This window comes from Lycium ferocissimum, chromosome 10, assembly GCF_029784015.1.
Source record: "Lycium ferocissimum isolate CSIRO_LF1 chromosome 10, AGI_CSIRO_Lferr_CH_V1, whole genome shotgun sequence".
NCBI classification, from domain to species: domain Eukaryota; kingdom Viridiplantae; phylum Streptophyta; class Magnoliopsida; order Solanales; family Solanaceae; genus Lycium; species Lycium ferocissimum.
Window position 1 is genome coordinate 53,805,363 of NC_081351.1, and position 63,991 is coordinate 53,869,353.

General features: G+C 34.9%; 3 protein-coding genes and 1 long non-coding RNA gene across 4 annotated transcripts; 1 reads left to right on the forward strand and 3 right to left on the reverse strand.

Moving 5' to 3' along the window:
• Nucleotides 1-9,701: 9,701 nt before the first annotated feature.
• LOC132032383 (peroxidase 3-like) lies at nucleotides 9,702-12,059 on the reverse strand. Its single transcript, XM_059421992.1, has 4 exons — nucleotides 11,814-12,059; nucleotides 11,286-11,477; nucleotides 10,753-10,918; nucleotides 9,702-10,373 (listed from the first exon to the last, which is right to left on the reverse strand). Exons 1-4 carry the CDS (start codon nucleotides 12,021-12,023, stop codon nucleotides 9,973-9,975), a joined length of 969 nt encoding a protein of 322 aa, XP_059277975.1. The 5' UTR covers nucleotides 12,024-12,059; the 3' UTR covers nucleotides 9,702-9,972.
• An 11,989-nt stretch (nucleotides 12,060-24,048) lies between these two features.
• Nucleotides 24,049-25,063, reverse strand: LOC132035021 (uncharacterized). The gene is made up of 2 exons (XM_059425343.1): nucleotides 24,954-25,063; nucleotides 24,049-24,448 (listed from the first exon to the last, which is right to left on the reverse strand). Exons 1-2 carry the CDS (start codon nucleotides 25,061-25,063, stop codon nucleotides 24,049-24,051), a joined length of 510 nt encoding a protein of 169 aa, XP_059281326.1.
• A 15,098-nt stretch (nucleotides 25,064-40,161) lies between these two features.
• LOC132034299 (U1 small nuclear ribonucleoprotein C-like) lies at nucleotides 40,162-45,400 on the forward strand. The gene is made up of 5 exons (XM_059424602.1): nucleotides 40,162-40,519; nucleotides 40,616-40,658; nucleotides 43,979-44,020; nucleotides 44,117-44,384; nucleotides 44,856-45,400. The coding sequence occupies exons 1-5, from the start codon at nucleotides 40,512-40,514 to the stop codon at nucleotides 45,134-45,136; spliced, it is 642 nt and encodes a 213-aa protein (XP_059280585.1). The 5' UTR covers nucleotides 40,162-40,511; the 3' UTR covers nucleotides 45,137-45,400.
• A 2,107-nt stretch (nucleotides 45,401-47,507) lies between these two features.
• Nucleotides 47,508-49,562, reverse strand: LOC132034300 (uncharacterized). The gene is made up of 4 exons (XR_009409018.1): nucleotides 49,439-49,562; nucleotides 49,233-49,342; nucleotides 48,482-48,619; nucleotides 47,508-47,846 (listed from the first exon to the last, which is right to left on the reverse strand). It is a non-coding gene; the product is annotated as an uncharacterized LOC132034300 (long non-coding RNA).
• Between the last annotated feature and the right edge of the window lie 14,429 nt (nucleotides 49,563-63,991).

Below are 63,991 nucleotides of genomic sequence, written 5' to 3' on the forward strand. Positions count from 1 at the left end.
CTGCTGCGTTGGTCAAGCCAAACGACATCACCCGAAATTCATAATGACCATATCTAGTTTTGAAAGCCGTTTTCGGAATATCTTCTTCTTTGACTCTCACTTGGTGGTACCCTGACCTCAAATCGATCTTTGAAAACCACTTGGCTCCTTGCAATTGATCAAATAAATCATCGATTCTCGGAAGCGAATATTTATTCTTTATCGTCACCCTGTTCAGCTGTCTATAGTCGATACACATCCGCAAAGACCCATCTTTCTTTCTTACAAATAAGACAGGTGCTCCCCATGGTGATGAATTGGGCCTAATAAATCCCTTCTCGAGCAAATCCTTTAATTGTGCTTTTAACTCTTTCAATTCTGCAGGAGCCATTCTGTAAGGAGAGATAGATATTGGCTCAATATCTGGCAATACATCGATAGTAAATTCAATCTCTCGCTCCGGTGGAAGACCTGGAAGCTCATCCGGAAACACATTTGGAAACTCGTTTACTACCGGGACGGATTGAAGAGTCGGTGGTTTTGCTTCAATGTCATGAACCCGAACTAGATGATAGATATAGCCTTTGGCAATCATCTTCCTTGCTTTGAGATAGGAAATAAATCTGCCTCTTGGAGATGCAGTATTACCTTTCCACTCTAGGACTGGTTCTCCCGGAAATTGGAATTGAACCATTTTGGCTCTACAATCTACATTGGCGTAGCAGGAAGCTAACCAATCTATACCCATAATAACGTCGAAATCCAGCATTTCCAGTTCAATTAAATCAGCTACGGTGTGTCGACCATACACTGCAATCACACACTTTTTATACACTTATCTAGCTATTACTGGATCACCAACTGGAGTAGACACTTCAAAAGGTTTGATTGGCTCGGGTTTTACTCCAATACGACTAGTGATATAAGGAGTAATATATGACAAGGTAGAACCCTGATCAATCAATGCATAAACATCATAAGAAGATACTGTCAATATACCTGTAACAACATCGGGGGAGGTCTCCAGATCCTGTCGTCCGGCCAATGCATAAATACGATTCTGGGGACCACTCGAACTAGAGGCTCCTCCTCTTCCTCTGTCACGGCCCCCTGAAACCTGGGGAGTTTGCCCTACAGGACGCACGAACGATGAAGAACCTGCTACTGAACCTGTGAGCTGGGCCCCACCTCTGCCACTCACCGAGGGGAAATCACGCATCATATGCCCAGTCTGGCTGCAGGCATAGCAAGCATCCGAGCCTCAACGACACTGCCCCAAATGTACCTTACCGCACTGACTGTATCGCGGTACCGATGGCCTCCTCTGACTGGAATCACCTCCAAACTGGGGGCCTGAGAATCTCGGGCTCTGGCCCTGTCCAGAATAAATAGGATGATTGAATCTCCTACCCACGAACCGAGGAGGTGCACTAGCTGTAGGCTGACCTGAATGTCTAGGATACTGCAGTCTCTGGCCTCCCCTATATTCACTGCTAGTACCGGCAGATCTAGCCCTTTTGCCATGTCCCCTATCAACATCTCGCTCACCCCTATGTGGTTTTTGTTGCTCTTCCAGGTTCTGGGCATAGGCTTGAATACACGAGATGTCCATCCCTTCCAGAAGTGAAGCTGTCAAATAGTCTTTAAACAAGTGTGGCCCTAAGCCACTCACGAACCGATGTACCCGGTCTCCCATGTCTGCTACCATGGCCGGAGCATATCTAGCCAATGAATTAAATCGGAGACTAAATTCCCGAGCACTCATACTTCCTTGCTTGAGATTTAGGAATTTGTCAGCATGAGCCCGACGGACCTCAGGTGGCAAATAATGATGAATAAAAGCATCCACAAACTCTTGCCATTTTGAGGGAGGTGCTTTTTCCCCCCTTGAAGAAATCCAATTGTTGTACCATAAAACAGCTACATCCCTGAGTCTATAAGAAGCCAACTCCACAAAATCCATGGCCCTTTCATTCCTTTCTGCTGCTGGAGGAATAGGAGTGGGAGTAGCATGCGAGGGAGTAGCACTCTGAGCCTCGCTGTGTCCCAATGTCCCGCCCGGGGTTCTCGACCGGTACCTTCTCCGCCGGCCCTAATATTGTGTGAATTTTCTTCTTCCTTAGCGGCATCGCTGAAATCATAACGCACAATTAGGATAAGAGGAAATCTTACATTAAGGCTCTATTGCACGATCTATGAAGAAGAAAGACGGTCATTATTCTTAAATGCCCCGCTACCTCTTATTTATAAGCGTGGCACGCTTCACACCCATAAACAAGACTCTACCGGGCAGGCTCGTAGAATCACGCGCACAATTAGGACGGAACCACTGCGATACCCCTTAAACGTCATGACTGGACGTCTCAGAGGGCGACGGACCGAGCTATCTACCGAGCACCGCTAATCATAATACTATCGTCCCAACCTGTACACATATAATCTCCAAAATGGTACTTGCTATGAACGATCATAAACTATTCGGTAAAACATATGTGTATATATACATAAGATACCATGCTTAAAAGAATGATATATAAATATAAAATGAGGGTCACATAATATCTACTACCCACACATATAGTATCTACGAGCCTCTAACTAACATGACGTAGTCATGAAGACGGACAGGACCCGTATACCTAAGTATGTACACAAAAGAATATATCGAAATCGCACCTTCGAAATATAGAAGTGCTTGATGCAAGCCGATCCGCCCTGGAATCTAGGTCGTCTCGGTTGCCTGTGCGCATGAGCACAGCGTCCAAAAGAAAAGGACGTCAGTATGAACAATGTACTGAGTATGTAAGGCATATATAATAACATAATAAGGAAATATAGAAAGCATAATAAGAAGGATGACTGAAACTGTGCCCCTCTTGAGGCGGAATCATGCATGCTCGCCTTTACGTTTAAAACATATCATGCATACATACATACTGTAATAACATCATTAGCCCACGTCCGGGGTAATCATCTCACGCTGCCCACTAGTGGTGACTGCCCGGCCAACTAGGCACGGTGTATCAATATTAGCCGCCCACTACACCCGGTGCAGTGGTGTCTGCCCGGCCAACTAGGCACGGTGTATCATCATTATGTACATAATATCAAGCATGCATGTGAGCTCAAGTAAAAGCTATAACACTATCGGAGTGACGTAAGGTCAGGAACCTCCGATCGTATTCTCACGAAGCAACTAATCATGAAAAACATCATAAACATAGATCACTATCATAGAACATATCTCACAAAAGAGCTTTTAAGGATCTTTAACTTTCATCCCTGAACGTATAGAAGGTCATGGGAACATAGGAAAGAAATTATAGTATAGAAGTCATGCCTTTGAAGGAAAGGGACTAGCCTTACATACCTTTATGTCTCTTTAACGATACCGACTAAGTGCTTCCATTCCGGGCTCAGAATTCTACATACAAAAGGTTTCGTACTAAAATTAGATCATCGAAAGTATACAAACTAAAGCGATTAAAGGCTAGTGAAAATTGGGCAGCATTTCCTTTGTTTCGACAACTTAGCCCATATAATAAAACAGTTCCCAAACATCATAACAACACCCATAATATCATAATACGTAAATTCCTTCGAGTTAGACATTATTCACCTTCCCAATTCACCTTCAAAATCCTCCATACCCATAACTACAATGCAACATCATGCCCATCATTCATATAATACTTCCTCAATATCATTAGTGTCATTCGTAATAATATTATACTCATATTACACCATGAATCATAACTCAACCTATCTTTCAACTCATCATACCCTTATTAGCATACTTAGATTCATGTTTCATATTTGTTCCTAATTCCAGTTCTTCAACTACTCAACACAATCAACAACATGAAACAATTATAAAACTCCCCTTTGGTTATGTAGGAATGGTCTTTGGATGGAAATACACCACTTGAGAAAAGCTCAACTTTAGTACCAAAATGATTCTCAACTTCTATCAACCCTAGAAGCTTCCACACCCTTGATTCTACCAACTTTTGATGTTTGATCCTTGATTTTTCTCTTAAATATGTGTTAGTGTGATAGGGAGAAGTTTCTAGAGGTTTAGAGAGTGTTGGAGAAATGGAAAATGAGAAAAAGAAAGAAGGATCGTGCATATATAAAAATAGAATTCGGACCCGACCCGAAATATACGGTCTACTATACGGACCATACAAGTTATATGGTCCATATAATGGACCGTATGTTTCCTCCAAAACCTCACCCCTCACTGGAAGGGTTCTACGGTCAAGTATACGGGCTGTATAAATTATACGGTCCGTATATATGACTGTATAATCCATAATTCTTCCGGATTCGTTCTAATTGATTCGTTTAACTTCCAATCCTCGCGACACCTTCTTGGCACTTGCTTAACACTTCATTAACGACCTAAAGAACCTTATAACTCATCCTCAACATCTTTCTAAATGTCCGTTAGTTCGATAATCGCAAAACCTTTCCCAATACAACTTATACTTCGCTCCCTTTGACGAACCTAGCTTCACCAAGTCACATAAATTAAAAATATTATCGTACATACTCTAAGTTGCCAAAAACCCTTTTTATAATCGTGAGAGATTTATGTTCATCTTAAGCTTGCGTTAGTCTATCTACGACACCATGACATGAAATTTTCGAGGTGTAACAGATAGGAAGTCTAGTTTGTTGTCTAAGGAGTCTGTTTCTAGAATGCTTCAGTTTCTTTTCCTAAGTCTGTTGACAATGTGGAAATGTTAGTAGTACTGCTTCAGTTTCTTTTCCTAAGTCTATTGACAATGTGGAAATGTTAGTAGTACTGCTTCAGTTTCTTTTCCTAAGTCTGTTGACAATGTTTTTCTTTCAAATTCAGAGTTTGTTTATTTTCCTTCTTACAGTAATGTGAGTTCTAATGCAAGATTGTGGCATGTCAGGCTTGGCCACTTGCCTTTTTCATCAATGAAATCTATCAGTTTTATTCAATCTCCATCAAATTTTGATTGTTTCTGCGATATTTGTCCATTAGCAAGGCAATCTAGGCTGCCTTTTCCCACAAGTCAGATTTCCTCTAAATCAGTATTTGAATTAATTCACATAGACACATGGGGGCCATATAAAGTATCAACTTATAACAATTACAAATATTTTCTCACAATTGTTGATGATTACAGTAGGGGAACATGGACCTATTTATTAAGCACAAAAGGAAATACATTCACAGTTCTACAGGGATTTTTTCAAATGATTGACAGGCAATTTAATGCCAAAGTAAAAATAGTGAGGTCAGATAATGCTCTAGAGTTGGGCCAGAGTATTGAAGCCTCTCATTTTCTCACATCACAAGGAATTATTCACCAAAGATCATGTGTTGCTACCCCTCAACAAAATGGAATTGTTGAGAGGAAGCATAAACATCTCTTAGAAATAGCAAGGGCTTTGTTATTTCAGTCAAAATTGCCTGTTTGCTACTGGGGTGAGTGCATTCTAACAAAGAACTCACTTGATCAACAGATTACCTTCAAAGGTGCTTCACAACAAGACACCCTATGAGGTAATTTATGGTAAACTACCATCTTATCAGTCTTTAAAGTGTTTTGGATGTTTTAGCTTATGCTTGTACTTTGAAGCAAAATAGAGGAAAATTTGAACCTAGGGCTAAGGCATGTATTTTCCTGGGATATCCCATTGGGCAGAAGGGTTATAAGCTAATGGAGATTGAAACCAAGAAAATTTTTTTTCCAGAGATGTCAAATTCTATGAAACCATTTTCCCATTCTCAGTTAAACACACTTCTTCTAACATACCTATTTTTCCCTATCCATCACCTGCTGAATCTGTTGCTGAACCTATATCTGACCCTCAGAAAAATATACCTACACATGACACTACCACATATTCTCCACCACAACACTCACATAACCCACTCATTCTTACCAACCCTTTGGCTTCACCTAATATCACTCCTTCTCCTACTTCTACTTCCTCCTCACCAGATCCTAACACTCTTATCATTACACCTGAAGAACCTAGAAGATCATCTAGGCAAAACAAAGGAGTCCAACCTCATTACTTAGAAAATTATGTATGCAACAACATATATCTTAGTAATGTTACTGATTTTTGTTTTGCCACACCTATAGAACCAACATTATGCATCAACAACTTATCCTATCCTAATCAAACCATCTTAAAATCAGTTTCTTCCCTCACTGAACCGACCAGTTTCAATCAAGCATCCAAACACCCCGGATGGATAGCTGCTATGCAGAAAGAAATAGCAGCTTTATATGAAAATCACACTTGGGATGAGGTCCCATTGCCAAGTGACAGAAAGGCATTGCCATGTAAATGGGTTTTTAAGATTAAATAACTCTCATGGAAGTATAGAGAGACTCAAGGCAAGATAAGTAATTAGGGGGGACATTCAAAAGGAAGGAATAGACTACAACAAAACCTTTTCTCCAGTAGTTAAAATGACTACTGTAAGATGTTTGATTGCTATTGCTATCAAGAAAGGTTGGGAAATTTCTTAGTTTGATGTTCATAATGCTTTCTTACATGGAGAGTTCCAGGAAAAGGTATATATGAGAGTTCCACCTGTTTTAATCGTTCTAATCCCAATTTAGTATGCAAATTGAGGAAATCTCTATATGGATTAAAACAAGCCTCTAGACAATGGTATGCTAGATTGGCTGGCGCTCTTAGTTTCAAGGGTTACGTAGCCCCTTCGAATGATTATTCCCTGTTCTTTAAGGTCAAAAACAGTCACATTTCAATTGTCACAGTTTATGTGGATCATATCCTTATCACAGGGAACCATTCTTCAGAAATCAAGGAGCTTAAACAGTTTCTAAACTTAGAATTCAAAATTAAAGATCTTGGACCTTTGCATTATTTCCTAGGTATGGAATTTCTATAGGAAAACACAGGTGCAATCATCAGTCAAAGAAAGTATACCTTTTATCTTCTGAATGAGTTTGATGTCTCCCATCTGCCTAGTGTTTCCTCACCTTTAGATCCTTCATCTAAATTGACTGCAGATTCAGGCCCTCTCTTATCTGGTCCCACAATCTACGGAAACTTGATTGGAAAACTAAATTATCTTACACACACAAGGCCTGATCTTTCTTATGCTGTTTTGATTCTCAGCAAGTTGGGTATCACTCCATTCCCCTCTAACTTGAGGGGGGATGTTAGAATAAATCGTCAATCAGAAAATGCACATGTTAATAGTACACAAGATGAAAGAAAGAAGAAGAGAAACGGCGGAAAAGACAAAGATGGAAATAGTAAAGTGAAAGCTTTTAGGGAAATGGGCTCAAGTTCAGAATACAAAGATCGAAATAGTGAAGTGAAAGCTTTTGGGCTGATTGGAGAAATGGCTCAAGTTCAGAATCTCAAATAACACAGGCCCAACATCACAATGCAACAAGAAGAAAATCAGCCCAATATGTGGATACATACACAAAGTCATCTCAACTATTAGAAGTTGTAAAAACAATACGAACCACACGATCAAATTATAAGGACACCGTAAAATGTCATTTTCGCAGTGATACATAGAAAAGGATAAAGTTTGTTATATGGCGTGATAAGAATTAGACAAATTGTATAGGTTTAGTTATTTTATTTTATTGATTTTCCTTGTAGAGATGTATATATAGGTGTTCTCCTTCAATACAACATACACAGAAAATTTTCCATAATATTCATCTTCAATTTATTACACAACCTAGAGATTTCATTAGTAAATCATGCTAGGATATTTGGCATTATTATATGTATTGTTTTAGCTGGTCTTATATGACAATATTTGATTTCGCGATTGCTTGTATTGCGTGTTGCACATGTCAGTTATTTGAGTTGCTATCAATATCCAATAATTGTTTGGTCATGGATTTAGGTCTATCAAAACTTCAATATTTGCGAGGTCCCATTAATTTAGGTCTAAAGGCCGCTAGTATCCGTAACGGCCCATATGATTTTGGTCTAGTAAATTACCTGATATCCACAAGGGCTCACGAATTGGATTGATCGGTCTAGTGGTTCTAACCCTTCATGCATGAATTTATGGTGGGTTTGACTTGTACTTCACTTGCTACATATCTTTTATATATATATATATATATATATATATATATATATATATATATATATATACTTTTTGTTTTTTCTTTCATTTATTATCTTGAAAGACTTTCTCCGAAGGGTAAGACGGAGGAGCGAATCGATGATCTCAGTGTGTTTAGGCTCACCAAATTCCACTGTCTTCTATGTCCAAACACGTATCCTATTATTATTGGACCTCGTTGATCTTGCTCGAGGCCGATATTTCAATAGAGGCGAGCCTTCCACAGTTGGTTCATAGAGCAGCTTCTATCCCACCCTATACAAAAAAAAGTTTCAGACTATCCCGATATTGAATATAGTTTATTTCAGATGCTCCTTGATAGACTATCCCGATATTGAATATAGTTTATTTCAGATGCTCCTTGATAGATGTATTTGAGTTTGGGCTATCTTGTCAGACATTATATTTGTTGCTGTGAGGTCTTATGTTGTTTTCGTTGGGTTATCATTAATGGTTTACCTAGCACATTGTGGTCAAGTAATTGCACGGTTTGCCCTTCAAATGGGCTGGCTTTAATTTTTACCCTTCAAATGAGCTAATTTTTTGAAAACAACACAAAATATCCTAAGATGTAAAATATTTACCCGCCCGTGCATCCTCCTAAACTAATTTCACTTCTTAACCAACCGGTCGAAAATATTCACTTGAGTACCCCCTCGCCCAAAACCCTTCTTCCATGATACCATCGCAAAGATATATATATATCATGATGGTATCATGGAGAACTAAGAGAAGGACTGAAGCAGTCCTCCATGATATCGTCTCAGTATATTTATATACCACGATGATATCACGGAGGACTGAGGAGTGTCTCATTGAAGGAGTAAATCAGTCCTCCACGATACCATCACGGTATATGTATATAAGATGATGATATCATAGAGGTTTTTTTTTATAAAAGTGTGGCTTTGAATAATAAACATGATACCATCTTAGTGTATTTATATGTCATGTTAGTATCATAATTTTTGGGGTATTTCGGGTAAATAGTTTCAGGGGCATGAAAGTAAGAGGCGTATGGACGGGTAATTATTTTGTTTTAAGGGGGCAGCGACGTTCTTTCCCCTTTAATTTTCTCCCTTCAAAGTCGAATTTATACCTAGGGTGGCATAATTTTTTTTAAGGGTGCAAGTATAAATTGTAGATATTATGATGCGTAACGTACACTCATCTAGACATCTTTTTTTTTTGCGCGGATTGCCCTTTATTTGTGGTGGTCGTTAATTTTTGCCTTTCAAATATGTGGTCTTTAAATTTTATCCCTCGCCTAACACCCCAAGGTTGTGGGTTCGAACTCCAGCTCAGTTAAAAAAAAAAAATCATAAGGCAGAATTTTGGCTGCACAGGCAGAATTTAAAGACCACCATTTTGGAGGGGTAAAAATTAAAGACCACCCCCAGCGAAGGGCAATCCTGCAAATTGCCCTCTAGACATAAGTTCAATTTTGAAGGGCAAATATTAAAAGACCAGCACAAAATAGGGACAAAAGTGCAAATGATCCAATTGTGGTTCATTAGGTGCTGCGGTAAAAAAAGATTGGGTCGTGATCAGTTCACCATCATGATAGACCGTTTAATTGAATAAAAATAAACATTCAAGTTCAAATCCGGTGACGAGATTGTTTATCACTCTTCATGCACCAAATTTGTGATTTGCTTTCAGGCGGGGGAAATAAATTAAACAAATCAGTTATTGAAACAATAATTAAAGATTACATCACTCAAATTGCTGCCTGCACGCGAAAATAAATTTCACCACTACTCTTATCTCTCTCTATTTTCATTGTACAGCTAAAGAAAAAGAAACAAACAAACCTCAACCAATTCACTCAAACACACAAATAAAAGGCTTGATTTCAAGAATTAATTAATTTAATTAACCACATTGCATTTTTTCCTAATTTCTCCGGCAGATCCAGTCAAAACTCCAATAGCTCCCATTCTCTTCATTGATTGGCTAAACTCAGTGAAGAATTTTCCAGCAATAAGCATCTCATCAACAATGTTTTTAGCTCCTTTATTAGTCAAAAGTGCAGCATCTGACTGAAAAAGACCTTTTTGTTGTTTTAAGACAGAGAAATAATTATTGTCAAACGTTAAAGAACTCCCAGGATCCATTTCAGTTGTTGTGTTGTCTGAAAGGCTTTGGCATTTTGTTTTCAAGAAAGCTACATATGTTGAATTTAAGGAAGGATCAGTATCTCCCTTTCCTGTGAAATTGTATAGCCTATTGCTGAAGAAATTACAATTTCCAACTCCAATTGTATGTCCCCCTGCAAAATCGCACGATTCCCAGTCAGATATATTTGAATGGATTTAGTTATCTGTATTGACAGTGTAACGATTTTAATATTATTGGTGTAATTTAACTTGTTATAGCAATTAATTGAATATTAACAATGTTATGAAATAGAGTTACCTGAAATTATCTTTTAAATGACCTGATTGTATAAGTTTTATTTTATATTGATAGTGCACATAACTCAAACTCTATTTGAATTTATAGTTTAAATTTTATACATCGACAGTTTATAATTTCTTACACCATCAACTTAATTGTACAAGTAAGCCTACTATGGTAAATCGGATAGTACTATAACATACTATAACAAGTTAAATTACAAATTTTTATGCCATCAGCTTAAGAAGTACCTGATAAAACCACAAGATCGTGAACGGTGAGGCTTTTGTTGGCAAAGGACTGTTTGAGGGAAGTGAAGTTGAAGAAAGGTGAAGGGATATCAGAGAGTGCTTCTGAAGACCTTGAAATCCTTCCATCTCTTCTTCCAGTTAGCACTTCCCAGATTTGTTTCTTGAACTGCATCACCACATCATGTCAATTGGTTATGAAAATTTTAGATTTTAAAATTGCTGCATTAGGTGTGTCTAGATCCTCATCCTAACAACAACTCGTATGACATAACAAGAATATTTAACTAGTGAAAACTAGTAGTAGTGATAGTTTATACTTTATACATTTATATTCATTAATGAAATTGAACTTATATAATAATCACTGACAATATAAAGAATTTTAAACATGTTGTATGTTGCAAGAGGTAATCTATCGTATTTTCCAGGTTAACCACTATGGATGAAAGCAGTTGTCTTATATGTGATCTAATAATTTAAAATTAGTTAACACTATCAGTGCATGGGAATTAAACTCACGGGACTACGCTTACTTGGAAAGAAACTGAGTCTCTAGCTGCTAATGTCAAAATGTCAGCACAAGATACAACTCCTGGACAAGTATTTTCCAATTTAGTCTTTATTTCATCAATCACATCAAAATCGCCGAGGCTTAAGTTTGGTATTGCAGCCTTCTCTGCAGTGTTGTTTGATGTGGAGTCTATCAATACTGAACCATCACAACCCTAGAAAACACCAAATAAATGGCCCTCGATCAGAATCAAATAGTAAAAATAGGAGTAACTAAATAATCTAAGCAAATGAAGAAGATATTTTGTAACATGTGACAAGCAAGGTCACAATTCCAATAATAAAACTCGAATGTCATGATTCAAGAAAACTACATGTCTGAGTTCGTGTAAACAAGGCCTCAATGCCTATTATCAGTCCATAGAAGTTGTGATAATAAACTGACGTCAATTATACAAAATTTTGCATACTTCACAAGATGTATAAAATGTAAACGACGATTGAGAAATACCAAACGATCAAATTTTAAACAATATATGGACAATATGTACCCTAACGAAGCAGTCGTGGAAATGCATCCTCAAGAACTTAGCGGGCAATGCAGAATTTCTAGCGACACGATTCCAAGTGATATTTTGAACAATTTGCTCAGCTTGTGGACAACTCGACTTGTAATAACCTTTCCTTAATTGACCATTGCTATGTCCTATTCCTAAAAACACTACTATAGTGAACAATAAAAGCCTCAATCCTCCTTCCATTTCTCTCACTCTTTAATTCTAATACTGTTATTCGTATTCTCCCCAATGTTCTCACGTAATTATGAGTTCTCAAATCTTCTATATATAGAGAGCCAGTAATCCAGCTTATATTAAGAGTGTTTATTTGACAGAGTACCAATCCAAACACATGAAAACAGCTAAACAACTTTAATATTATAAACTCCAACTTGCTTCTTAATTAGGAGTTCTGATTAGACATTATGTTAAGCGCTAGTTTCTTCTTTGTTCACATGCTTCAAGTTGACCCATTTCTTTATCAATATTCTCGAAAGAATTAATAAGTTCTACATAGTGTAAGAAATATTTACACGATCCGATGACTTAAGAAGTAATTATAAATATTTGAATTTATATGATGAGTATTAATCGATAATCTATTAAAACAATGGTAACTATATGTGGCTGATAGGTCGAGGCCAATTGATGGATTTAAGCTCTATAAGTTCAACATTTAAGGTGCATTTATTACAACAACAACAACAACAACGTATCCAGTATAATTTTATAAGTGGGTCTGAGGAGAATCGTGTGTACACAGACCTTACTCCTACCTTGAAAGATAGAGAGGTTATTCTCGATAGACAGTGGCGTACGCAGGATTTTTCATAAGCGGTGTCGACATTTAAAGAATTAGTGAACAAATTAATAAATTACCATAGTGATGTCATTATTTAAAAAAATAAACCAATGCTGAACTACAAAATTAAAATATTGATTAAGATAAACCTAAAATAATTTCACCACAAAAGAAAACGATGGATAGTTTCAAGAAATTCTAGGTAGAAAGCAAAAAAGAATGCAAAAATATTAAGAGAACTAACAATAATTGAAGAGAACAGCACACAAAATGTTTAATCTCCAAATATTGCGAAGCAACTTTAATCTCCAGATGTCACAAATTGTAAAAGAGATTTAAGTAAGTTTTTCAAAGTCGGATCAGTTCAATCCTTGTTAGCTTCTTTATTTTTAGATAGCCTTAAAAACTTAAAAAATGAAGAGGCGTCTCATCATGACCTCAATGCGAATGTTGACGCGCTGCCAGTGAGCTACCGGAGTAGTTGTGTTAAGTGGTGTCATCTATTTCATATTTAACCTATATTCTGTTTGCATAATATTATATGTTTATAAATAAATTAAAAAATCTGATCAAGACGTGTCGGATGACACCCCTCGGGTACATGTGCGTCCGCCCCTATCGATAGACCTCCGGCTCAATTTAAAAGCTTACAAAGCAAATAGAGAAAAAGAAACCAACATATGCCAGAGTAGTCTTAAAACATAGTAATAACAGAAATCGAGTAACAAGAAACTACAACAAAATACGACTATAACCAAAGTACAAGAACCTTAAATAATAATAGAAATCGAATAATCAGAAACTACAAGAGTAATACTACGACTAGCAATAACAATGGCAAAACTAGACAACACTCTACGACCTAACTAAACTTCTACCCTAATTCGTGTCCTCCATAACCTCCTATCTAAGATCATGTCCTCGGTAAGCTGAAGCAAAGATCATGTCCTGTCTAATCACCTATTCCCAATACTTCTTCGGCCTATACCTACCTCTCCTGAAACCATCCATAGCCAACCTCTCACATCTTCGAACGGGGTCGTCCATGCATCCCTTCTTCACATGCCTGGACCATCTCAGTTTCGTTTTCCGCATCTTGTCCTCCATCGAGGTCACTCCCACCTTGTCTGAATATCTTCATTCCTAATCTGATCTCTCTTAGTACGCCCACATCCATCTCAAAGATCCTCATTTCCACCACTTTCATCTTCTAGACATGTAAGTTCTGCGCTGAACCAATTGTATTTTAAAACAATGGTTTTAAGCCTACGTTTGTTGCAATTCTAGTGATTTTCTTTTCATAAATTTGTGATCCTTTCCAACATCAATACTCTTGAGACGCTAACTCGTGCGTCACAACTTACAAGTTATAATGATTAACCACAGCAATAAATTATTGGATAATCACTTTTACTGAGAGGAGTAACCATCCTTCCTTCCACCGCCAATATATTTACCCAATAACCACATAGCCATAGGGAATCTTGTAACTGATACTTTAACCAAATTGAAATTTTGTTGCTTTATGTAACGTGGAAGTTTTGGTTTCAGTTAGAATAGTTTAGGCTTTAGGGGGAAAACAAATATTAACATTAATAATAAAGGCTGTCTAGCCAATAAATACATTAAAAGTGAAAGTGTCACTTTCTTTGAAGAAAGACCTTAGTTAATTACTTCGTATTGTTTGGTTTTAAATAAAGAGATTAATATTGATGAGTTAACAAGATTTTCCAAAGTAAACACAATTATCAAAGAAGCAATGAAATATATATCGTAAGTATCAATGACAAGCTCAACTTGCTAAGGTTTCGGAGACGAAGGGGATCACAAAATTTAAATTTAATGGGTTCGATCTAACGGATATTAACACAATATTAAGGGTTCTAATATTGAACTTCTAAAATTAAGGGTTCAAATTTAGAATTTATTAAAACTTTAGTGATATTTCATAATATATTATAACTCTATGTAAAAAATATTGGGTTCAGTTGAACCGGCAGCAAAAACGGCATCCGTCACTGGACATGGATAAGTATCGGAAATTATGGTTCGTAGTGGTAGGTTTAACGATCTTTCCTATTAACGAATTATGTTCTGAGGAGTTCAATAATAAAGATATTTGCATCATATGAAGAGATTAGTTAGATCCACCAAGTTAGCTACGATAGTTACGGCTATTCTATTCTCTGCCTTTCTTTTTCCAGAAAAATCTTTTTAAATATCTTTAATTTCACCAGTTTTGGTTCAATTATCTAAGACTGCTAACTAAGAGCCCGTTTGGATTGGCTTATAAGTTGGCTTATAAGTTCGCTTTCACTTTTTTGAGTGTTTGGGCCCGAAATTAAAGTCATTTTGTACTTAAAATAAGGCTCAAAAAAATAATTGACCCATTTAACTTTATTTATAAAGCGAATTATTAGTCAAAACAGCTTATAAGCCAAAAAAAATAAGTTGGACTACCCCAACTTATTTTTTCACTTATAAAAAAATGCCTTAAAGCCTATAAATCCAAATCCAAAGCGGCTCTAAGTCAACCTTCAACAAGTTCATAATATCACGTACCAAACAATGCACTCCTCAATTTTATGAGACAGCATTCGACTCATCAACACAAAGTTTGCAATATTAGTTAATTTAACTTGTAATCCATATTATGCGAGTAATAGTGGATGAAAATATCAATTATGAAATAATAATTGAAGTTAGTTCAGAAGAGAAAACATCACATTAAAACTTCATGAAGCTGAATTCTAATGTAAGATAAATGTAGATTCAATAAGATTGTAAAGTTATATAAATAATTAAATAACTTTATTTGTAAGACAGTGTCTGTTCTTCTGGACATATATAAATAGAAAAAATACCATACAAATTGGGGAAATTGGTGTAATAAAGCTGATTGGAGTTGTCATTTTCTGTTTTCCCCTTTACGTTTTTTTTTTTTTTTTTTTTTTTAACGTTTAAGATATTAAATGAATTAAGCTCCGTGCATAAGTTTCACTTGTTTGTTCGTTAAGACGTAGTTACTACGTAAATAGATCTAAACTACCATAATCTCAGTTAACAATTAATTTGACATATGCTTGGTCGAGGTGACTTATAGATTTTTAAGTAAAGTATTCAAGAAGAAACGTTTTCACAAATTATTTACTATATTCCGTGAGGAAATTAGAAATTAAGAAATTGGATTTCATGGAATATTTTCAACACGTTAACGTGGCAATTAGTGGATGGAGATCGGCAATCATTGATTAAGAAAAATAATAAACTAATTAAACTAGGGATTCATGACATAAACGTCAAAGTCAACTATATTATTTTTATATACTTTTTCAAGAGATTCCTTAATTAGTGTGACTCCAAAAGGATAATCAAATTTGTAAGAAGCAACGAATTTAGGTATGACTTTTGTTGATAACAAAGATTCTGTTCTCACATGGACTAATAACAGCCCCATAATTTCAGTAGAAGTAATGCCTCTGACCTGGTTTTGACTCACAGAAAGAGCGAAAATTTGAAGAAAAAGTCGATTAAATTTCAATCGTCACAATTTTGAATGTGGCACAATTTTGTGACAGATTGGATCTAATGTGACAGATTGGATCTAATATGTCTTCTCTTATTTCCGACATTCTATCATTAACATATATACTTTACAAAATATGCAACTCCCGGAAAGAAACTATATGCAACCATGGAAGTTTAACTAGCAATATCACGTAGCCTTAAAATCTTGTTTTAAAACATAATATTTAACTTCAAATTATTGTCATAAAGATCGATAAAGAAATAAATTCCATGACCTTACTGTCTATGAAACCTCTAAGATATGAAGAAAGGATGGGTGCACGAGACAAAAGAGCTCTCGGCTATCCCACACAAAAATAAATTAAATACTAAAAAGGAAATATATGTGTGCCTCCGCTGAGAGAAAAGGTGGTGCTCACCAAAGTTCGTGAAGCATGAGAGAATTGGATGTCTGATCGTCTGCAGTACCTGATAGAAACTAAGCGTCCACCAAACAGTATAGAGAATCAGGTTCTCTATCTATTCCCTCAAGTACACAAACAAAAAGTAAATAAGGCAAGATATTTATGCGGAAAAACTCCTTGCTCAAGGAATTAAAAATCACGACCCCACTAGAGTGGGATTTTAACTTCACTAACTGAGCAACTTAAAGATTACAACCTCTTGCAACCTAGGAATTAACCTCTTAATTCCTCACCCCTTACAATAGCTCTATTGTAAGCTACAACCCTTGACTAACTCTAGCCAAGCAATCAACCCAACCTTGACTAACTTTAGCCAAGTACTCAAACACACCTTGACTATAGCCAAGAAACCACAATAACAAAGGTTGAAACCTTCCTATAATGACACTTCTCGAAAGTAGAGTAGGATTACAAATGAAGAGCAAAATGACAAAGACTTAACAAACCTAGGACCTAAAACATCTTCGGTTGTTGGGATACGTCCGTTGAGTTTGATGAAGCTTTGTTCTTGATAGCACAAAACGAGCAGTGGCGGCTACACTTGTGAGACTGTGATTTTCCGATTTTTTAAGTGTTAGATTAAGCATTATAACATGTTGTATATATATTGGGGAGCATGTGAGAAGTATGTGACCATGGATAGGGACATTTCATCTTTTGATATTGGCCTTTAATCGAAGTTTAGCCTAGCAACAAGTACCGTGTTCTGAATTATGTCGATCGGCACGGAATAGTATCGCAGCTTTACAGTTATGGCTCGTTAACTATACAACACTCAGGGGTCCTGATCAAGTACCTGGTCCCTCAAGTGTTTGTCAAATCATCAAAACACAAAATGGGATAACTTATCAATTTCCCCCTTTTTTATGATGACAAACCCATAAATGAAATTATCTCTGAGAACCAGGTTCTCCACTTGCTCCCCCTGCGGATCAGACTTAAACAACATGTTAGCATCCATTTCATTTGAAATTTACCCCTTGAACATTCAGCATCAGCATATCAATTTACCCCCCTAGAAAACTTCCCCCTTCTGGCATCATTGGAAAGAGTTATAAAAACGGCACAAGCACAAAGAAGTTTAGTAACATTAACTCATAGCCACTGGGGCAACACAACATGAGCAAAAACAAGAACAACAGATAGAAAGTATTGCATAAACTAGAGTAATTGCCCATGAAATATAGTTAACATAATAATATCCAAGACATCGCAGTCAAAGCAATACAAATTGTGATAGTTAAAATGTCAAAAGTACCAATGTCATCAAAAGGATAGGAGTACACAAAACAAGAGTTTAACAGGGGAGGAATGGGCTAAAGGCACATGGACATTGAGGACAAGCTGAGAAGGAACTAAGGAGCGAAAGCCTTGAGGATTTTATCACATCTCTCACTGGCAGCCCGCTGATCCTGGAGAGCACATCAAGCTTTTGCCTCAACTCAGCATTTCCAGCCCTTAACGCAGCATTAGCTGTCACCATTTCATGCGGGATCGTTCTGTCCTTTGCGGCCGACTTTGCTTTTAGGATGGCATTCTCAGCTGGAGCCTTTCAATTTCTACGCGGTGCTGCCGAGCCTCGATCAGGCTAGAAATAGTTGAATTGCAGCCAATAACCCTTTCTTTTCCAAACACTCACATTCCTATAAAGTCCCCATGGCGAATATCTTCTTTCAAGTCCCCATAGCGGCCTTTCTAGTCTTAACATAGAAGTGCCCAAAGACCTTTGTCAAGAAAAAGCCATATGGGAGACCGTGCTTACCCTCTCTGGCATTAACCACTTTGATCATATGCTCAATCATTAGAGTAGGCAGACTCATAGATTAAAAAGTTACTAGAGCTTTGAGAAGGACCAGGTCCGCAATAGAGGCAATACATCTCCTTTTTCGACCTTGGAAGTAGCGCTTTATTGACAAGTTCGAAAAGGAGCTGATACTCAGGCTTAAGATGTTTCTTATAAAGCCTCTCACTAGTTGCAAATACTCCCCTTTTGATAATCATATCTTTGAAAGCTTGTGATGCCTTCCCTTCAATTGTTTTTAGTCCATCAGTTAGGACACCAAGAATTTCACCCAACTTTGCTTCGTCCATCTCGAACTCTAACTCATTTACTGTCATGACCAAGGTGGAGTCATCAGCGTAAATTAAAGAGGCATAAAAAACTCTGCCATGTCATCCTCAAAGACATTAGGAGACGGGAAGGCAAATAAATGCTCCTACTTCTGAAACTCAACAATCTCCAACAGCTCCTTCATTCCATGTTTTTCAGTAATTTCACAGTCAAACACTCTGCCCAGTAGCACCTTTTACTTTTTCAAATTTTCTTGCCTCTGCAATTCCAACTCCTTAATCGTTTACCTTTTCTTGGAGGAGCCCGGTTCCTCATTCTCACTGCGTTTCCTTTTCTTAGAAGAGCCAGACACACTCTTCTCCTTGTCAACCTCTACTTCAATCTCATCTGCTACAGCTAGGGGTGGCAAACGGGTGGGTCGAGTCGGATATGGGTCGGGTCGAAAATGGGTTGACAAAAAACGGATCAGTTACCCGACCCGCCCATATTTAACACGGTTAAAAAATGGGTTACCCGTCGGATAATATGGATATCCATATTATCCAAAGCTACTTCAAAGATGTTGGCTTCATGTAGCCAATATGGAGAAGATTAATTTACCATTTTGTCCACAAATCCAATCCCTAGTACATAGTTGCACCTCAACATTTGTGGGAAGAATAGAACTTCGAACCTTTTCAATGACACGACCTCAAAAAAAATCTTTTTTGGAAAATATCCACCCAACCCCACCCCCCACCACCCACTCCCCAACCAAATCCCAGCCTCACCCAACGATCACCCTCGAACGCACTTCATCTTCACCTACCCACCCCAACTCCATCTTATCCCACACCACCGCTCAACCCAACCCTCACCCACCCCCCTCCCAAAGCGTCTATTTCATATATGACTACTTTTTACTTTGAAGACAACCCCAAAAAGTGACTATGTTTGTAAACTAGCCATTTTTTAAAAGTGACAAAAAATGGCTATTTTTGTAAATTGACCATTTTTATAAAGTGACACAAAAATGGTTATTTTTGCAAAAATTTATTTCTTGGAAAACAACCGAAAATGCAAATTTGCAAAAATAAGCAACTTTTTTGTCATTTTTCAAAAAATGGCCACTTTACAAAAGTAGCCATTTTTGTGTCACTTTAAAAAATGGCTACTTTACAAAATTGACCACTATCTTGGAGATAGCACATTTCAAAAATGGTTATTTTAATACTTTCACAAAGAAGCTATTTTAAAAAATGGCTACTTTTTACAAAGCATTAGTTTTTAAAGTAACTACTTTCACAAAATGACTATTCATGAAAATTGACTACTTTCAAAAAGTGACTATTTTTAAAAAGTGTCTACTTTCACAAAGTGGCTATTTTCTAAAAGTGACTATTTTCTTAAGTGAATACTTTTGCAAAACGACTATTTTTGAAAAGTAGCTACTTTTCGCAAGTAATATTTTGAAAAGGCGGCTACTTTTGTAATGTGATTACTTTTGCAAAGTTGCTATTTTTGAAAGTTACTACTTTCACAAAATGTCTAGTTTTGCAAAGTTGAGAGATAGGGGTGGTGGTAGGGAGGTGAGAGGTAAGGATTGGGGGTAGGTGGTGATAGGGGTAGGCTTTGGTGGTTATAGGGGTGGGAAGGGAGGTAGTGGGGGTGGTGGGGGTAGAGGGGTGGTTAAGGAACTCGTTTTCTAGAGAAAATATTTTCCAAAACATTTTGACCAACCAAACATGGGAAAATTGGAAACATTTCCTTCATACCAAACACACTCTATATGTTGTGGGTTTTATCCATTTTACCCATTAATTTACCCATATTTTAAGTGGATAATATGGGTTGACTCATATTGGACCCATATTAAATGGATAGGGTATCCAACCCATTTAAAATGGGTTGGATCGGGCGGATAACCATATTTTTAACCCATTTTGCCACCTCTAGCCACAGCTTTCATTCCTTTTTCTTCTTTTTTCTTCTTAGAGTTTTTCCTTACTAGTGTAGATGGTTCCACTTCCTCTTCTTTATCAGACACTGTGACATCCTCTTCATCTCTCTTACCACTCTTCACCAACCTTCTTTTTTTTCTTTTTAACACTTTTCTCTTTACTGGCCTTAAGGGCATCCTCACATTTATCCTTGCTCCTTTGCCTGGTAGTGGGTGGCCCAGAAGCAATATGATTTCTTACATTAACACCACTATGTTTTGTATGACCAGAAGTTCTTTTAAAAAACAGTGCTTATAATGATATCATCGTCAGAGTCAACCACTTGAGAAGGACTGGGGGAACCAGGTTCCTTCTCAAGAGAGTGTTCTCACCAAGGCACAATAATACGAGACATAAATCTAGGGTCAACAACATTCAAATCTTTCTTTGAGGGACCAGGTCCCTCATTCAATTACCCTATTTCTGGTACACTAACCTTTTTTTCTTGACTCTCCTCCCCCTGACTCTCTGTACTAACTACCTTGGCATTCATAGCATCAATAAAACCAGCAATAATATCTACTTCACTCTCCAAAATATTAGACACACTAAATCCCTTTTCATACGGGTTTTCATCAAAATCTACAGTAGAGTCCTTTACTCCTTTATGACTAACCAAAAAGTTGGAATTACCTGATTTTTGAGGATTTTCCACAGAATCTCCATTATCAGTGACATTTTTATGCTCATGTGCACCACCAACACTAGCAGACTCATGCATGACAACGGGACTTGATTTTTCTGCAACCCCGCTTGGATCCTCTGTACCCATAACCTCAGCACCCACAGTTTGACTAGAAACCTCAAATCCATCCTCTTTTTCATCAAGGTCCTCAGTGTTTTGAAAGAATTTTGAAACTGACAGAGTTTGATCACTTTCCTCCTAGTCGAGTTTTTCAGTTAGGGGTGAGAAAGAAGACAAAAACTTCTTTGGGGTTTGACTCTTGTGAGTCGTAAAGGGACCTGAAATAGTTAGCTGTGGTGGTGTGGCAGTGGGGTTTTGGTCAGTGAAGATTTGGGATTTTAGGGGTGAATCATGCATTTTTAGGTCTAATGAAGCTGGGTTTTTGGAAGGTGAATGAGTGGGGTTTGTTTCTGGTGCAATGGAAAAGGAGGAGTCGTTGTGACTTATGAGACATGGTTGAATCCTGAAATATTTTAAGTGAGGAGAGAGATAGATACTTTTTAGGCTAAATAAGAAAACAAGGAACCGATTTTGATTGGGTGTTAAAAACAACTCTTTTACACGTCGAGTCGGTTCGAGAAGGTGTATCATTTGGGCTTCTAAGTTTGAAATTGAGGCCGGAGAAATTTAATGACATGGCACTTTTAGATAGTTTAAAGAGACTACTAACCTGAACTACAGGAACCAAGTTCCTTAACAGTCTTTAAAGATACAGGTAAAAACTCTGAAAAATGCAATGCCTTCATTACTTATGTTATCCTGAAGATGCCATACGTGTATACCTGTAACAGTATAGGAGTGAGTTAGATTCCACCAAAAAACACTTTTAGCATTGTACCTTTCCTCTTAACATAACCAATCATTGAGGGGATTTTAAGGAAAGGCAACTAGTTGACCTTAATCAAGCCCAACTCCAAATGATTTCTTTCAAAGTGCTTCCTGCTTAGTGCCTTGGTAAAGATGTCTACTACCTTTCCTCTGCCTTGCAGAACTTCATACAAATCAACCCCTTTTTAACATTATCCCTTAGGAAATGGTGTCTTACATTAATATGCTTGGTCCTTTTGTGTTGCACTGGATTTTTTGCCATATTAAGTTCACTTGTATTATCACACAACAAGGACACACACTCAGTAAGCATACCAAAATCCTCAAGTTGTTGTTTGATCCATATCAATTGAGCACAACAAGAGGTAGCAGCCACATACTCAGCTTCAGCAGTAGAAAGAACCACACAATTTTGTTTCTTTATACACATGAGATCAAGCATGATCCCAGAAAATGCGTCATTCCAGAAGTGATCTTCTTCACCAATTATCCAGCATAATCAGCATCAGCATATCCAACCAAGTCAAAATTATCTCCTAAAGGATAAAAGCGGATCAGGTCCTAAGTCCCCTTAAGATACCTCAAGATTCTTTTTGCAGCTTTCAAATGAGATTCCTTTGGACTTGATTGGAATCTTGCACACAACCCAACACTAAAGAAAATGTCGGGTCTACTGGCAGTTAAGTACAGTAATGACCCAATGATACCCCTATACATGATTTCATTCACAAAGAACCAGGTTCATCCATGTCTAACCAAGTAGCAGTGGCTATAGTTGTATCAATGGGCTTAGCATTTTCCATCTCACATCTTTTAAGTAGCTTCTTGATGTATTTTTGTTGACTGATCATGGTGTCTTTTGGGGTTTGCTTTACTTGCAACCCTAGGAAAAAGTTCAGCTCACCCATCATACTCATCTCAAATTCACTTCCCATGAGCTTGGCAAATTCTTCACAAAGGGAATCATTTGTGGCACCAAAAATTATATCATCATCATAAACTTGCACAATCAACAGATTCCTTCCTCTTTTCTTTAGAAATAAAGTATTATCAATTTTTCCTCTTGTAAAGCCATTTTCAGGAAAAAACTTTGACAATCTCTCATACCATGCCTGAGGAGCTTGCTTTAAATCATAAAGAGCCCTGTCAAGCTTAAACACATGCTCAGGATGCTCATGACTTTTAAAACCAGGAGGTTGCTTAACAAAGACTTCCTCCTTCAGGTAACCATTAAGAAAGGCACTTTTCACATCTATTTGGAACAATTTGAATTCCATATGAGATGTAAAAGCAATAAGAATCCTAATTGCTTTCATTCTTGCAATTGGAGCAAAGGTCTCATCATAGTCAATACCTTCTTCTTGATTGTAGCCTTGAACCCCCAGCCTTGCCTTGTTCCTTGTAGTGTTTCTAAATTCATCAAGCTTATTGTGAAACACCCACATAGTCCCAATCATTGTTCTGTCTAAAGACTTGGAGACCAGGTGCCACACCTTGTTTCTCTCAAATTGATGGAGCTTTTCTTGCATAGAAGCTATCTAATCAGAATCTTTTAAGGCCTCCTTGTTATTCTTGGGTTCAATTTGATATAGAAAGGCTGAGAAGGCAAACATGTTTCTCGCCCTAGACCTAGTTTGAATAGTCTAAGGGAGTAATCACATTGTTGAGTGGATAAGAACCTTTGTGCTTCCAGTTGGATATTTGGACTTCAGGATTCGAAAGACCAGGTTCATCCATGTTTTGATCCGTCATTGACATCTACAGAGGCATGACTTTTGCTTCTTTGTTCATCCCCAGGAGTGCCTGACACAGCATCAGCTACCCGATGTTCAGCTTCAAGTGAGGTAATGGAGGGACCTATTCCCTTGTGCCTTACGGAGATTCTACTCCATCTCTTTTATTGCCCTGCTTGACTTGACCTATCAATTCAGTATTTCCATTGGAGATTTCAATAGTTTTATCAGGAGCCTTTGAAAACTCCCCATCTACATCTTCATCATCGTGTGTCCCCTTGTCACCCAATTCATTTGATTCATCAAAGATCACATGCACACTTTCTTCTACACACTGAGTTCTTTTGTTGCAGACCTTGTATGCCTTGCTATGAGAAGAGTAACCAAGAAATATTCCTTCATCACTCTTTGCGTCAAATTTTTCCAAAGTTTCCTTACCATTGTTGTGAACAAAACATTTGCATCCAAAGGCTCTTAGGTAGGTCAGCTTGGGCTTTCTCCCATTTAGCAATTCATAAGGAGTTTTCTCAAGCAAGGACCTGATCATGCATCAATTGATCACATGGCAAGCAGTGTTTACAGCCTTAGCCCAAAAACTTTTGGACACACCACTTGCTATCAGCATTGTTCTTGTGTCCTGTTTTTTCTCTCCACAACACCATTTAGCTGAGGTGTTCTGGGAGCAGAAAAATTATGACTTATACCATTTTCAGCACAGAATTATTCAAATTTGGCATTTTCAAACTCAGTACCATGATCAGATCAAATACTCACCACTTGATTTCCCAACTTCACTTGAATCTATTTCACAAAGGCCACAAACACAGGGAATGTTTCATCCTTGGTTCTTCGAAACAGAATCCAAGTGAACCTGGAATAGTCATCCATAATCTCAAAGATATACTTCTTTCCTCCTCTGCTTTGAACCCTTATTGGTCCACACAGATCCATGTGAAGAAGATCTAGTGGCCTTGAGGCGCTCACTTCTTTTTTTGGTTTGAAGGAGGATTTCACCTACTTTCCTTTTATGAATGCATCACACACCTTGAGATCTTTAAACTTGACATTTGGCAGCCCACAAATTGGACCAAGTCCTTTGCAACAAGCTTGTTCAGCAGAGAAAAACTTGCATGTCCTAGTCGCCTGTGCCACATCTCAAAGATCATCATCTATAGCACTAACGAATGTCAAGTCACCACCATTTAATGAATCAAAATCTTCAACATAGATGTTCTTGAATCTTTTTGCTATCAACACCACTTCACCAGATCTGAGATTGGTGACAGGACAAGAACTTCACTTCATTTCCCTATCAGAGATTTGGGACACACTTAACAAACTATACTTCAAGCCATTTACATAACAGACATTTTTAATCGCATGAGAGAGTGTCTTGCCAGTTTTGCCAATGCCAAGAATATATCCTTTCTTGTTGTTTCCAAAAGACATATTCCCACCTTGGAAGGCCTTAGTGACAGGAAATCATCCATTCTTCCAGCCATATCCTTCGATCAGCCACTATCCATGTACCATTTTTTACTGCCTCCTCTCACTTCAGCCTGCAAACAGAGTCACTTAGTAGATTTAGGAACCCAAACCAGCTTGGGTCCCTTATACTGATAGAACGGGTGAATTAAGATTTTTTTTTTGCCCATGCAAGCAACACATTTTTCTTCTTTCGGGGACCAGGTCCCTCAGCCTTAGACTTCTTTTCAAAGAAAGATCTTGTTTTTTCTGCAAAGACTGAAATTTGTCTTTATATGTATCCTTGTAGTGGCCAGTTTGGTCACAATCACAATAAGTGCACATCCAATTATCAATCACAGTAACATACTTGCCATGAGGATTGTAGGGAGCTTTGGCTTTTTGAAAACCACTGCCTTGCCTTCCACCCTTACTCTTGTACATAGCATCAACCATATCAGAGGACCAGGTCCAATGAAGTGACTTGTCAAGATCAATTTTAACCCTTTTCAGATCCGCTTGAAGTTGTTTATTATTCTCTAGCTCAGTAGTGACACTTATTTTGATTTTCTTAAGCTCATTTTCAAGCTTGAAGTAAGTCTCACTGGCCACTTGTTTCCCTTTAGATGGAGTGTTCATCCATTTTTTTCATTTGGCTTTGTAACAGAGAATCTTCTATAGTTACTTTCTCAAATTGCTCCTTTAGATCTACAACGGTGACTGCCAAATCATCCCTTAATTGTTCTAATTAATCAATTTCTTCACTTAGAGCATTTTTCTCATTAATAAGGCTATGATAGGCATCAATCAACACATCTGCTAAAGATATCAATTTTTTTTTAGAGTAACTTTTCAGATTTTTCTAAACATCAAAAAATTTTACCTCACCTTTCTCATTGTCATCATTATCTTCAGATTCGGCCATGAGTGCAAATATTGACTCATAATCTAAATTTTCATTGTCAATAGCCAACATAGATGTGTCTCTTACATCATCTTCATCTTCAGACTCACTAAAGGAATCTCCCCAAGCAGCCAGAACCTATTTTACTAAGTTGTTAGCAACATCCTTTTTGTTATACTAAGTTGTCAGCAACATCCTTCTTGTTGAACTTCTTGTCAGGGACCTGGTTCCTCTTACCCACCTTATTAGCATTTTTGTAATAATCCTGCTTGTGAAGAGGACATTCTTTAATGAAGTTCCAGGCTTCCCACATTTGTGACAACAATCATTTCCTTTGAAGTTCCTGTTGGAGCTTTCTTTCTTTGGGACCCCACCATTTCTTTGGATCATCTTATGAAATCTTTGAGTGAGGTACTCTATCTCAGATTCATCACTGCTTGTGTCACTTTTAGAAGCTTTGAGAACTAGGTTTTTTTCCTTCTTTGGCTCTCTTATTTCAAGATCCTTCTTTCTCTTCATCTCATACGTCTTAGTGTTACCACTAAGCTCGTCAATAGTTAGTATCTGCAGGTCCTTGGCTTCAGTGATTGCATTCAATTTGCTTTTCCAAGAACCTGGTAGAACACAGAGTATTTTCTGGACTAGCTTGTTGGTTGGAATAATTTCTCCAAGAGAGTGAAGCTCATTGGTTATGGAGGTGAAGTGATGGTGCATATCGTGAATTCACTCATCTTTTTTCATTTTAAAAAGCTAATACTCAGCAGCAAGCAAATCTATTTTGGACTGCTTTACCTGAGTAGTTCCTTCATGGGTTGTTAGAAGAGCTTCTCATATCTCCTTAGCAGATCCACAAGGTGAAACACTATTGTATTCATCTGGTCCAATACCACAAATCAATATCTTCTTTGCCTTGTAGTTCTTCTCCACGGATTTCTTGTCAGTTTCAGAGTATTCTTTTCTTGTTTTTGGAACTGGCTTTGAGGTCTCCGAATTAGTCTTCATAGGGATAAAAGGACCATCACAGATGATGTCCCAAAGCTCTGAGTTCTCAACCATGATATAATCATGCATCCTAGTCTTCCACCACCCATAATACTTTTCATTAAACCTTGGGAGTCTTGTATTTGATTGTCCTTCCTCGAGGTTTGGTGGAGTAGCCATGATGAAGATCATCTCTAGTTGTTAACCTCTTAGAATGAACCTGCTCTGATACCAATTGATAAAAACTAAGCGTCCACCAAACAATATAGAGAACGGGGTTCTTTATCTGTTCCCTCAAGTACACAAATAGAAAGTAAATACATGGAAAACTCCTTGCTCAAGGGATTAAAAACCACGACCCGCCGAAGTGGAATTTCAACTTCACTAACTAAGCAACTTAAAGATTATAACCTCTTGCAACCTAGAAATTAACCTCTTAATTCCTCACCTCTTACAATAGCTCTACTGTAAGCTACAACCCTTGACCAACTCTAGCCAAGCAACCAACCCAACCTTTACTAAAAGCCAAGTACTTAAACACACCTTGACTATTTATAGCCAAGAAACCAAAATAACAAAGGTTGAAACCTTCCTACAATGACACTTCTCGAAAGTAGAGTAGGATTACAAATAAAGATCAAAATGACAAAGACTTAACAAACCTAGGACCTAAGACATCTTCAGTTGTTGGGATATGGTCCGTTGAGTTTGATGAAGCTTTGTTTTTGATAGCACAAAACCAACAGTAGCGGCTACACTTGTGAGAATGTGATTTTCTAATTTTTCAAGTGTTAGGTTAAGCATTGTAACATGTTATATATATATATATATACTAGTTTCACGAGGCCCGTGCTAAACCCGGGCCCAACTCCAGCTATAAAAAGTAATTTTTGATTAAAGAAATATAATTTATGTTGGTAATAATTAAATTTCAAATAAGTATATTTTCAATATATAAAAGCAAAACTTTCATTTCACTCCTTCAATATCTTAACTTTCATTTTGATGAAATTATTTACTTCAAAATTAAATGTGGAACCATAATTTGAAATATATCAATTTCGAATTCTAATTTTTTAAGTTATTTAGTTCTAAATTAATAATTTGTACATAGTTAATGAACTTTAAGACAAATACAGAATTTGGACCAAAGTGCTACCGAATCCGATCAAATCGGTAGCTGACACTCTAATTCTGTCCTACTTCAAACTCATTTTGTGTTTAAAAGATTAATTTTAGTTAACCAAACAAGAGATTTAAAGATAATCCGATCTTAACTGATAATATTGTCTTTATTTTACATTATATGGCATCATTTAATAATTTTTAAAACTATCTAAAAATCATTTTTGTACTAATCTTGGTAAACACATATGAGCTCATTAAAGCAGAAATATAAAGTAACAGAAATGCTTACATGTAAAAATCTATAATAAGCAACAAATGAAAATGAAGAAAACAAGAAGCAAGAATATCTAGCGAAGAAATGACTATTTTTTAGGTTAATAGATAATATCAATAGAAGAAAGCAACAGGGAAAATAAAGTGCAGCGGATGGGGTTGTTCCTCCCTTAACCAGGGGTTTCGGGTCGAGCCTGGGTATGAAAAAATCCTTGGTAGGGAGTGCTTCCCCCGATTAGGCCCTATGCGACACAAATCTGGATTAGGCGAGCTCCAATAGGTATCAGATACCAGATAGAAAACAGGTAAATAAGGCAGTATGTTCGACAGCTTTTAAAAAGTAGATCATAAGAACAAAAAATAACTTTGACTTTAAAAAATAAGGTTAGGACCTAGAAGTAATTAATTGAAAAGTTTGACATTTTTTGAAAAAGTTTTGTGAGGACTACAAAAGCCCTTTTGTTGTCCTTTATATATAATAGTAATATATTCATTTAAGATTTAATAATGTATTTTATTTTCCCCGTACTAACAATAGCTCGTGTTTTCTTCTTCTATAATCATAACATCTAACTAATACGCCAAAATTTTCAATGACTTCTAGTTTGTATTATAATATTTATATAAATTTAGTTTAGAATCTTTAAACAAATTAACCTAATAATCTTTATTACTAACTAATAACTGAAGTAAATATATAGGGTGTGTTTGGTGCAGAGGAAAACATTTTTAGAAAGTGTTTTTTAAGTTTCTCATGTTTGGTTTATCAAAATTTTTTGAAAAACTTTTTCTCTAAGAAAACAAGTTCCTGAAAAAAATGACCCTGTGAAAGTAAAAAAAAAAAAAAAAAAAAAAAAAAAATTTCATATGATATTTCACAGTTCCACCGTCCAACCTCCACCTCCACCCCATCCCCACTCCCCTATCCCCACCCGCATCCACATAGTCTTTGCCTATATTACATACAAATATTTTTTAGATAATATTCTTTGCTTATTTACCAAACATCAGAAAATAAGTAAGGAATTTATTTATTTTTCAGAAAAACATTTTCTACGAAAATATTTTATGCAAAAAAAAATTCTCTTTGTAACAAATACACCCGTGGAGTAAACTAATTTAAAATGATAATTGAAAATGTGACTTCAAAATTGTTTAAATTTTATCAAAATATAATAACAAAAAATGTAAAATGTAACCTAATAAGACCAAGAAGAGGTCCACCAAAAATGAGAGTCCAGGTAGAGTAGTCCTTAAAAACGAATAAGGACAAAAGTGAAAAGCGGGAGTATGCAGGGAAAAGGACTGTAGTAGCAGCCACGTATAGGCTGTAGCAACATTACAGCATCAGAGGCAGAGAATCAAAATATCGAAAGTACCCCTGTGAGTACGACTAAAATTTGAGATTCCCGTTTATATAGAGTAGCAATATATATATATATATATATATATATATATATATATATATATATATATATATATATATATATAAGATGTGAGAAGCATGTGATGGATAGGGGCATTTCATCTTTTTGATATTACCTTTAGCCTAAGTTTAGCTCCTCTAGCAGAAACTGCAAGTTGCAGCGGTTCTGCGCTAAGCCAAGATAACATATCGCGGTACTTACAAATAGTGCGATGTATCGTACGACACTAAAAAAAAGACACGATCGAGATGCGCAGTTCCTGCCAGTCATGTTTGTCAAATCATCAAAACACAAAATGGCATAACTTATCCGTACCTATACCAAAAATGTCGACATAGTCAAAGGTGAGTCCCTCAAGAAAGCGTGAGCATGACTTCCTCATTACTAGGGAATTATCATTAACTCTCTCAGTAAGACTAAGGCGATACTTAACAACACATGAATTCATAATGGTGAAACATTAAAATATTTGTAAGCCACTAAAGAAAAATGATAATTGGCAACAAAAAAAATTTTGTTGCCATAGATTGATTATTATTGCAAAAAGTACTTTTGGCAAAAAAAAAAAAATTATTGCATAAATTTTTCCCAACGGCTGTTATTGCAATGGCGTGCAACAACTTTTTTTTTTTTTTTTTTTTTGGTCAAAAGTACTTTTTGCAACAATAATCAATATTATGGCAACAAAATTAAATTGTTTGGCAACAAAAAAGTTCATTTGCCAACAATAAAACTAAGTTGTTGCCAAATATTAAATTTTTTGTTGTCATTTCTATACTTTCTTGTAGTGAGCATAAAGTATTTAAAAGCTAGAAATTAAATAATTCACTTTATAACATAAGCATATCCTTTACTTTTTACTTTGGGGGAATACGATTCAACTCTAACATCATTAATATTGAGTCACCATCAATGTTTTAAAAGGCGTTTTCGGGGTGGGGCGTACCAAAAATGCCCTGGCGATGGTGCAGCGAAAGTCCCAAAATCGTACGCCAAAGCAATTCGGGAGCGTACGCCGGCGTTGGGGGCGAGTGTTTTTTGTTGGGGGGGGTGTTGGGGCGTAAAAACTTCTTCAAACTAAAATGAAATTTGTTAAATAAGTCCTTAGTATAATGCCCAAATTCTCAAAAGTCAACATGTAATTACTCAAATGTTTTAAAAAGGAACTGAAACATTAAATTTAAAAGTCAAGACCTTTTTTTATTGCTAGAATGCCTAATATATGTTATTTTTCAATTATTTATCTTTTGTCTTCTACTATCTCAAAAGTAAGTAACGAGCAAATACTTGTACTTGTAAGTAGCGATAATAGATTGTTCTAATTAGTTTTTGTGGGGGTGGAGCATATATATATATATATATATATAGACGTATAATAGATTGTTCTAATTAGTTTTTTTTTGGGGTGGAGCATATATATATATATATATATATCACTTATTCATAGTTTTCTTCAATTTTTTATGCTATTTCACCTATTTAAAAGTATTTCTTATAATTATATCATTTTATAAAATACTAAAAATTAAAACCCCCATGGGGCTTACGCCCGTGCCTCGAGGCTTACGCCTCACCGCGCGTACGTAAAACGCCCCGCCTTACGCCCTCGCCTTTTAAAACACTGGTCACCATATGATCAGTGGAGAATGATCCCCGCTTGATAGACTGGGCTATATTCCCGTGGGGACACATGATTTGACGTTCTTTGGTAGCAAAAGTTTTATGCTTTACCATGGAAACTTTTCATAAAAATCGAGCCAACAACTACTACTATTGTGATCCTGTACAAGCAGCATTTAGGGTAAGTCACAATTCAACCAAGGTTATGAATACACTTTTGAGATATCTAAGGTGACAACAGATATTAGGCGTATTTTTATTTCATTCAGGATGGTGGCTGGAACATCAGCATGCTCAGGGACAACTTACCTGAGAACATTATATAAGAAATCTTGAAGGAACCCGGTCACAATGAAAAGCAAGACCAGCCTATTGGAGGACCTAACGCTGAAGGTAGATTCTCATGCCATTCAGCCTGGAATACACTCAGGCAAAGGAAAAACAGTATGAACTTAATCTGGAGGAAAGAAATCCTCTTCAAAGTATCCTTCATGTGGAGATTCAAATTAAAACAAGAAGCTACCTTTGGGAGGATGACAATATGGGGAGGTTTAATCTCCACCATGGTTCCAGATGTACTTGTTGCTTACTCCCTAGCAGGAGACATATGGAACCATGTGTATGCCACCGGTGACAAAGTTAAGAGAATCTGAAATACCATGATTAAGCCTCTTGACATTATAGGTCTTGAACCTACTTTTGAGGGAACTCTTCAGAAGTGACAGTAGTCAAAACCTCAAAATGCAGTCCACAATTTTATCATTCATACTTCCCCCTCTTTATGATTTGGAAATTATGAAAGACCAGGTGTTTCAATAAGTATGGAAACAAGAACATGTTGGAATTAAACCAAGATTACTAATCCAAAGTTGTTTAGGATTGGTATTTGATATTTATTTAATTCATATTTAGTTAGGATTTATTTGTCTAGTTCATATTGGAATGGGATTTCTAGTCCTAGTCTATTTTGATTTCTAGTGTTATAAATAGGGATGCTATGTCACATATTTTCCTTGTAGTGAGATTCAAGAGTTTTGAGTTATTAAGTAAAGTCTCCTACCTTTTCTCTCTAGTTTGATAAATTTTTTCTATATAGCCATTGTTAAGTCTTCCGCTTATGCTTATATTATTCCTTTGAGTATTGTTATTTCTTTCAAATTGGTATCAGAGCCTGTGAGAGATCCGATCAAAGCTTATGTGAGATCCGTTCAAAGCCTTGTGTGAGATCCGACACATAAAGAAATATGAATATTCCATATTTACCAGATTGTCCCGTTTTTGTGTTTGATGGCAAAAATAATTTTGAGAGTTGGTATCAACATATGAAGAACTTTTTTAATGTTGTTGAGTGGTCATTATTGATAAAGGATTCATGGAAATCCCCATGCACAACATTGGTATGAAGCAAAACACAATTGGAGAAAGATATGCGATTAAATTATAAGGCATTATATTACCTCAATAGCAAAGTCAGTACGTATATAACAAATATTTGCATACAAAATCAAAGAAAAGATGCTTGGACAATTTTGGTGAAATCATATAGACGTCTTTGAGATGTGAGAGAGAGAAACTTTAAGAGGTTTGGAGACAGATGAGTTGGTCAGATGAAACCAACGAGATCTCGTCAAAGAATTTTTTTGTAAGAATTTCGAAAATTGTTAATGGTATGAAAATCAACGGAGAAGTATTGGAAGAAGTTAAAGTTGTTAAAAGATATTGCGGTCTTTAAGAGAGATTAGAATTTCACATTAAGAAAACGGATTGAGGCAACCCGCGGGATCTTAATACGTTGAGAATTGATGATCTAGAAGATGAATTGGTGGCATATGAGATGTCATTGAATCGACGAAACACGAGATAGTGGATGAGGCATTGCAAACAAAGGATGAACCGTGGAAGATGAAGAAGAGTCATCGAATCCGGGAGAAATAAATGAAGAAGGCCGAATTCGAAATTATGAAGAAAAGAAGAGAAGGTAGAGGTAATTTTTTGTTGTGGTATAGATGTATTTGATTGCAACGCAGAATCCAATAATGTTCTAATTGATTTATCAATGATTTCTGGGATAGCTAAAAAGGATAATTTGATTGGGACTGATGCTCTTTCGGTAGAGGCTACTAGTGTTTTAAGTAATGAAATATGTAATAGACATAATTGGTCTATAAAATGTGGGGCTATTGAAAAAGGAATAGAAGTACCCGCCATTATAACACAAGAAAAATTGTTTGAAGGTATTGAAGATGAATCTAGTGATGAAAGAAGCAAAAGAGTTCATCAAGAGCAAGTTTTTGATGATTTACCCAAAATTGAAGCAGAAATAATTAAGGGTCCAAATCCACAATTGACGTGCATGATTCTGGATATTGAAGACACAATCAATTTTGAACCATTATCTGAGATTGTATATTTTGAGGAGCTTGAAGAAAAATCATTTGTTGATGATACAGCTCTACCACCTATTGAAAGGTCAACTAGAGTCGGATGGGCACACAAGACCAAGTACAAATCAAGTGAAGAAGCAGATGATTTTAAATCAAGACGAGTTATTGAAGGATACAAAAAGAAGAACAAATATGCTCATGATATTTTGAAGATTTAGAAAGCCAAATTAACTTTGAATCTTGTTGAAGAGAAACTCAAGTCGACTAAAGACGGCACTCCGCAAGTTTGTTGATGCTACGTACTTCGTGAAATTGTTAGAGAGTCCGAGGTGGTTGACTTACACAAGATATGATATTGTTAATGGCACGCTCAAGGTTGAAGATCTCGGTTTAAGGGGAGGCTATGTTGGAATTAAACCAAGATTACTAATCCAAAGTTGTTTAGGATTGGTATTTGGTATTTATTTAATTCATATTTAGTTAGGATTTATTTGTCTAGTTCATATTAGCATGGGGTTTCTAGTCCTAGTCTATTTTGGTTTCTAGTATTATAAATAGGGATGCTATGTCACATATTTTCCTTGTAGTGAGATTCAAGAGTTTTGAGTTATTAAGTAAAGTCTCCTACCTTTTCTCTCTAGTTTGATAAATTTCTTCTATATAGCCATTGTTGAGTCTTCCGCTTGTGCTTATATTATTCCTTTGAGTATTTTTATTTCCTTCAGAACACTACTGCCAAAAGCATGTGCCATCTCAAAAAAGTTATGGACCATGAATAGTGAGTGAAACTGGAATACTATCTATAATATTCGCATGAACTACAAACCTACACTGGCTAGCTGCATGTTAAATGGAGAAGGGCAGAAGGCCCCCGATAATACTATTATTCTTAACATTGATGGGAGCTACATTTCTTTCTAAAGCAAGGTTAGGATTAGAGGTATTGTTAGCTAGGAAGGAAAATGGCAATATGGTAATGTCTTTGCCAAACAAATCTAGTTCTTGACTAAAACTACAGCAAAGCTCAGGCAGCTTATTTTATAATTATTTGGTATTGTTACAATCATTAGAACAATTTTATTTTGGAGATGAAGTCTATGTTTCTGGTTCACTTGATCGAAGGCACCTATAAAGCCCCATGGGAACTGCAAGTTAAGGTGGAAGTTATGCAACAGAAAGTTCAACTTCACGACAACTTGGTGAGGCATTGTTATAGGCAAGGTAATGCAATCGCTGATGCTCTGGACAAACATGTGACCACCTTTAATGAACAGAAGATCTTACTTCAAGAAACTGAGTTTGGATGCTTAGAAGGTCCTTATTCCATCGAATAGAGGGGTTGGCTTCAAAACCTCCTTATGTGGTGGAGATGTGGCGCATAGCCTCTTTTTCAGATTCCTAGGTAGCTTATGTGATGGTCATGCGATAGCCAGTAAGCTCAATGCCTCTTCAGACCTTTCGCTTAAAAATTCTGGGTGTCCCAGTGCCCTATTTATGCGTCGCATTATTTAGATCATTGCTTGAGATTTCCCGACTTTGATCTTTTGCCTATTTTAGGTCGTTTATTCCTGCACTTCTTCTTTTACAATAAATATGTACACACGTTCCAGTGACTTTTCCACTAAATTTGAGATAACTTTAATTACTTAATTAACCCCTAAATTAATCGCCATAATTAAATATTTAAAAAGTTACGGCGCCATAAAATTTATAACAGAAGATCCGTCATTATTTCATATGGATTTTTAAATTCTTCGCAAGATATTTCACCTATTGGAGGTCAAAACCCCTCATAAAAATAATAAATTAGAGATGGATAATTGAAATCACAAATTTTGTAATGGACACAACGGTCGTGAATATTTTTTAAATTAATACCTAATAATTAATAAATACTTTACTAAAATAAATTATATCCAAATGACTAAGTGAAGAAATAAATAATTTGTTATTAATTATTCATTGATAAATAATAAAGTATATTCAAATGATGTAGATCAAGTATCTTTTATCTCTTTAAAATAGATGAATATTATAATCTCTTAATGAATGTAATATCATTTCAATATATGGACGGAACGAAAACAATTTATGTCCCAAAAAAAAAAAAAAGAATAAACACCACAAGCAAACATAATATGTTGAAAGAAGGAATACACAATATTTTTCTAAAACAAAAAAAGAACATATGCTAGTTCATGGATAACCTACTTCAAAGCAAGTTCCCCAGAATAGCCTGTTTTTCTCCATTTCATCTTCCACATTTATAGTCCTACTACTTGATACATCTTCTTCTTTTTCTTCCACAAAAACTTTGCAAGCCTCTTCTTTTATTCTACCATCACCTTGTTCTTCTTCATCATTTGAACAACTTATAAGTTCATCATTATCTTCTTCAAACCCACTAAACACTTCTTGTGCATTTCCAAGACTATCCTTGGTTTCATAATTGCTTAATTCTGCATCCTCATCGACATTATTGGTTTCATCAATATTTTTTTGAGATTTGCCTTGGTGAATCTTGGCATTATCAAATTGATGAGAGTCACAGCTGGCTTCTAATGGAAAACAATTACTACATGTTTGATCACATCTACTTCCACAACATTCCATATTTATTTAATTGATAAAAATGAAATGATGTGCTCTATTATAATATATAGATGGTTAATTAAATTAGGGCAACGGTGTAAATATACCTCACAACTTTGAGATGTAGAGCAGAAATATCCTCGTTAAAAAAGTGGTGCATATATATCCCTACCGTTACACAAATTTTGCAACTATAGCCCAGTTGTTACACAAATACTGTAAACATACCCTTTCCGCTGACATAATTTTTATTTTTTTTTGAAAATCATTTAGCCTTTTTTTTTTTTTAATTAAGAAAATGTCACATGACTTTTAAAAAATAAGAATATCCATTTTTCTAAGTAGACTTATTTTTTTAAAGCCACGAGGTAATTTTTTTTCTAGTGGGTTGTCTGGTTCGTTTAAAACAAATATATCCTTGGCTTTAAAAAAAATAAGTCTACCCATTTTTCTAAACGAACCGGCATGACGGACCCACACACACACAAAAAAAAAAAAAATTACCATGTGGCATTAAAAAAAATAAGTCTGCTAAAAAATGGGTAGACTTATTTTTTTAAAGCTATGTGACATTTTTTTTAATATACAAGTTGGTCACTTACATTGCAAAAAAAAGCCCAAAATATACAAACATATACATATATATACAGACATATACACACATATACAAACACTTATACCAACATATACAAACATATAAGAAGGCAAAGAGAGAGAGAGAGAGAGAGAGAGAGAGAGAAGTTTGGGTCATTTTTTGTAAGAATTAAAAAAAGGGTCAATTTTGGTAGCATTGTTGGCCCAATTAACATACAATGTAATTTTCTTTATTTCTTTTAAATCTGTCAGCAAAAAAGGTATTTTCGCACAATTAATTGTGTAACGGCAGGGATACGAGAGGTATATCAGCTTTAAATAGCAAAGTTCGAAGGTATATTTGCAAGTCTTCCCATTAAATTAATATTTGCACCTTTTCCCATTAAATTAACCTTTGCTTAAGCTAATTAATATAATGATTATTGCATAGATGGTGGAGGATTTTTTTTTTGGTTATGTGCTCGATCTTATCTTTTAAGTGGAGATTCATTTCATTCATCCACTTGCTTTTTTTGGATTTTGTGTAGTAGTTGGCTGTAAAAACATATCACATGCTTTGATTTGTACTTTAAGGTTAAATTGGCAGTGTTTATTCACCTTCTCATGGACACTCATTCTTAAACTTTATATACTAATTTACTAAACTATGGTTGTGACTTGCGAAAGCATTACATTATCAACACGTACGTTAATATAAGGACTCCTATGGTAATAACTTAAAGGAAGTCACTTCGCTTTAAGTGTGGTTACTGCTAGCTAGAATATCAATTGAACAAAGTACTAAACCAAACAACAGAGAAATACTAGGGTCGATGTTCAAGGCATGTGAATAAATAAAAATAAGTTTCTGTCATTTGTTTGTACAATGCAACTTTATTATCATTTCGGACAGCTTGGAAATAAATTGTATCCACATAAGCAACAATATTTAGTGAGTACCTCCTTTTTTTTTTTTTTTTTTTTTTTGGCATGAATAAATATTAATGGCCTGCTTGAGCTTTCAAAATCTGCTTATTTTACTAGTGTTGTTTCTTAGAAGTATGTTTCAAAAAAAAGTACTTTTGCAAAGTGACAACTTGTGTTTCATTATTAGTTTCAAAAGTATTTTTCTTAATCTTGGAGAAGTAATTTGTCTTTGGTCAAGGTTCCAAAGTGTTTTTGGGAAAAAAGGTTATTTTTTTAGCCTCTGAAAGACAGTTTCTTCTGCTACTATTCAAATACAGTTATTTTGTTCCTAAGAGCTTGATTAAATATCTCAACTCTCTTAAATAATCATTTTTTACTTCCGACAAACTTAACCAAACAAGCTACATCAGTTTAATACACCATAAATATCAACCTACTTTTAATGTTGCTGCGTTCCAAAGCTTGTCCGTCACAACTTCTTTATTAAGTCCGGCCCAAAAAAAGCACCATAATACATGCTGGATGAAGCTAATAAAAAAAGAATGAAAAAATTAGATTTTATTGCATTCCCCCTGCCCCAATTTTCTTTTTCCCCTTGCTAGAAAGGACAAGCCCACAAACAGGCTACTTGAGGACCGTTATTTGAGTCATAGTTGAAGTATGTAATTTTTTTTTTATAAGTTTATTTGTTTCAGAATCGGTTAACTTTATTAGATTTACAGGATTGAAGTTGAAAAATTCGCATATGAAGTTTTAAATTTCAGACATATTTAGTGTTGAAGTTAGGCTTGTGAAAGACTAACTTCACATAAAATGTCTGAAGTTTGGCATATTGATTGTGTAAGTTATCTGAAGTTTGGCTGGATAATCCCAAACTTCAGACATACTTGTCTAAAAATTGACTTACAGTCTCAAACTTCAAATATTTTTGTCTGAAGTTTGATATGACATTTTAAAACTTCACACTCAAATTATTTGAACTTTGATAATTCATTCATTTTACCTTACACATGGTACCTCCATTTCATTTTACTCGTGATACCTTACTCATTTCATTCATGATACCTCAATATAATTTATTACTTTTCAGTTGATATTAGTCCAAATTAGATAGAAATTTAAGAAAATTCACAATATAATGACTGAAACACTAAGATAAAAAAAAGAGCATTATATATGTTGGTCGCGTAGCATACAATTCCATAGAATTTTTTTAAAATCAACGCAAGCTATTGACGAAGAAAAGAAAAAGGGAGAATAAAAGAGGCCGGGGAGAAGCATAGTTCTCTTTTAAGTTTGCCAAAATTATGTGCATTTTTTTTGTGCGGAATGTCCTTCAAAGGCTCTCGTCTTTAATTTTTGTCCCTCAAATTTGAAATCTTTAATTTTTATTCGTCGCCTAAAAATTCATGGGTTTCGGGTTCGAATTCCCGCTCAGTCAAATATTTTAAAAAAAAAAAAATCGCAAGGCAGAGATTTGTAATAAAATTAGACCTATTTGGGCAAAGGCCTATTCAGGTGAAGTTAGGGCTATTCAGGTAGGGCTTAAGGTAAACCTCTACCTGAATAGGCCTAACTTTGCCCGAAAAGTTAGGCATTAAGGTAAAGGTTTTCCTTAAGTCCTAATTTTGGGTGAAAATTTGTCTTCAGGCATAATTTTGCCTGAATAGGCCTAACAGCCCAAAAAGTTAGGCATTAAGGTAAAAGTTTTCCTTAAGTCCTAATTTTGGGTAAAAATTTGTCTTCAGGCATAATTTTGCCTTAAACCTCTACCTTGTGAATTTTTTTTTTTTTTTTTTTTTACTGAGTTGAAGTTCGAATCCAGAATCTCAGAGTATTAAGAGACGGACAAAAATTAAAGACCAACAATTTGAGGGACAAAATTAAAGATCAGTGCCTTGGAAGGCCAATCGTGCAAATGACCCCAATTGTGCGAAAAAGTGAACACAGATGGCCGGAAAAGAGTTGGAAGACCCAACAATGATAATATTGTTTCTTCACTGAATGGGCTTCGCCTTTTCCCATACTAAAATTTGGTACTTACTCAAAATAGGCTCAATTTAAAGAGGAGAAAGATGGGTGTACTAGAACCTTCTAGGCTTCAATCCAGTAGTTCTATTCTTTGATCGACCTGCTTCCTTTTCCCCTTTGAATTTACACATCATTAAATAACTTTCACCTAAGTATTTTAATTCCAATTTTGTTGCTATCCCATTAATTGGAATTCATATTCATAACAATTCTCAGACGACATTTCCGCAGAAAAAACTTTTACACGAAATTCGCCTATTGCATTGCCTAAGTAGACTTCTTTCGTTTTGTTAACCCAATGCCTCGGTATGTACAATATTTTTGTAGCTATTTTTTTTGTTTTGTTTTATGCTCGTTTTGTTGATTTCAGTTCTATGGTTGATCATTTATGTGATTTTTCAGGTATTACTGTGACTATTGTGACACTTACTTGACACATGATTCGGTGAGTTTTTTTTTTTTTTTTTTTAATTCTATTTTTAAGTTTCACTGTGAATTAAAGTTGTGATATGTTCTACTTTTGTTCTAATGGTAGCATTGTGGATTTTTGGCCAACTCTGTAATTCCAACTTTCCACATTTAATGTTTAAAAGACAAGATTAAAGACAATTTGGGTCATTCTACATATGACCACAAGATTCAAAAGTTTGCTTTACTTTCTTCAACTCCTTGTCAAGTCAAAACCAGACAAACAAATTGAAACGGAGGGAGTCATGAATTAGTCTTTTCGTCCCAAAATTAAAATGTTAAGACTTGAGAGCTATGATTCTGGATTGTGTTAAGCACCTTCAAGGATACCAGAAAAGATATAATTCTAATGAGAAATGTTGTATAGTAGGTAACAATTTTTTAGCTTGAGAAAGAGGGCATTACTGGAGAAAGATTATGGAAAGAATAGTTACCACTTAAAACTCGATTTCCAATTTAACGTGCAAGAACTGTCTCATGGTATGTCCTAGGTTATGCATTGCATGTTTATTACGGGTTGGATCTTATACAGTGTTAAGCGCAGCTGAGATTTTTATAACTTGAAAGTAAACGAAATCTGTAGTTGGGCTTCTCAAAAATTACAGCTTAGAACTTAGAGTTTGATTGGACCAGCGAAAAGCCTAGTCCTCAGTCCACAAATAATGCTTCCAGAGTTGGCGAAGGAGTTACCACATTTGATGAAGTCGCACGAGGCTTTTGGTGTTCAAATAATTACTCCACCGCTCATGGACTTTAGAGGTCTATCTAGAAATGGAAAGAGAGAGGATTGAAACTAAAGGGGTTGAGTGCAACAACAACATACTCAGTATAATCCCATCCCACCGGGTGGGCTCTGGGGAGGGTAGAGCGTACGCAAACCTTACCGCTACCTTAACTAAAGGGGTTGAGTATTAACTAATTATCTAATATGATAGAGAACTCCATATTCGTATTATCATATGACTATGGAGTTATTTGGATTGCTTGTAAACAAAAAATGGTTTGTAATTGATTTCCACTTGCCCTATTCATATCAGTATTTATGTAAATAAGTTGTAAATCATCTTCTGGAAGTCTGAGACCTTGTTTCCTTATAATCAATGCAGTGTTTACTAGGGGTCATACCCATAGATCCCCAGTGGTTATTGTGTCTAAGCAATAATGGTTTTGATCTTCAATCATATGTGTCAATTTCAATATGATTAAACATCATCTTAAACTTGGAGATGTAACAGTGGTTTACCTCCTTTTTTTTATATATGTATATATATAATTATGTGGTAGTTATCTCAAAAGAAAAAGATAAAATTCTTCTTATTATTGCTGTCTATTTAGTTTACAATTAGGTGCTTCTTTAGTGGGCATCTTACCCCAACTAGGTCGAATTAATGTGATAGTGTAGCATGAAAGGGTATAAAGCTCTTAAAGTCTTGATTAAAACAAATAAAAATTATAAAGCTCTTAAATCTTGATATAGCCATTCTATTTCTCTTGCTATGCACCTCAAATGATGACTCGCCAAAGGATTTATCCACCAAGTCAAAGTCAAGTAAGTTGTTGCTCTTTCTTCTTTAGAAGATGAGGTATAGTGGAACACATAATAGATTTGGACGTCAAAATGGCAATTTGTTGCTGAACCAATCAAGATAGGGGTTTGAGTCAAACCAATTGACTGCAGACAAGGCATGAATTGGGATGATATTGGAAGACCACTCATTCTTTGGTCCTTGTGATTCTGGCCCTGGCTTTTGGTCAGAACTGATGTACTAATATGTTATACTAAAGCTCAGGACTAGAATCGCAGCACAAGCCAGAAGTTATTTTAGTTCTTTATGAATCAATGCCCTTTTTAGCATTTTGAATGGAATGGAAGAACATACAATTTTTCTGAGTCGGTCGGAAAATAACACTGACCTTTTAATCGGATTATTCGATTATTTGAAGGTTGTAAACCGCAAGGATAAACATATATAGAATCACATAGGGAGGGGCGATTTAGTTGTCATACAAGATAATCAATTATGTCGACTGCAATGACTCTGAGGCAATTCACAGTTTCATATAAGAAGAAAAGACGAAGTACAAGTTTGATAGCTAAGTAGGCGTTTGGCCATAGATTCCAAATAATTTTCACTTTATTTGGAATGTATGGAGTTGATTGAAGATGGAGTTGTGTTTGGAATTATAAGCTGTTTTTCAAATTTGTAATACAACTTCAAGTTGGATTTGGAATTTTCATGGCCAAACACTGATTTTCAAATGAAGTGAAAAATTATTCCAGAAAAAAGTGAATAATTTTATGGCCAAACGGGTAAGTTCAATCCATTTCTCCCAAAAACAAACATTAGAAGATGGATAGCTGGTTTGTCTAAAAGTCCTTTTGGGGAAATACAAAGGCTGTCCACTATTAAATTTTATCTGTTTTTCGGAAAAGAAGATAATCACTATTAAATTTTATCTGTTTTTCAGAAAAGAAGATAACCACTATTAAATTAGCAACAATGCACATTCCTGAAACGAAAAATTGTAGAACTTGAAAATTCATACAGCCTAAGGCGATTGATGTGTAGGAGGTGTCGTTGTAACAAAAGAGAAGTTGTAGAAGAACTCATTTGATATGGACAAAAGGTGTGTGGTCAAAGTCCGCTCTCAACATATTACAACTTTTTTCCTTATTGCAAAAATAAAATATAAAAAGGACTCATTTGATATGGACTGTACCCTGGCTTAATACCATAGGGTCTTGACTGTAGGGATGAAACTAGTGAGGTTGAAACCAGAATGTGGCAGCAGTTGTAGGAGCAAAGGATCAATGTACATAGGGGAAAGTTGTTCTGATAGAACCTATTGATTTAGAATCATTCAGCATCTGAATCCCTAACCAATAACTTGCTCCACGACTGAAAATCTGAGCTTTATCCGAGTGATGCTCTTAGTTGTCAAAACCCAGCACACCAATCGCTTGATAGTATGGTGTGTCTTCCAAACTGGGAAATGTAAAACATCCCTGCTACTGCTTTCACTTTTTATTTTATCGCTGACTTGAGATCAGTTGAACACTTTTTGATGCTAATAACTTTTTCTTTTTTGATCAGTAAACAAGAACATCTTGATGCAAATATTCTTCATACTTTATAGTGGTACTTGTAATTCTGCTGCAAAAAGGTGTATCTATTTCTGCAACTTTTGGGAGTTGTGCATTCTATTGCGTGAATGATCTAAAACTGTTTTAGATTATCCTCTGCTTCTTGTTGCTTGGAGATCTGATTTCATTAACGTTTTATTTTAAATTCTCAGCCTTCTGTCCGAAAACAGCATAATGCCGGTTACAAACACAAGGTGTGTCTTATACTTTGTAACTTTTCTGATAATCCTGTCTCCTAGCGTGAATGTTATCTTCTCTGCGATGGTACTAATGCTAGGAATTGTTTTCAGGCTAATGTACGGTCTTATTATCTGAAATTTGAGGAGGAGCAAACACAGATTATGATAGATCAGAAAATCAAGGAGCGCCTTGGGCAGGCAACAGCCTACCAGCAAATAGGTGCAGCTTATAATCAACATCTTGCTGCCTTCCCTGGTCAACGGCCCCGCCTACCTATGATGCCACCTCCTGTGCTGCCTGTTCCAGGAGCTATGCCCCCACAATCAATGCCAAGTGTCAGGCCTCCCATTTTGCCACCTCCAGTTCTTGGTGCTCCAGGTACTAATCCATGTAATTTATTTGTTGATTCCTCAATATTTTCTGCCACTTGTTGGCGTCTATGTTTATCAGAATGTCTGTTTTTTTTTTTTTTTTTTTTTTTTCACTTTGTACATTTGAGTGGGATAATATCCATCTGTAGGTATTTTGTGATGGACTTACTGTTATGAAGCATGTCTCCCCTGGTTTAGGCTGAGGCACTTTCTTCAGTTTCGGAAGTTAATGATTGCTGTCAATAAAAGTGCTTTAGATAGTTTTTTACGCTTGCTGCAGATAATGAACGGAAGAACTACTCATTTACGTCTTGTCTAATTTGTTCTTTTCTGTGTGACTAATAAAAATGTAAAATCTATATGGTCTCATCTGTGTCATGGGCATCTAATTGAGTCCCAAAACGAACAAATAACTTTTGCTGAACAATCAAATGGATTCTGAAAAATATACATCTTAACTTTGTGATGTCCTTTTCAGGTTATTCAGCGGTTCCTCCAACAGCACCAATTGCAGGGCAGATGCCACCTGTTTCATCCTTGCCGATGCAACCCAATGCTGTTTCAGCTCCTCCTGCTATGAACCCTCTTGCAGGCGTTCCAGGTGTAGCGGCTTCACCTACTCTAGGCAGTACCTCTGTTCTGGCTACACAATTAATGTATCAGCCAGGGGGTCCCTCTGTTCCTGCTACACAATCAATGTACCAGCCAAATCCCAATGGAATTGCTGCCTCTTCTGCTAATGCTACAACAACCAGCTAGATTTGTGCTCAAGTAGTTTACTATCTTCTGTATTCTCGGTAGGATAATTATGGTTTTGGATGAAATGGCAAAAGGAACAATGGCTTCTTGATGAGTACCAGTACTGAACTTCATCAAGTTCTCCAGTTAATTGTAGAGAAGAGAGAGAACTTTTGCTTCTGGAGTTGATACTAGGAAGAATATCAAGTACTTGATCTGATCTATGAGTATTTACTGGTTCTTATGCATTGTAGCTTAATCTTATACAAGGAACCTTGGACTTCTTTTCAGTATTGTTCTACCAATTCCCTTAATTGGACTGATCGTTCGAAATTAAGCCGAGCCTTAAAGTTGAATCTTCGTTTTATTGTTCGCGTTTAGCGCGTTAAAGGACCTACGTAGCATCTTTTAGTCCAGGATTCGTCAATCTACATCGTTAGCAAGTACAGAGGAGACCAGTCATGGCCATGTTCATGCATTTCTCTACCCTTAAGTAACACCACATAGGTAACTGGTTCAACCACCAATACAGGCGAATAGATAAATTCAAGATTAAATCTAGAAAAATTGTTCGCACATGTATCTCTAGTACTAGTTTTAGTTTACGCGCTTTGTGCATGATCAAAGCACGTACCTCATTTGACAATAAATAAGATAGTAAAATATTAAATTCAATTACAAACTTCATCGTTAATCTGACGTTAAATTGCTCGCAGCTAATTTCTTGAGCCTCGGTTTGTATTCATCGAACAAATAAAATCTCAAGAGATAAGTTCATGTCAATTAAAATTGTTTTAGGATCTTGAAATTAAGTACTAATAATTCTTCATTTGTTCGTTATTCAAATGATTGACTCACTTGAATTCAAGTTAGCTCTTTAAATAAATCATAACTAATATTAACTGTTCCTTATTTATTGTAAGATTTTTTTACATTTCATGGTTGATTATAAAATTTAAGCTAATTTCTTGAGTAATTTTCTTTTGGGCGATAATGTTGATTCATAGAGATTAAAAATTGAAAGATGAAGATTTGCATAATATCAAGACAATGTCGCATCATTCACCAGATTGGAGCACAATATATACTCCTCAAAATTGAATATTACTTCGGTTACTTTCCAATATTGCTGGGAAAGAAAAATCAAATCATCCTTCACATATTAGTATAAAATATTACATTCGATGGCTAACTTTTTTTCTCCCATATACTCAACAATCCTAGAAACAATAATGAATTTTTAATTAATTTTAATACTGGGGTCAAGGGTTAGCTCTTAGTGAGCTCTTTGCCTTTCATAGTTGAGATAGAAGGTTCAAATTCCATCAATAGTGCAGCATTCTCTTCTTCTTTTTCCCTTCCTCCTCCCTCTTGATATTTAAAAAGATAACAATAATGCATTACCAATAAAAACTTCACCACTCAACATTTTGACGTAGCTATTTCACAAGAAAGGAGAAAAAGATGGGGCACAAGAATATGTTTTTAGCATAAAGGGGGGGGGGGGGGGGAAACTATAAAAGTAACATACCAAACCAAAGCTTCAAAAAACTTCCTTGATGCCACAATTTGCTTTTTTTCGTCCAATTATGTGATATTGTTCAGATTGGAAACGCTAACTTTCTTAGTTTTGTTTCGTATGAATTGATATATAAAATTTTAATTGGTTACATAAAATAATATTGTATGTTATGGTACATAACTTAGGTATGTAAATAATTACATAAGGTGGAATCTTAGTTGGTTTTAAATTCCTAAATATTAGGATTTCCTACATAGTTTAATTAAAGAAGGATTTAATAACCGAAATTTTAGTTAGATTTTTTAAAGTCTTAAATGTTTGAATAATTATTAAATGACTATTTTATCTATTATAGAGTCTTTTAATGAAAAACAAAAGTTCAATCGGCTTTCTTCCTACACAGTTTAATTAAAGAAGGATTTAATAACCGAAATTTTAGTTAGATTTTTTAAAGTCTTAAATGTTTGAATAATTATTAAATGACTATTTTATCTATTGTAGAGTCTTTTAATGAAAGACAAAAGTTCAATCAATATTTCTAAAGCTCTTCGTGCTTTTAATATAGTACAAATAATAAGCAACAAATGATTGGTTCAATTAATTACGCAAAAGGAGAGGTTAAGTTCTCCAACTCGAATGTCATGAAAGCTATCTACTAAGGTGGTTGTCTGTAGTGGAATAAATCTTGGATCATGATGCAGCCATTCATTAACAATATTCTTGAGCTACATCGTAAAATGAGGAAGACCGCGAGCTTAGTCTTCCATGGTTCGACAATTTAAGGAAATATGAGAGGAGCAAAGGCATAATCAATCCTTCACTCCACTTGCACCCATCCCCTGATTTCCCCTCTCCCACACACAAAGAAGAAAAACATAAACTTAGGGGAATAAATACATTTCTCAAATGGCTATCTAGTCCACTTTTCCCTGATTGTTTCTCTTGAACATGCAGATGCAAGAAAGCAAAGAACTAAATGTCTAGAAAGAGAAGAAAAACAACAAATAGGGGTTCACACAAGTTTTACATTTATAAGCACAATTGTCTTCATACAACTTTTTCATCGCATGCCAAGTGAAGTGACCACCAAGCTGGTGAAACAATCAGCTGACACGCTCTTCAACGACGTCCATGAGAAATATGAATAAGAGTAAGTTCAAAAAAGCACTCCGCTGGGCCAATTATTCTTCAAGGCAGATTCTTGAGTGGCTGGAAAGAGACATAAATTTCATGAATATAACATCGAGAATAGTCCCACAGCATGACATAATCTTCACAGAGGTCAGTCAAATGTGTCCTAAGCAATCTATAGAGCATCTTTTCCTTCTCTTCATTCCCAATAGATAAGTTTCATCGCTAATTGCTAAATAGTTGCTTGACCTTTTGATTACAGCAACTTTAACATACCACTCGAGGTTATTGCTTAGGAGACTTTCAATGCTTAAGAAGCGAAGCAAAAACCAATCAAAGACATACATATCAAAAAATCCTGTTATTTTGGTTGTGAAACCAATCGAATATGGTGGTGAGAGTCCGAGTTTATTTGACTAAATTATTTGCGATGTCTTCTCGTTTCATTCTAGTTTTACACTTTTACAAGGAAATTTTCCTGTTTTCTATTCTAATTGAATATGGTGGTGAGAGACCGAGTTTATTTGACTAAATTATTTGCGATGTCTTCTTGTTTCATTCCAGTTTTACACTTTTACAAGGAAATTTTCCTGTTTTCTATTCTATGTTGGATCTCACTGTTTTGCAATGAGGACTTACCTTAGAATTCAGTAATAGAAATTAAAAAGGACTTAACTTCCCACTTAAGTTCTCAGCGGAGTTTAGCTAATTACCTTAACAGAAGTGCTAAGAATCCTTTGTTGCTTCAGCGTCGTGATGTCTCCATGGATTAAGAGCTTCTCTGACAGCCTTGGCTTCAGGAGAATTCTCCCAGGCTCTCTTTTCTGCCTCTAGAACAGTCACCTTATCATCTGTCATACATACAAATTGTTATTAAGATAAAACAGCCAGCATAATTTTTCTTCAGAAGAGAAAAAATGCTAATATAGTAAGATTAAACAGTTATCATTAGCAAGGACACAAAGAAGTATGAGCAAAAAATTAGGTTTCTACTGCAAGTCAGATCCAAAGTCCAGTGACAGTGCGAACAATCTCTAGTAAGTACTCCCTCCGTCCCAATAAGTATCATACTTTCCTTTTTGGTCTGTCAAAAAAAGAGCGTCTCTTTCTATATTTAGTAAGTTTTCCAATCCCAACATTCTACATGGCAAGTTTAAGACCGCAAGATTTAAAGGACTACACACATCTTTAATTTAAGATCACAAGATTCAAAATGTCTCCCTTGAGAAGACACTTAAATTGGGATGGAGGGAGTATAAATTATGCTATCAATCAATAACTAGGCCTCAATACAATATGATGAAATATCTAAATATTTACAAAATTTCCTTTTCTTTTAATGAAACAAAGCTTCAATCTTCTTTTAATTTCAAAAATGAATAATGGGTAAGGCATAGATGAGAACACAAAGAAATAGAATAGTAAAGGCAAGAGAGAAAAAAATGATGGTTATTTCAGACATACAAAAGCCAGTCTTAATCATGAATAACTCCATGGAACCTCCAATCATGGCTGAAACTACTGCAATTTTCAGATACCAATCCCAGAATTTCATTTCGCCACTGTTTCAATTCCTGCAAATCATAGTGGACTTGAAGCTACCATATGTAAATCAACTCCAAAGCACTAACAATTGATAAGCGACCAATAGATTGGTGTAAAATACTGACCTAATTGGTTTCCTTCCAATATTAACTCTATCAGTCAATCAAATCAACAGCATTTCTTCATTTGCTGTTTGTGCCCCTAGTTTACGTACATGGTGTATGCTTATCAATGGGGCAGGTGGTGTTCCGGCCCAATATTAGGATCTATGGGGTCATTTGCACTTTTGGCCCTTCAAATGAGCTCTTTAATTTTGTCCTTCAAATGAGCTCTTTAATTTTGTCCTTCAAATGAGCTGATTTTTAATTTTTGGCCTTCAATCAAATTTATGCCTGGAGCATAAGTTATGCATCAAAATATTCATAAGTTATGCTCGTGCCATAAAAAAACTAGGCATAAGTTCCATTTTGAAGAGAAAAAACTAAAGACCAATCAATTTGAAGGGCAAAAATAAAGGGGCAATTTGCATGATTGTCCTTATTCGGGTTGGTCTTTAGTTTTTGTCCTTCACCTAATACTCTAGGTTCTGGCTTCGACCCCAGCTCAGTAAAAAAAAAAATTGCAAGACAAAGTTTCGTAGCAAAATTAGGCCTATTCGGGCAAACTTTTCCCCAAAATTAGGCTTGAAGGCAAACCACTGTCTTAAGGCCTAACTTTTGCCCAAATAAGCCCAATTTTGGCAAATGTTAGCCCTTAAGGCAGAGGTTTCGCGAAAATCTTGCCTTGCGATTTTTTTTTTTTTAACGGAGCGCGGGTTCAAACTCAGAACCTCGAAGTATTTTTAGCCACTTTTTTAAGTGAAGAACAAAAATTAAAGACCAACAATTTGAGAGACAAAATTAAGGACCAGGGCGTTTAAAGGGCAATTCGGGCATTTGAAGGACAATCCGCGCAAAAAAAAAATGAAAATAAAGGACCAGTTCATTTGAAGGCCAAACCGTGCAATTACTTCATTTTTTACATAAATAGAATCCTTTTTAACTTTTGAACTGACCCATTTAAAAAAGTTGTGTAAAAAATTCCCGCCTCAGAAGATGGAGTTCTACACTCTAGAAGATTAGCTTTGCCACAACTCATGGCGGATTATTAGACTTTAATATAAAAAATCAAGACGAATCACGAGGAGTTCTGATGGATGGGTTTGCCTAAAGTCTTGGTTAATCATCAGAGTTTTAGTATAAATTATGTTGTAATTTTAGAATAGATTGTTCATAGATTATAGCAGATCATTAGGAGTTTTTGATGAATGCGCTTGCCATAAGTTTTGGCGACACACTGAGATTTTAGTATGAATTATTTCATAATTTTAGAATTATCTGTTACAAAATTTTGGCGAATAACCAAAGGATTTTTTTAGGGATGGATTTCCCACAAGTCATGGTGAATTATCGGGATTTTAGTACAATTATGTGGTAAAATTAAACAAATAGTCCACAATCCTTAGGTGATCACCAAAAACTATTATAAAAGTTCACAAACGCGTTTTTGCTTCAAATGACTCCAAATTTAAAATTCAACTTCTTGATACAAATCTCAACAATTAGATTCAACTCAAACCCGATATGGAGAAATAATAAGCAGAGGATAAAAAAGAAAGAACAATAAGGAGTTAGAGAGAAATACAGTAAAAGGGAAAAACAGGAAAACAACAATTCACCTGTAGTTACACAGCAGAGGGAAAAAAGGGAACTCCAAAGGATTGAGGAAGATTTAGATGCAGTAGAAGGAAGATATAACAGAAATTACAAAGGCGGTAATTTCTCCATATGTCAAAACAAAGTCCACGCGTTGAGTTATTAGGCGTTTACAAAAGTGATATTCGATCTCTATTTTACGTTGAGATGAAGTAGCAAAATCAAGAAACTGAAATGACTGATTTTTACGCAGTAGACATGCCAGTGCATGTTGACCCTTAGGCTGTGTCTTTAGCAAATTCTCTAATCATGCTCAACTAGATCGAACAATGATATTTTCATGTTGTTATAGCACATATGGCAAATATGGAAAAGGGAGAGAAGAAGAGAGGAAGAAGAAGCACAACTCTAAAGAAAAAGAAAAAGAAAAAAATTAAACACCAGCACCTGGTGAAATTTACTGTCCAATTATTCGACCAAGCTCATATCCATTTAGAATGTGTTTCGCATGACCAAACTCATTTTTTTGTGAAAACTGGTATCTAAAAAATATTTTTCTCAAAAAAGATTTTACCGAAAAATAAATTCGAATGTTTAGTTGGTGAATAAAAATATTAAACATCAGTAACAATATTAGCAAATTGGAGAGAATTCCTTAGTAAAGTTTCTGTGTAATAAAGATTAATAATAACATATTCTCTAAGTTGGAGTTTGATAAGTAATATGAATCTAAAAGTCATTTTCTGCATTTGAGGGGCATGACTTCCGTCATAGCAAACACTAAAACATAACTTTATTTACCAACATGATCCTTGGTTTTAAGTACTTGCTCCCATTTCATTTTTTAAGACTTGATATAGGTTGATATTGTGTTTTTGGGACTTGTTTGAATGATTTGGTTGAGTCCCGAGGAGCTTGGGTGAAGAGTTGTACATATTTTATACTGGTAATAAAATGTTAGCTATCAAAAAAATAATTAAGTTAAATACATATTATATAAAAGTAACAATTAGAAAGATAAAATGTAATTGAAAAACTAACGTCATGAAACCAAACCTGGAAGGAAATCTCTAGCGAATTTTTTTTTTTTTAAGTTTTTGTTAAAAAAGAATTTAAATTTGATAATTTATACATCATCCATTCCCGTTTAATTGTCATAATAAGCTTTTACATGCTCTTTAAGTAAATATTAATAAGAGTAGTAAGTTGACAATTTTATCCTTATTATAATTCTTTAATTTTTTACCACATTAATCTATTCCTATTAAGTCTACTCTAATACATATCTTTTAATTGTAGAACAACTAATGCTAAGGAAAAAATTTAAAAATAACTAATTCTCTTCTATTTTATTTAAAATAAAAATTATTTGAGAATAATTATTTTTAGTAAGCATGATAATTAAATGGGAACAAAGGGATACATGGATACTTCAGAAAACAAGATAATCTAATATGTTGCAGTTGATTAAGTTTTATGGGTGGAATACGTCAACAACATCTTAAATTTGCAAATAAAGTTTATTAATACACTTGAATTATAACTTATTTCAATTGAGCAATTTAATACAATAACACAACATTCATATTAGAAACTTCTGGCTTAAATTTTGTTAAGGTTTATATGCGTGTTTTCAAGCGCCATTTTACAGATAAGTTAACCACTTAAAATATATTACATTTTATTAATTATACGAATTAGTCTCAATAAGCCGTAAGCTTGTACTAATTGCGGCTTTTGTGTAAAGCTAATTATGTAATATATTTTAAGCAGTTAACTTATCTACGTAATAGGTGCTTCAGAACACATAAAAGTTTTTTCAAAATTTGAGCCGACAATATTTAATAGAGCCTTAAAGTTGAATTTACTTCATTTGAAGGGAAAAGTTAAGGACCGCTCCATTTCAAGGACAAACCGTGCAATTACTTCATTTTTTACATAGATAGAATCATTTTTAAATTTTGACCCATTTAAAAAAGTTGTGTAAAAACAATCCCTGCATCAGAAGATGGAATTCAACACTCTGGAAGATTAGCTTTACCACAACTCATGGCAGATTATTAAAAGTAAAATTTACTTGGCATAACTTCCATTATTACCTATTTATGAAACATAACTAAACTTTTCAATAATTATATTTAGTAGCTAAAGTATTACATATTTACTCCACATAGCTACCAGTTTTTTACCACTCATCTGATAACTTTCCACACCCCTAAATTTAAGCCAACAAAAACGTCTCTCTCTCCTATCCCACTAACTTCACGCCATTATTCACAATATCCCTAAATTTTCTCCAATTTCAAATCAGTTTTTTATGTGCATTTTAAGTATATTTTCTACTGTTATTTTTTTTCACATGTTTCTTCAGTTAAGTCGTGTTTATTGTTCTTCACCATAACAGTAATTTTTAAGATTTTTAAGTATATTCGTGTGTATTTTGTTGACAGTTATTACAGATCTGTAAGTAAAATTTTTGATCATTTTTTTCGAGGATTGTGGTGTGTATGTGGCAGCCTTTCTTTGAATACTTGAGCTCAAGTGAAGTCATCCCAACCGAATTCGATGCAAATTGGCACCGTATGAGATACGGTGCCCTTTATGCGACTATGCATGGGATAAGTCAAACAACAATGCATCAAGTGATAACGAGCAACCTCCAAGACCAATTAGACCAGATAGCTTGATTACGATGCGGTTGATAAACAGGATCTTGATTAGGCCACCAAGTCTTTTGTGTTTTTGATTTTCATGTTGAACAATAGCGTAGTTGGTTGCGACTTTTGTTGCTTTGTTTTTTAATTTTGGACATATCGTTTCATGTGCGGTAATGTTTTTTAGGATGATTAATGTTGAACACCACCTTATGGTTTTTATATTGTTGTTTCTTTCAAGTATGTTATTTTTTCAATGTATACATTCCATTTTTCATTTTACGTGAAATGTATTCATTTAACAAAGCGGATATCTAACCGATTAAATACGGTCGAAATATACATAAAATATATACGAGATATATTTCATAAGTCCATTTTTTAATGTACGGTGTGTTACAAAAGTTAAAATTTCATCTAAATACACTTCAAATATATGTAAAAAATATATGAAATATAGTTAACGATGAAACGAGAATAAGATTTATATACCGGATCGACAAAATGCAACTAAAATATAGCCCAAATATATACGAAAAACAAATATTAAAAAAAAATTCACAAGGCGAGTTTAAATTTATTTATGCCCCCAACGCATACACTTGTGAAGGAATTACCAAAGTTATGCGGACCGGCATACTTATGCCTTGTAAATGGGACTTGCATAAGTATCTGGGGGTCCCGCATAACTTTGATAATTCCTTCACAAGTTTATCTTGGTCCCAGATAAAAGTTTGTCCATTAAAAGTATGCCCCCACCGGCATAAATTTGTAAAGGAATTACCAAAGTTATCTTGTGCCGCATACTTATGCCTTATGGGCGGTGGCATAAGTATGCGGTCGGTCCGCATAACTTTGATAATTCCTTCACAAAGTTATGCTGTCCAAAGATAAAAGTTTGCCCATTAAAAGTATGCCCCCACCGGCATAACTTTGTGAAGAAATTATCAAAGTTATCTTGGGACCCGCATACTTATGCCAAGTCTCATACAAGGCATGAGTATCTTGGTCCCAGATAAAATTTGTAATTCCTTAACTAATCATTGAATCTTTTATTTTTGGTTAAAAATATGAATGTACTTTTTTGAATTCAAATTTTTTTGAATTTGTGTAGTCAGTTTGAATGAGATATGGGATCAGATATGGAATGGGATGATATTTGCGTGAATCGGGGAACAATAAAAGCGATTTTAATTTAAACTGGAACGATTTTGTTTCCATAAATATAGCAATTTCGAGTTAGCCCGGCGTCTATATTTCCGCTATATTTGCACTATATTTTAGTATACCGATCGACAGCTAAATATAGAGACATCTAGCTACGAATTGTAAATATATAACATGTAGTTATAGGTTGTTAGAATGAACTAAAAAGTAGCTGTTTATGAAAATTTTACTTAAAATTTAGTACAAAAAATCATGACGAATCAGAAGGAGTTCTGATGGATGGGTTTGCCTAAAGTCTTGGTTAATCATCAGAGTTTTAGAATAAATTATTTGTAATTTTAGAATAGATTGTTCATAGATTATAGCAAATCATTAAGAGTTTTTGATGGATGTGCTGGCCATAAGTTTTGGCGACTCACTGGGATTTTAGTACAAATTATTTCACAACGTTAGAATTATCTATTACTAAATTCTGGCGTATAACCAAAGGATTTTTTTAGGAATGAATTTTCCACAAGTCCTAGTGAATTATCAAGATTTTAGTACAATTGTGTCGTAATATCAGAACAACTAGTCCACAATCCTTAGGTGATCACAAAAGCTATTGTTATACCCCATTTAGACCGGGTCAAAGTGGAATACAACATATTGGTGATTCGTAATTATTTTACTTAAGGAGTCGCCACCTAATTATTTTAACGGTGAATTAGGACACCTATTTTAACTAAGTAAATGCCTAAAATAAACTCCAATTTTAAAGGTCTCATTAATCTAATAAATTCTAAGTAAGGGTTCTAAATATCCTAATGGGAAGGTCTTAGGCATCCATTAGAATCCGTTAGTTACGGTTACCGACCAAACTTAGGTTTTTTTTTTTTAATTTTATTTTATATATATAAAAAAAAAAGCCTTAAATATAAGTATAGCATTTTAGATACTTTATAACCATTTTAAAAAAATAACTTGTAATTGACGAGCTTATAGCGTTAAAACTTAAATAAGAGCAGTCGACTTTATAGCTTTTTGAAACTAGAATAGAATATAAAAGAAATCTTTACAAATCATTGGCACTTTCACATATTGAAATATTATTGAATTCGAATGATTCGAAATAAGTTTTGATAAAACAGTATTCTTTTACCTCAAAATATGCAAAAACTGAAACGAAATTTTTAGTCTAGTTGTTTGGAAAGTCACAGATTTTAGCGAGAAAATAAAATAAAATTTGCAAAATAATAATATTAATAAAATACCAGCCCAAACAATGCATTAATAATATCATACTACCTTCGCGAATTGTTTTCAGATTCACCTTCAGTTTTTTTTTTATATAAGTATTACCACTCTTTAAGCGATGGAAATGTTACTTTATTAATAATAAATGATTGGGATAGTCTAAATGATAGAATAAAAAACCTACCCTAACTAAGTTTATCCTAAAATCCCAAAACAGGGATATACCAAGCATAAACAAACCAGCGGTTGTATCTAACAAATAAAAAATGCAATAAAATGAAAAATGAAAAAACGGAATGATTTATAATGGAAAGAGAGCCAAAAGAAATCCCGAGCAATTTTGCCCGTTCCTCTTGACAGATTTGAGGCATTTAAAGAAAATCTGCGGAATAGACTCCATGCTTGGTAATAGGAGAGCCTTGGGTTAAGACTCCAAGTTTGCAAGAGTCCCGAACTAAGACCCCATTTGCTCCCAGGATGCACATGTAAACAAAGACGAAAAAAAAAGAGATTAGAATGCAGGATAGGAGAAATTTAACAAATTCTTCGTAAAATTTAAAGTATGAAAACTATCAAGCTGAACATATATTTCGACAAAGTTCCATAATGTTTTCATTTAGCATATGAGGTTTCCACGGACAAAAACCAAACTGGAATTACGTTGAGGCAGAGCCATTGTCGATTTTATTTTTTATTATTATTTTTTTTTTTTTTTAATTCTAAAGCTGAATTTGATACCGACAAACGCAATTTATACGCATAGATGCGAGACAAGGGAACGAGTAGACAAATAACAGTCAAATTTAAGCAACATAAATAGCAAAAATCCTGAGCCGCCATGGAAAACCAAGACCCCTCAACAGAAAATGAAAACAGACTCAAAATCATGCACGCCACCGCCTGTCAAGTACCCAGTTCTGAGAATGGTTACCTGACATACAAGGCAGAGAACTAGAACCTAATATGCAAATCAAAGAGGAGACTCTGGCAGAACTAAATAAAAAGGAGTGAACACAGCACACTTGCTCATAATAGATAGCATTGGAAACAACAGTATTACACCGCACCATTCACTTTTTTTCAGGGCAGCCTTGGTGACCTTGGCACCAGTTGGGTCCTTCTTGTCAACACTTTTGATGACACCAACAGCAACAGTTTGCCTCATGCCTCTCACAGTAAAAACGACCCAATGGTGGGTACTCAAACTAGTTCATTCAATATTTAAACACTCAAAAGACACAAAACCGAGTTGTTCATTTCTATAAAATTGCTAAGATCTTTAAGCAAAGGCAATTTATTTTTACAACATTCCTTTGAGGCTAAACAGTGGTCAACATTTGCTTTATTTTGGACTAACTGTCATACTTGCACATCATATTTGCACATAGGAGATCACGAGAAAGCTGGAGCTAAAATCAAGATTAGCTACCACTAATCTAGCATTCCCAGTGAAAAGGTCTTAATAGAGTTCCCAGACCAATTGTTAAACTTGAAATATTTCTTTCCACAAAGCCACTCTTGAACAATTGTATAAAAACAGAAGAGTTTAACAGGTTCACACATGTTCCAAATGAAACTCATTACAAGTAAACTGGAAGGCATTTTGAAGAAATCGACTACTTAAGTTTTCACATCGTTTAAAGACCAATTAATTGAACTGCAGTTGCGATTAGCATAAGCTTTCATAATCTGCTAAAGGGCATGAAAGAAAGATATACTAACCGAGAATTTTATACTTTCACATAGGAAGAGAAAGGAAATTGATTTTCTAACCAAAACAAGGTTAACAACAACTGACCTACATTCATACCAAAGAAGCTGTAAACATGGTAATCACCCATATTTATCTATAGCCAAACAAAGAAACTACAAGGAAAGGATAGTGAACTAGGATCAAGGCGAGCATACAAGAAATTCAAGTGCTCAAGATTATACTTTATACACCTTATGAAGGGAAAAACCAGAGGAAAGAACCCTCTAAATCACACATGACCAAAGAAAAAGCAGCAGGAAATATATTAAGTGTTGAGCAAATAAACTACATAATCTGCAAAGAATCTCAACTAAACAGCAAAGAAAAAAGACAACTAACTGAAACAGTAAGAAAAAAAAATTACTAGCTAACTCAAATAAGACTAAACTAGTCCATTGTAATTTGAAAATAACAGAACCTAGAAAATGAAAATAAACTAAGATGAGGTAGAAGATTACTTTTTTTTTTTTTGAACAGCGAAACGGGGCGACTAGCGTTGACGACGACTTACTTTTCACCTTAGTCGAACCCGACGAACGGAAGGATTTCAAAAAAAATGGTCCAGACTGCCAAGAAAACTTTCAAACCGATTTCTTTAGGCTTGCTACATTTAACTAAGTGCCAGTCGAGCAGTAAAGGGCTTCCACAGTTGTGGATATCAACTACCAAACATAATTTCTTCAAACATGAAAACGTATGATCTACTTACGTCAACCGAGCAAACATGATTAGCCTAGAATTAACTACATTCGGGAAATGAAGCTAAGAACAATATCAGGGAACAAAAGGATATAGAACTAAACATGGAAAATCGCAAGTGCCTTATTTCATGATTCTACATAAACTTGGAAAGAAGAAGAACAACTAAACGGACAAAAATGGACGAATCCAAACTGACTAGAACTAATTAAAACTTGGAGGACAGAAATCTAGAGAAGAGGAAAACGATATTACTGACCTTTTTCGGGTGCAGTGAACTGAGCTTTAGGTCTCGGATCTATACTCGAACGCGACAAGCCCGAATCCGCTTGAATTAACCAAGTCTCGGATCAAAACGAAAACAGAGTAATTTGTTGACTATTTTTGCTCTCTTTTTTTAAAAAAAAAAAAAAAAAAAAAAAAATACAGCTATATCTTTTTTTGGATCAGATTTCGCCCCTCCAAAACCTTCTTCAAAATGGTTCTCAAACTTGGTATTTATAGAATAGGACTAGGGTTTGTGTCCCATTATTTTGAAATTCAAAATTGTAGTCGGCAGAATCACGAGTGTAGTATGTGCTGACAGTTATTTTCACCAAAATGGTGAAGTAAACCTGAAACCATGAAAAAACGAAGGAAAAGAGGTAGAAAGAAGTAAGCTTCTGATTTTTCGGGTCAAGTATCACGTGAAGAAGCAGCTAGTCAAATTTAGGACGTGTGTTTTGGACGGACATGGTCAGATTTTCGCGAAAAAGGGATGGGGGCTGAAGCTTTGCTTCAAAAAGAAAGGGAAGGAAAGAGACGTATCAGTCCCTGAGATGGGGGATACGAAAAAAGTACAAGATTTGCCCGAAATGGCGTGACAAACCACTGAAGATTGATGAAGAGAAAGGTTTCTTCATGGAATTGGAAAGAGGAAGAAGACGATTAGGGATTTTCTTTTAGGGGGAATTGAAAGGCTGAACGTATAGGCCTTATTGGACCGGTTTTACACAGATTGGGCCTCAATTCTTTTGGGCCGAATTAACAAAGTGCTAAATAGGGAACATATATATAGGAATTTTTACGTGTTATAACTACTTCTAATACATAATTAGTGATAATAACTACCTTTTATTTTAATTACTAATAATAACTACATACTTTTCTAATTTAACTATTATAGCTACACAGTAATTTTTAAATTATCATTTCACAAATACACCTAAAAATTAGCACCCCCATCCCATATCCCCTTTTAATAGTATGAATATTAATCACTTAATATACATTACAATTCTCTCTCCTTTTTCATAACTTCTTACCTTTTATGATCATCTTCTTCCTCTCTTCACCCTTCTGCAAAAATTTCACTTCCATTCTCACCAATCAAGAAGATTCGTCGTATTCTTTTTTTTTTTTTTTTTCAAAACAAAGGAAAAAGAAGCCTTAAAGATGCTTCTAATGTTCTATCCCATCTCCTTTGTTTCATGAAATTTTCGCTATTTGTGTTATTATTCTTCCACAAAATCAACTTGGTGGAAGTGATTGTTTTTGCTTCAAAGCCACGGTGGTGGTTATGGCGGCGCACACGAGAGAAGGGAGAGAGAAAGTTTTTTAGGGTTTTGAGAAGACGAAAAATATATGTATTTGTATATGTTCTATGATATAACTACCAATTGTTGTGGTTGGTGGTGTATTTTTGTAAGTTTTCTATATATTTGTGTATTTTGTTCAAATTAATTCCATCAGTTCATCTAGTTTTAAATACACGGGTGACGCAAATACATGGTAAGTTTCTATATATTTATGTATTTTGTTCAAATTAATCCCATCAAATACATGGGTGATTTTAATTGTTACTCACACAAATACATGAGACTTTAATTTAAAATACATGGGGTTTGATTGGAAACTTCAAATACATTAGTTATGCTATCAAATACATGGGTAAATAAAAAACGAAATCAATATTGAAAACTTCAAATACATTACCACTAAATACATGGGTCTTTGTAAATTGTTACTCACACAAATACATGATATTTAATATAAAATACATGGAGTTTGATTGGAAACGTCAAATACATTAGTTATGCTATCAAATATATGGGTAAATAAAAAACAAAATCAATATTGAAAACTTCAAATACATTGGCTGTTGATTGATCGTGTTTGTTTTGTCAATGTATTTTCAGAGGTGTTGGAGATTTAATTTGAAATTTGAATTTTTACGTTTGAATGTTAAAGAATGCATGAAAGAAAAGAAACGTGTAAGGAAAGGGAATATTACAGGAGATTTTGCGGAAAAGAAGGTAAAAAATATCTTAATTACTCATTTAATACCACCACCGTTAAAATTTCTAAAATAAAGGGAGCTGTTCCTTTTTTTTACCGCAATGCTCATGTATTTCTTGGCAACAAATACATGCGAAAACATACACAAATCAGCTGATTTTTAGCTACGAATGGTAATATTAAAAAGGGTAGCTACAAATGGTAGGAAGCTACAATAAGGTAGTCATTTGAGAAATTTTACCATATATATATGTATGTGATACTAATAATAATTTAGCCATTAGAATTAATAATGTGTAATTAAAAATGTAGGTAAAGTAACAATGATGTGAGAATATTATACAGGTTATATCTTATTATTAATATGTGAATGAACAAATAGCAGTACACAAGGTATTAATAAAGTAACAGTTCCTAACGATAATTGTATAGTAGTAGCAATAGTAATAAAGTAAGGGCGAAAATAAGATATTTAGTTATTCATAATTATTAGAAGCTCAAAAGAATTAATTGGAATAAAGGAGAGACGTTGGCTGCATAGAAAATAGGTTTGGAAGAAAAGGATTTGTGGGCTGCTTTCTTCAATTTCCTGGGCTTCAATATTTGATTTAAGCATCCCTTAATAAATTATATACCAACAAGTGCTTAAGTGTATAAATTATGCAATGCAAAGTATAATTACTAGTAGTTATATGGCAGTGAAAATTATACGATATCATAATAGTTGCGCGATGATATTTATAAGGTTTGAAAGTAGATGCTATCGTCTAATTGTATAAAATAAATGCGATGCGTTTTACGTAAGACGGTAAAAACGTTAAAAGCGACTATTGCGATTATAATATTAGGTGCTTGCCGTATGACGGAAAAATAATAGCAATGCTAATAATAATAATAATAATAATAATAATAATAATAATAATAAAAAATAATATAATGTTAATAATAAAATAATAAACAACAATGATAATGATAATAATAATAACAATAATAATAACGGTAATAGGTGATGGCTATAGTTGGACAGTGGAAAAACGACCATATTAATAGAAAGCAAATAATCGCAGTAAAGCATACATAATTATTCACAAATACAAATTTCGAAAAAGGGGCGGGACAAAATCGGGTATCAACAGCTATTATAAAAGCTCACAATACATTTTTGCTGCAAAATTGATCAAAATTAACTTCAAGTGACTCCAAATTTAAAATTCAACTTCTTGATACAAATCTCAACGATTAGATTCAACTCAAACCCGAAATGGAAATATAAGCAGAGGATAAGAAGGAAAGAACAATAAGGAGTTAGAGAGAAGTACAGTAATAGGGAAAAACAGGAAAACGACAATTCACCTGTATTTACACAGTAGAGAGAAAAAAGGGGACGCCAAAGGTTTGAGGAAGATTTAGATGCAGTAGAAGGAAGAAATAATAGCAGTGACTAACAATGGTTGTGGTGTAGTGGCTGGTACTACTACATCCTTAATCAAGGTCTCGAGTTCAAGCCCCCTTGGGTATGAAGTTACCATTATTAGGGAGTGCTTTACCTCCCAAAGTGGGACTACCCGGCACGAATCCTGATTAATCTGACCCCAATGCGGGTACCAGATACTGGATGGGAAAAAAAAAAAAAAAAAAAACAGTGTCAAAGGCCGCAATTTCTCGCGATGTCAAAACAGAGTCCACGCGTTGAGTCCTCATGCGTTTACAACAACGATATGCGATCTCTGTTTTACGGTGAGATGAAGTAGCAAAATCAAGTGACTAAAATGATTGATTTACCCCTGTAGACATGCCAGGCAGGCATGTTGACCCTTAGCTGTGTGCTGGCAAAGTCTCTAATCATGCTCAACCAGATAGAACAATGGCATTTTCATGTTTTTTTAGCACATATGAAAAATATGGAAAAAGAGGAAGGAGTAGCACAACTCTGAAGGAAAAAAAATGAACATCAGCTTTAAGGAGGACACCGGGTGAAATTTATTGTCCAATTATTCGACCAAGCTCATAGCCATTTAGAATGCGTTTGATATGACCAACCTCATTTCTAAAAAATATTTGATTTTACCAAAAAATAAGTCTAATGTTTAGTTGGTGAATAAAAATATTAAACATCAGTAGCAATATTAGCAAATTAGAGAGAACTTTTTAGTAAAGCTTTTGTGTAATAAAGGTTAATAATAATAATAATGTATTCTCTAAGTTTGAGTTTGATAAGTAATATGAAGCTAAAAGTCATTTTTTGCATTTGAGGGAGATGACTTCCAACATATCAAACTAAAATATAACTTTATTTAACAACATGATCCTTGATTAAGTATTTGTTTTCATTTCATGTTTTAAGACTTTATATAAGTTTGATATTGTGTTTGTGGGACTTGTTGGAATGATTTGGTTGAGTTCCCTTGGAGCTCGAGTGAAGAGTTGTACATATTTTACACCGGTAATAAAATGTTAGCTATCAAAAAATAATTAAAATAAACAAATGTTATAAAAAAGTCACAATAAGAAAGATAAATATAATATTTAAAATCACAAGGGAAACAAATGTTATGAAATCAAATTTGAAAGGAGATCTCTGGGGAAGTATTAAAAAAAAAAAAAAAAACAGTCTTTAAATTTGATACTTTGTACATCATCCATTACTCCTATTCCCATTTTTTTGTCATAATAAACTTTTACACGCTCTTTAAGTAAATATTAATAAGAGTAGTAAGTTGACAATTTTATCCTTATTGTAATTCCTTAATTTTTGACCACATTAATCTATTCTTAATACAGTTTATTCTATACATATCTTCTAATTCTGGATCAAATAATACTAAGGATATTTTTAAAAAAAATTAATTCTCTTCTGTTTTATTTTAAAAAAATTATTTGAGAATAATTATTTTTAGTAAGCATAATAATTAAATAGGAAACAAAGCTAGGGACAGGACACTTCAGAAAAAAAGACAATCTAATATATTGCAGTTGGTTAAGTTCTATTGGTGAAATTAGGGGTGTTTACGGCTCAGCTTGGATCGATTTTTGGTCAAAAATTAAACCAACTTAGTCGATTTTCTAAATATTAAAATCAAACCAAACCAAATATAATATACATTTACCGGTTTAGTTATTGTCGGTTTGGGTCGGTTATTCAATTTTTAACCATACATAAATATATACTCTTTCCTTCTTTTTCTACTATTTTTTTTC

What these genes read in the sequence shown, in the direction of transcription:
- LOC132032383 (XM_059421992.1), bottom strand. Translation starts at nt 12,023, where the DNA reads ATGGAAGGAGGATTGAGGCTTTTATTGTTCACTATAGTAGTGTTTTTA. An exon ending in TCCACGACTGCTTCGTTAGG is followed by an intron (nt 11,478 to 11,813) that starts GTACATATTGTC and finishes GGTGTTTTCTAG; the next exon opens with GGTTGTGATGGTTCAGTATT. An exon ending in CGATCTTGTGGTTTTATCAG is followed by an intron (nt 10,374 to 10,752) that starts GTACTTCTTAAG and finishes GCGATTTTGCAG; the next exon opens with GGGGACATACAATTGGAGTT.
- LOC132035021 (XM_059425343.1), bottom strand. Translation starts at nt 25,063, where the DNA reads ATGTGGCACAGGCGACTAGGACATGCAAGTTTTTCTCTGCTGAACAAG. An exon ending in TCAAGTTTAAAGATCTCAAG is followed by an intron (nt 24,449 to 24,953) that starts GTGTGTGATGCA and finishes ATGCATGATCAG; the next exon opens with GTCCTTGCTTGAGAAAACTC.
- LOC132034299 (XM_059424602.1), top strand. An exon ending in CTTACTTGACACATGATTCG is followed by an intron (nt 40,659 to 43,978) that starts GTGAGTTTTTTT and finishes TTAAATTCTCAG; the next exon opens with CCTTCTGTCCGAAAACAGCA. An exon ending in ATGCCGGTTACAAACACAAG is followed by an intron (nt 44,021 to 44,116) that starts GTGTGTCTTATA and finishes AATTGTTTTCAG; the next exon opens with GCTAATGTACGGTCTTATTA.